Source organism: Oxyura jamaicensis, chromosome 5 (assembly GCF_011077185.1).
Source record: "Oxyura jamaicensis isolate SHBP4307 breed ruddy duck chromosome 5, BPBGC_Ojam_1.0, whole genome shotgun sequence".
Lineage (NCBI taxonomy): Eukaryota > Metazoa > Chordata > Aves > Anseriformes > Anatidae > Oxyura > Oxyura jamaicensis.
In genome coordinates this window covers 40,773,901-40,834,848 of record NC_048897.1, presented here as the reverse complement: position 1 = coordinate 40,834,848, position 60,948 = coordinate 40,773,901, and the positions used below count along the sequence as shown (strand labels likewise).

Sequence of the window (60,948 nt, the reverse complement as noted above, 5' to 3'; positions counted from 1 at the left end):
AACTAAAATTAAGTATCATCAAGAAAAAGAGACAGACAGCATGCAGAGAAATGTTCTTTTATCAGACTGTCAGCAAAGATCCACTGTAGAAAAAGTTATATTTCTTCTTTAATATTCATTCTTACTTTAGGCAAAATCTATTGTGGGGAAAACAGCTGGAATTTTTAACTCATTTAGAAACACTACTATTGTGGCCCTTTACTAGGTTGTCAATGCACTTTAGAAACATGAAGGAATAAATATGTATTATAGCCAGGTGAAATATTATTACAGAATATTAATAATGACTTGCAAATCTATAAATAGCAAATCAAACTGCAAAATTTCTAATACACATTGTTTAATACATTTTTATTCTGGTGTTGTAACCAGTCCAGCTTCTTTGGGGGAAAAAAAAAAAAAAAAAAAAAAAAAAAGTCTCAAAACAGAGGTTTTCACTACTGAGACAATTATTTTTAGTTTTCAAGGCAATAATATCCAAGTACCTGGCCAATATCCAAATATGTAGATGGAGCAGACCTCACAAATTTGGCATCCAGTTAAAGACTGTTAAAGAAATAAGTCACAAAATTCAGATCTTGATCCAAAGTTTCCTAAAAATTCAATGATGGCCTGAATCCAAAATTCCAGTATGAATTCCAAACTTTTAGTACAAAGGAACATGTGTGGCTCCATTCAGCTTCTATGACCATGTCTGTTCAGGACCTAGTACTTGAACAGACTTATCAACAGATTTGAACCAGAACACCGGAACGTACCCTTATCTGTAGTGCCCTTGCTCTGCTGGTGAATGCCCTGGGCTTGCTAAGGAAACCAGAAAGCTGGTGCTGAAAAAGGGAAAAGCCAGAGAGGGCAAGTTAGTGAATTCAGTATCTGCAGAGGCATGCAGCAGTAATGTCACGTAAGGCTGCAATTAGGGCACATTTTGGCTGAGAAGAGGCACATAAGGATGGTTGGATCTGTATATATAAATATACATATATATATATATATATATAAAGCTCTTCAGAGCCATACAAGTGACATAGGACTGAAGAACATGTCTTAAAAGGTATTTTAGGGCCTAAAACATATCCAGACAGTTATATGGGTTTTCCAAAGCATTTGGGACCAAATTCTCACTGAATTCACTTTGTTCTGAGGCTCTACAAGCAGCAGCTAACAGATGAAGTTAGTATTTATATAAATTACCAATCAATTTTCCTCAATGAAAAACAGCACTGCTTATATAAAAATTTAACATCTCTGGTACTCTGAGAGCTCATAAAGTATAATGAAATACATGGACAATTTCACTCCAAACACTGAAAAGCAGTCACCTCTGAAATAAAATATACCGGGTGTCCACACAACAAGAGAGCAGAGGAGTTTTAGAGTATTTCTAAGCGAAACTACAAAATGAAAGATTATATTGATTAAATACAGACTATGAAACAAGGCTTTACTCTCTCAAAGAGTTTTTTTCTTCCCATCATGTATTGACAGTCTTTGGCTTTAGGACTCTGTCAAAACTGGTACGCCCAGCACTGTCACTATCTAATTTCATTTAAGCAGTGAGCACCACCTACTGCAGGGGAAGATTGTGTTTGTGAGCTATCTGTAACACATATAGGCCTCAGATATAAGCAAGATAAAGTAAAATGAAAACTATCTAATCAATTAACCTAGTATATAAAACGAGAGCTCAAGCAAAGGCAGCTACTGGGATAAGTTAGTTTCTCCTATCCTCCATGCTGGATCAGTGACAGTCATGTTAGAGGAACCATTCAATGACTGGGATAAGAGCTGCTCCACTCTTTTGAAAAACAAGTTTTATCTCTGTTTGATCCAATTCTGTATGAGGGCTAGACTCATTTCAGTAAAAGGGAAAAATGGTGGGCACAGAAAATCTCTCCACTTCTCCAGCTCAGAAGCCTAGCATGAACTCTGACAGCACATGCACTGTGCTGAGGCCTCATCTCCCACTGCAGATGACTGACTGTCCTTCACCTGCTCACTCCATATCTCACCACTTACTGAAAAATACCTGAAGGACAGTGTGGTCATTGGTCATAGCCAACATGGGCTCATGAGGGGAAAGTCCTACTTAACAAACCTAATCTCCGTTTATGACAAGGTCACTCATCTAGTTGACCAAGGGAGGCCAGTTGATGTAACCTTTTTGGATTTCAGTAAATCTTTCAATGCTGCTTCTCACAGTATCGGTCTGGACAAAATATCTGACATACAGCTAGACAAAGCTATACGGCAATGGGTGAACAATTGGCTGACTGATTGGACTCAAAGGGTTATAATAAATGGGGTTACATCAGGCTGGCAGACAGTCACTAGTTGGGCTCTGGCCCCATTTTAGGGCCAGTTCTCTTCAGTGTTTTCCTAAATGACTTGATGCAGGACTTGTAGGTATATTGAATAAGTTCGCAGATAACACTGAATTGGTAGAAGCTGTTGACTCCATTGAGGGTAGGGTAGTGAGGCCTTGCAGAGAGACCTTGACAAATCAGAGTGCTGTGAAGTCACCAACAATATGAAGTTTAAGAGCAAGTGCCAGATTCTGCACCTGGGAAGAGGCTCCCCTGGATATATGGACAGATTAGGGGATGAGAGGCTGAAGGGCAGACCCACAGAAATGGATCTGGGGGTTTTGATTGATGGTAAGTTGAGTATAAGCCATCAGTGTGCCCTGGCAGCTAAAAGGACCAACTGTATGCTGGGGTGCAACAGGCACAGCATTGCTAGCTGGTCGAGGGAAGGAATTGTCCGGCTGTGCTCTGTGCTGGTGCAGCCTCACCTCGAGTACTCTGTGCAGTTTAGGGCACCACAATATAAGTAGGATATAAAACTATTAGTGTCCAAAGAAGGGCTACAAAGATGGTGAAGTTTTAGAGGGAAAAGGTGTGAGGAACAGCTGAGGTCCCTTGGTTTGTTCAGCCCAGAGCAGAGCAGACTGAGGGGAGGCCTCATGGAGGCCTGCAGCTCCCTCACGAGGGGAGCGGAGGGGCAGGCGCTGAACTCTGCTCTCTGGGGACAGCAACAGGACCCGAGGGAACAGCATGGAACTGGGACAGGGGAGGGTCAGGCTGGGTGGTGAGACAGTGGGACAGGCTCCCCAGAGCAGTTGGCACAGCACCGAGCCTGCAGGAATTCAAGAAGCATTTAGACAATGCTCTCAGACATATGGTATGATTTTTTAGATGGCTGTGTGTGAAGCCAGGAGTTGGACAAAATGGTCCTTGTAGGCCCCTTCCAACTCAGGATATTCTTTGATTCTATGACTATCTGCTCCATCACAGCTGCCACCTGCCTGCTCACCTAGTTACTCCCAAACCTGACCCAATGAAAACTCTTTCGTTAACCTGGATCAGTGTGGAGTAGAAGGCTATTCTGTGACTTGTGCTGGTAGACCTGAGGAGGCAGTAATTCCCAGCAGGAGCCTGGGTGTGAGCTAAGGGAGAAATCAAGGTACCATCTGCAACCAGCACAGGCTGTCTGACTGCAGCGCTGAGCTGTTGCCAAGCTATGCTAAGTTAGACCAGTCATACAGGTTCCTCAACGGCTTCTGTCTGTGTCAGAAAGTTAGATTAAATCAGAGCCCTGGTCCTGCTGTTTCAGTCAGGACAAAGCCAAGGATCCTCAGCAAACATGGTTCTGAGAATGAAACAAGTAAGACACTAAGTTAAATGTCCTGCTGGGATTTTACAATTAGATCACACGTCTGTGCAGTGCTACGAAGCTGCAATGCATAAAACAATTGATATGTCAGAGGACTATTAAAAGAAAAATACCAATATAAGCTAAACACCTGCAAAGCAATACAGACTCAGAGCACATACTGTATTTTACTTGCAGATGACATACAGTTGGCAGAGTAAGGCAGAGGAAACCACCACCACATCACAAAACCACAGTAATGACCATGACCTTGCCTTCTTTTGAAACATATAGCAACAGATATGTAGAGATCTACAGATTATAAAAAATAATCTAAAATTTTCTGTGGGCCTTTCTGCCTAAGAAGAGTACAAGAAAATAAACACATAGCAGATGTGGAAATGCACAGAACAAGACAGTGAGCGTGGTGATGAACAAGGTGTAGTAACCAGAAAGAACAGAATGCAAGTGAAAAGTATTAATTATTGATAAGATAAGGGACAGATAATTACCACACTTCATATCTGCCTACTTGCTCTAAGGGCAAAGACATTTCCTAGCTGTCTAATAAGGAGAGTGGTGGGTTGCAGTTTGCTCTCTTGGCTCCACAGGCAGGTCCTCTTCTTCCTCACTGGCTGGCACAGTCATGCACATGTTCCATTAGTCCAGGTTACTGTTAGAAGTCTGAAATCTACTGAAATCACCTAAATAATAATAATGAAAATTATTGCAGTCAGATCTGATCAGAATACAGGTTACAACAAAGGTACAGGACTAAAATTCATCCCTCAATTGGGTCATTTACTGGAAGGAAGATAGACAAATAAATAAACAGATAAATTAGGACGGTCTTTTATTTTTACTTCATATATAAACTACAGTGACAGATTTATAGTAAGCAGCAAATTTTAAGCTGTGTCTTTTTGAAACCAATGAGGGAGTAAATATCTAACATTATGCATGTGAATAGTCACATGATATTTACATTTGTGTATGCAGAACTTAGGATATCACATTACCTTTATCATGCTGCATGGATAAAAAAGCTTAAGTAAATTTTGAACACTTACTTGCTGAACATAGATCTAGGGCATGTTTCAGGACTGCTTTTACTTTTTATTGGTTTTATTCTATCACTTACTGTACTGGTTATGCTCACTTGTATTCTGTACTTTCACATTTAAGAGGATACAGAACTTAAATTTCTCACCATTTTATTTCAATCACTATCTCTTAATAACTACCTCTTTGTTAATTGAATAAAGACTTCTATATTCACCATTCAATCTAAAAGATTAACATAAAAACATGTGACAACAATGTAACAACAGCAGAGCTGAACCTCAAGGCACAAACTGTATACTGTTAGTTATCCATGACACACTGTAATGAGAACATTCATAACAAAATCCTTCTTAGTGGTAACGCACCTGTCTTCAGGTTTGCAACATATTTGTTGTATCAGAGCAATCTGGCTAAATGTCAAGCTGGTTTGCATTCCTTTTTGTTTAAAACTGGTGTTTAGTTGGTAAGCGAATGGAGAAAGCATCAAAGTAGATTTCCACACGCTTTTTTCCAATATAATAGGAGATGAGCTGTCAGCTGGGAGTAGCAAGGAAGTTCTGGACCTCCAATGACAATCCTCCAACATGCCCCATCAGCCAGTCAGATCTGAATCTGCTACTGTCCCCACTTGTGAGAAATGCTACGTTTATTTGTCCTCCACTTGATGCATTATCCTTCTTCCTTCATTGCTCTACAATTCCTGCAACTCCAAGAGATGAGATGGCAGCTCTTTTTGAGCTCATTTTACAAACTAAAATGCACAAGACACAACTTTTGCCAAGGAGGTAAGAGAGGGTAAGAGCTCAGAAGATGGTCCACATATGAGAGATGCAAGCAGCTCTCCAAGAAAACAGTGAGCCATTCTGCTATGTGACAAGTACCCAGGTGTCAAAGCAGTCCAGTGAGGCCCTCCAAAGCTTTGCTGGCTCCTCTCTTCCTGACACAAAAAATTCAGACAAACCATCAGGCCTCCTGCTTGTTGCATGACAGGACTCTTCTCTCCTTTCCTATGACTCATGTCATGATAGGACTCACCTGGGCTGTAAGTAAGCACTTACTGAGAGTCATCTCAGGATCCACATCTTGGCTATACCCACCTCATTCAAACAACTGAGGAGCACATGTGTTTGGTTGGAAGGATAGGCTAGATCACCTTTATGGTACTGAAAACTTCTTTAACAGGAGCTGGAGCTGATTCCACTTTATGGAGCTGAAAACTTCAAAATCACTTCATAAAGCTCCCCTCTCTTTTTTGTATGCTTGTCTTGCTTGTCTCCCTTGCACTGAGTGGAGGCACTCACCAGTTAGCAGTGCAAGACACTCTTTAACTTCACAGGTTATAAAGGCGCCATTTTTCTAACATTTCTTGCTCCTGTTAACTCACAAGGTAGAAGACTTTGAGAAACTTATGACATGAGGTGTCTCTGTAAATTCAGTGCATGCCATTTTGCAAGAGCAGCCTCACAAACAAGTTCAATGATTCCCAGTCTAGGGATCATGACCTCTGTGGACATGAAAAAGACTCAGAAATGCAAAATGCAGCAGCTTTCAGCTGACAAGCTGCAGCTGAACAGGGAAGTAGATGATCATCTTTACCAACTTTCAGGTGCCAGAAAATGGGTGCTGGCAGCTAAATCACTTGCCTACCTGTAACAAATGTGTTTTCCCTGAAGCACCTGTTGTCAGTGGAACTGCCTAAAGATAAACACTACAGGATGAGGTTCTGAACTTTTTGTCACTTATTTAGATCTGGTTTTGGAGGAAAAAAAAAAAAAAATAGCCACAACATGGGGACAACAAAAATAGAAAGCTCACAGAAAACAACTATCAGATGGCAGGACAATGCAATAATCCAAACCAGTTCCCCTAATCTGGGTCAGACAATGGCATGTCTGCTCTATTAATAATGTTGTTTTTCTGGAGGTTATCAGTGCATGGTTTAGATGGACAGAAGGTCCACAGGCAGCAGCCACTGAATGATACGCAGCAGGGCTCGGGAGCTGGGAGACAAAGTGCATCTTTAGGGGGGCACCTGTGAGAGGCTCCCCTATCTTCCATGCTCAACAGGGACTGAGAAACTACAGCTTTGTGCAGTGAGATGATACCTCTAATAAGGTGATTGGCAGCATCTTGGTTCTGTGAAAGTCAGTACCTCTCAGCCCTTGCTGAGTTTCTAACAACACGCTTAACTTCTAATTTGGGAAAGAAAAATACCATCTGGCACCTCAACTTTGAAAAGTTGCCAAACCTTAACTTACTCTCTGAATCCTCCCCAGGAAATCATGGGAACTACCTACCAAGAACAGCATTACAAAGTGTGAACAAGGCTCATGTGAGCTAGCTGCATGTAATCTACCATGACTTTTTAAAAAAAATAAAAAAAAAAAAAGGGGGGGGAGGGGGGGTAGGTTAGTCATGCAGTCACCTTAAGAACTTGCTTGAGTCCCTAGTTCTGTCTCCAACTGGAAGAAGTTAATGAACCACCACTGTAAATTCTTGGTGGATTTTCCATGCAAGGAAATAAGTCATCTTTTCTAAATTAAGAAATTGGAATTGACTCAATTCTAGAAGGAAGGCTAACAATGAGCCCTGCAGTATCATGCTGGATAACACTGGACAACACACGAGTATTTGATTCATGCTTGTGCTCATTAGAGTCTTATTTGTGTTTTGTTAAGAAAAATCTTTTGTGATATAAAATTTTATAATAAATAGTGTCAGAGGAGACACTTTGTAAGAAGAAAATGCTTTCATGTCAAGGAAAAGATTTTAAATTGCAGCCAATAAAGAATGAAGAAGAGAAATTTAAGAAAAGGGAAAAAATGGGAGGAGAAATGCAATTGTTGTTCTTCACTACCTCATTATTTGTAACCAGTGGTATGTAAGCCCCATGTTATAATGCAGGATCAATTCAGATGCAAATACCTGAGCCTTAATTGTATATGTGAAAGAAAGAAAAGAATGACAGTGTTCAAGCATGCTTTATTTTGTTATTTCTGTGTCCTCCAAGACATACATTCAAAGTTTAAGCAGTAACACATCACCTGGGTAGATTTACACTGAAATAAGGTAATAAATGACATTATAAATATTATGTGCAAATCAAAAACCATAGGAAGATGCATTGTGCTGTAGCTACACAGCAAATCTGTAATATTATTACTTCAAATTACTTCAGAAGAGATGTACTGTATAATAATCTTATATATCAAAGTAACTAAGGCATTGAACTCATTCTTATGTTTCTTTACTCAAGTAAAATTTTGTTTGAATTCAGACAACAGATACAAGCTGCTTATGTTTTTCAGTCTCATATGGGTATCTGTACAAAGATGAAGAATGTAGCTATTTTTCTTTAACAATATGCTGAATAAAGATCAAGTATACCAATTTTAGAACAACCCGTTTCCTTAGTCTAATTGCTAAGTTGCTTTTCCATGGGGACAGATTTTTTCCTGGTCAAGTCTACCCTCTCTGTGGTTCATTGTATGCATAGTTCTCATTATGCTAACTGGAGCTGTGCATGTAGCTGGACACAAAACTCACATCCCTCATTCAAAGCTAGGTATCACTGTTTCTGTACCACAGAGTCCTGTTATGAAGATCTACAGACAAGGAATGCCCTTCCATCATCTGCCAAAGTACCAAAATCCCACATCACTGTGTCTCAGTTCATTGTGTGCCCATCCCTCCAGTTTTTTTTCAATGTTTGTGCAGTTTTTTTTTATAACATGGGCTCAGTCCAAAGTTCTCCTGAAGTCAATAGAAAGATCTCCTATGGCTGCAACAGTCTCCTGAACAGGCTATATTTCCCTCAGCCGTTCCCAGCTTACATTCCTGCAATGCCATGGAAGGCACTATTATGAAAATCGACTCAATGGTGTAAATGGTGCTACAGAAAAAAAAGCTTCTATGAAGCTTTTTCCCTCCCTGCCTATTTCCAATTATTGGAAACCCAGCATCATTTCAGAATGTGCATGGCATGGGTAGCTCAATTTCACTCAGATTTTATCCATGGCAAAGTAAAAATCTGTCACTCAGACTGTACTTCTGTAAATTCAGTTTCACTTACTAGCAGTGCATATATAAGAATTGCAGGCATACTCAAAATATTTACATAGTTTAGGAAAATATTGTACACTTCAAGGCCAGATTAACTTCAGTTATGCATGTATATGTCTAACTCAGGAAGATCTTGAAAGCAGTATGCCCAAAGTGAGTCAATCATCCAGGTACAGGTGATTGCAAAAGGTCATTAAACTTTTCTAATTGGGTTAAAAGTACAGAGGAGAAAAGAGTGATGACTTCTCTCTAACCCATCCCACCTTCTTTTGGTAGAATATTTATGCTGTGAGAAGGAGACTAGTGCACAGGTGAACTGGAATGGTGCTTGACCATGTAGGTGGAGGATACAAAGCCAGGCCTCCTCCATCTACAGCATCTCTGGAAAACCATTCCTGTTTTTCCACAATGATTTGGTAGTGCTCAACTTATCATCAGCACACTTGCTGCAATTCATCATTAAACTGATACATATACAACATGGGCAGAAAAATATTGATGTAGATAAAAGCCTATGAGAACATAACGTATCCTGCAGAAGCATTATGAAAGGTAACATACATCCAAATGTGCAAAAGATTGCATAACCAAATTATTTTTTTTCACTCCTCACATGTGCAGGATGCTTTTATCAAAGGGAAAAAAAATGGGGTTAAAAAAAAAAAAAAAAAAGTTTCTGACTTTCTTTAACCTTCTCTCATAGTTCAGGTTATTTCTTTAATGCATTTATCTGCTTTAAAATTGTCTCCTTAGCCTCTCAAGGGAAACCAATATAATACACCATCACATTTCTCACAGGAGAAAAAAGAACACTTACTCTTAATAGGTGGCAATTTTGCCAGATGTTATTGACATAGTAAGTGCGAAATTTCAGTGATACTAAATGCAAAGTGCAGCAGATTAAAGAACAATGGAACAAAGTGCAAAATGAAGTTTAAAAAGCAGCAGTGTCAAAGTCAGAGAAAGTGTGAAAAAATTACATTTTAACAACACTATTAAGAACAAGTTTACTAATTACTGTAACTGGCACAAATTTAAAAGTATGTTTCTTAGACTCTGGAAAGTTTTTTAAAGTGTGATACTTCTTTCTTGTCAGCATTTCTTCTTTTCTTTATGTACTGTAGCAGAGACATAACACTGCTGGTACTAAAACAATGACACTTGGAGCTCTTCGTCTTTCACTTCTTAACCCTTTCTTACCGAGTAATATTGTTGCAAATCCTACTATTTAAGCAAAGTAGTGAACCACAGAAAATGCTTTGATAACTAATACTGAAATGGTTTGAAATAAAGACTATAGGATTGATTCAGTCATGCTTTACACATTCACCCTCTAATAATAATGGAATTTACACACTAAGAATGACTTCTCATTAAAAGTTTGTGAAAATCTTGTTTTTCTGATTAAAAAATAAAAATAAAATCTAGAGTTGCACTGTTTCCTCATGTTCAATTATACTCTAAAATCAAGTAACAAAATATTACAGTTGAGATGCTCATCTTCTGTAAATCAGAGAAGCTCCAACGCTTTCAGTGCCATTACACAAAAGTGAAAGAACCCAGTTTTCCAGATTTCATTTGTATTCTTTGTATCGTATTGAAACATAGGACCAGTTTCTCAAATAGCAGCTATATGTGGACCTCTTCTGAGTCTGTTGCAAATACTCTTTATTTGGCTCTCAGACCTGGTACTGTAGTACATACAGTCTTCCATGATACTACAAACAACAGTGGCAGAGTTAAAACCTAGGCGTATCTCCATAACAAATCAAAGGCTTTTGGGCATAAGGATGACTAGGTCTGCTTTGACATCCTAGAAATGAAGGTTCATTATAGCAGTGCTTAAAGCAGTTCAAAGGTCCTTGATGACTGGGACCCAGCTATCCACACATACATTGCAGAGAAGAGAAGCTTTAGTGTGGGAGACAGTATCCTTACTCTATAATGATGGAATTTTTCCCTCAGGTTTCAGGAAAAAAATCTTGGTCCAAAATCTAACATTCAAGTCCTAGGACAAAAATAAAAATAAATAAAAATAAAAATATTTTTGCTGGATGAATTACCAACATCAATAATTTCCTTTAGTTTTACCCAATGCTTTCATTATTCAGTGGTTATATCCTGATTGCAACTGGAAAAGTGACTCCGTGTGAAGCACCCAAAATACTTTTGATGCAGCTAATTCGGACAGAAACAGTGGTTGAACATGCAGGCCGTGGTCCTAACTGCCCAAGTAACACCCCAGGGTCCTTGAAAAACCCACACTACTGAACATTAAATCTAAAATTCAGTATATCATGCGCAACATATATAGAAATCACAAATCCAAATACAGCTCTAGTAGGCAATTCCAATCGCCAATTATTGTCTGAGAAAGGGTTTAATTTAAAGTCCATAATTTAAAGTCCATTTGGGAATAAAAGTAGCAAAGCATCAAGATTTCCTAAAATACTACTACTTTCTTCGCTGTGACAAGGGAAAGTTGACTTTGCACAGGATGCAAGTAGCTTGCGCTAATTATGATTCCATTAGTGGGAGTTCTTCTAGCATATCAATGGCTACCCTTTTCATGGAAATCTGATATTATGCAGCTGAATACATCTGCACAGCTTTCTTGGGGCACTTTTCTTTAAAGTGCATTTATCATAGTCATCTATCACCACTTTTCCACCTCATGACTGCACTTGACTCAATCAAATAATTTGTGAACTAGAATTAAAATTGGTCCAGCTTCAAAAACTGAATACTGTACAATTTGATGGAAGGCCTAAGGCTCTACCTACTTTAAGAAGAAAAGATGCTGCATGGTAAATGATTCATTTGCCAAAGGATCTAATTCTTTCTAATAAACAAAACTCAATGTATATGACGTTATGTCCTCTAGATTTGCATAAAAGCACAAGTAAAACTACTGGGATTTTGGAGAGGGTAGAGGGGAGAAAGAGACAGAAGTGGGATTATTTCCCAGAAATATATCTTCTAAGGCCTAAGAAAGCAATGACTGGACTCTGATGTTCAGTTAATATCCTGCAGTTTAATATCATGAGCATTGAAAATTTATCTATAGTAGATTTAAACAAAATTTAAAATTCCTTTCATCTTGTGTTATGGGAGCAGTTTGCTCCCTTCTACTGTGAGCTAAGTGGAGTTACAATCATATAAGCACAGAATGGTTTGGGTTGGAAGGGTCCTTAAAGACCATCCAGTTCCAACCCCTCTGCCTTGGGCAGGCACTCCTCCCACCAGAATAGGTTGCCCAAAGCCACATCCAGCCTGGCCTTGAACACTTCCAGGGGCACATTTTTCTGCAGGGGGTGGGGGGGAAGCTCAGTTTATGTTATTCTCCCATTCACCTGCCTTTATCCAGAGCTCATCAGCAGTGAGATATTCTAATGATGAGCATCAGCTACCCTTCAGGTGTGAAGCTACTATCAGTTAGGTATGCTGTGTCTGTAGTAACCAATAGCTGTTGGTTTCACTGTGTCAAAATGAGTGTATATGTGATTATCTAGATGACTATTACAGGTTCCTGGTTGTCCTTGCTCCCTGACTGGCTACCTCTCTGTTACTTCCAGATTTTAAAGGAGTTATTTAAAGTATGTATTCTTCTGGACCTCCCTGCAATTTTTGGATAACAGCTTTGCCACAGCTGGAACTCCAGGTCAGAACTGTGCCCTGAATTATCACCTTCAGTGTGTAAATTCATCCCTGGGCTTAAAAACAGTTTGCGCTGGGATTCTGAAGGAAGGTACACACTATGTTGGGTGCAGAGAAGGCAGCTGGTGAGAGCTGAACAAGAAGTCAGGAGTACTTTTCAAGCATTGTCAACAGTTCAGTGTGACTCAGGGTGAGTCTCTGGCTCCTCAGCCAGCTTCATTTCTTTCTGTGTTTATGAGAAGAAGATGACCATGTTCTATGCTCTTTCCTAAAGTGTTTTGAAATTTCACTAACAAGAATCATGAAATACAAAAAGTGTACTTTTCTAAATAAATAAATAAATAAATAAAGCTTTAGCATACTTCTTGGTGTTGATCTATGGCCTCAGCTCTCAGCTGTACTCTTTACCTAGATTCTCCACTATTTCCAGGATTTTAGAACTGTTCTAATAAGACACTTTTTTTTTTTTTCATTAAATAGTCACACACACACACACATAAAAATGCACCTGTAGAAGTCCTCCCAACCTGTTAGGATGTTAGAACATTAGAATTAAATTCATCACTCAGAGGGTGATAAGGCACTGGGACAGGTTACCCAGAGAAGCTGTGGATGCCCCATCCTTGGAGGTGTCTAAGACCAGGTTAGATGAGGCCCTGGGCAACCTGATCTAGTGGGTGACATCCCTGCCCATGGGAGGAGGGTTGGAACTGGATGGTATTTAAGGTCCCTTCCAACTCAAGCTGTTCTATGATTCTATGAATCACAGATACTGGAAAAGTAGGAGATAGTTTTCACCATTTTCCAATTGTTGCTTCTTTTTTTTTTTTTCTTTTTTTTTTTTTTTTAATTTCAGTAAGTTCAGGGTAAGTTTGCCAACCATGACTAATGTTGAACCATGATGTCAGGAAGGGGGTGGAGGGTCTTCATGTGACTTGATATTTTTGTCTTGACATGTTTGTGCTGAAAGAAGTTTCACTGTCTAGGGTTTTATCACACTCAATTATTGCTATCAGCTTGCGCATTCAAGATGTATTCCTAAAAACTACCATTAGAATAATTTGTTCTGCCTCCTTCTTCTAGACTGGCAATAATTGCCCACCCATCTTCCCCTCCTTTATCTCCTTCTGTAGTTCTCACCTACTGAGTCTCTTCCAGTTCCCCGGGGGGGCCTCATCAGGGCTACATAAACCTTTGCTATATATATATTTTACCTCCTACTGCACTGTTAATGGAACTTTTGATCTTTCACTAAACTATAGTGGACTTCTCTGAGATAATGCTTAATCTTTTGCTGGACTTACGGGTATTCTGTACGTCAATAAAACTGCCTTTTAAAGTTACAACTCCATAAAGAGTCATCTCTCTATTAAATATTCTGTATGAGGGACACTGTACAATTTCTTTCTATGCTATACCCTTCTCCTCATTCTTCTGTGTTTTTCAAACTACTTTGGGGACAGGTGAGGTCATACATTTTGACTTTGACATATATTCTTTTCCTGTGACTCTGCAGAGAAACTGTTGGAGTATCATGAAGTTCTTTTAGTTTGTGGGTAGTTTAGGCAATTTATAATCCATTTCAAACATAGTTAGAGAGAAGAATAATCATAAAATGTAGATGAGAGCACCTTTACAACAAATTTCAAAGGAAGAAATAACAAATACAGTAAATATCATTCATTTAGTAATTCTGCTGTTTCAAAATATACTGTATACAAATCTACGAAAAACTGATTTTGATTCAGTATACAAAATATACTGTATACAAATCTATGAAAAGCTGATTCTGATTTTACCATGGCTAGAGTTATGCAATATCATTCATTCTCATACAGTTTCAACTCAAAGTGAAAAGCATCGTGAATAAGACTCACTTGTCTTTAGAAATTTCTATAGTTTTGTGCTGACACCACAGAACAGCTTTGCAGCTTTCGCAAATTTGGACCAATAAGCTCAAGCAATGGCTAAAATCTACCAAAACTCTGACCACTGCCTCCAGAATGAACCTCAATTGTTAAAATACTGAAGGTGGTAAAATGTTCGTACTACATATGAGCAATGACCACTACCTGTCCTGTAAAAATTATACTAAGTTATACTATTTTCACAATTTCAGCCTGACTATTAGCATTCTCAACTGGAAGCACACAAGAATTCCAAAGAAAAAATGAATGAAATTTTGTGAATAGACACACACAAATTCAACAGCTTCTGCACTTTTGAAGGATACTTATTAAATTTTTCACCTCTCTCACTGATTACATTACAGCAGAGAAGTCAGGTAAATCACTGAAAATCTAAATAATCACAAAACCTATTCTATTTTTTCTTGCCTTTTATTTTAGATTCATTTCAAATTCAATGGTAAACTGTTCCCACCACTGGCTAAATGTGCAGCTTTCATACAGTATGCTCTGCTCATGCCCACATAAACCTCAAAGAGTAAAAAGGAGCAATAACAGAAGTCTCAGGCTCATATAGTTTGTTCAAATAATCAGTCACACTTGTTTATTCACATGGGCTAAACATCTAAAATCAGGATGACCCTGATACTTCTAGACAACAACAAGGAGGCAGAACTATTTGAGCCTGCAGAGAACTCCAAAAGAAACTGATTCAGGAATCCATTTTTAGACCTGTTTGGAAATTAATGTACAGCTGCATGTCATCATGCATGGAGTAAAACATCACGTTTCTGCATTTTGCCAGCATGATATGAGGCGATTAATATACTCTAGTAAAAGAGTGTTGTTTTCATGATTAGTAGGCTTGTATATCTTTTACAGTCATTACATCTTTTATGCTTCCCAAGTAAGACCTTCCAATCTATCTTTTCCCCTTGAATTTGCATGAAATTGGTACTTTTTCCTAGAACTCCCCATGAAATTAGCACTTTTCTCAAAAGGTCACGTGAAATTTTATAATACTGTTTTTGCTACAGCATTGTTTACTGCAACAAGTTGGTTTGAATACCTCTTTTTCAGTACACTTATTGACACATATTGCCAGTATGATGGGGAAGTGATAGGCTATAGTAATAGTTAAAATTTGCCATCAGTTGTTTGCCTGATTTGAAAGCTGCTTAGAAATCTTCCAACAGGTCATTTCTACATTAACCTTTGTGTAATGTCTCAGGGAGGCAAGAACAATTTTGAGACAGAAAATAGAAAAATCTGGAAGGTTTTCAATGCAAGGATGCATTGAAAATGCCACAATACTTTGCTTGTGATTGACTTGTATGTAAAACTGCACCTGAATTACTAGTGGGAGTGTAAACTTTGGTTAAAGAGACTAGTAAAAGGTACCTTTCTAAGCTCTCTTTATCCATTCTTCAAAACAGAATGTGAGACAAAGATTCAGGGGGTAAAATAAGAAAATGAAATGTCTGTTACAACCCAAATTCTCTCTTTGTACTATTTTTCTATCTTTATATTTAAACTCAAACATCTGCTTTCTCTCTTTTTCTTATTTCCATGCCTCATCATAGAGGGTGTAATAAAAGTACATTCTACCTAGTTTTCTCAGAAAGGTGTCATTCTTCAATGACTGCTCCAAAAATGATAACAAAATAACTTTCCCTCTCCTATTCTACTTCAATCAACACACCCCTAGGGCAATGGAGACCTGACTAAAATAACATGCCTAAAACTAATCTGCTGAGGTGTCCTCAAGGCTGTCTTGGCAGGCTCCTGTTCTTGATTCTCCATCTTCCTGGTCCTTGAATAAGAGAGGTCACTGCAACCACAGAAGGTAGAGCAACCAAGATTTCTATTGGTCATTGTAATCGATGCATCACGAAGACATTCTGCAAAACACTGCCCTTCCAGGAGACATGCAGGATGTAGAGTCACTTGGAAAGGGGGAAGAAACTTCCTGAGAATCAATACTGAAGTGTGATAAAATGGCAAGAATGAGTTGCAATTTACTTTCACCCCCTCCAAAGCCATGTAGCAAGTCACAGACTGATATGACCAGCAAGAAGCAGTGCGAACTTCCTATGTCAGAGGAAACAGTAAAACATATTTGCTTGTCCCAAAAGCTCAGAAGAGAAAAGAGAAAATCATTAAGTCCTAGAGAAGTCAAGAATTACAGAATATGTTCATTTGACAGGAACCATTCCAATTTAAAGAATATAGCAGTAGTAGGGTCATAGAGTGGTGGGATTTTATATTTAAGAATTCCTAGTAATATTCTTAGAAAAAAAAATTCTAAGAAAAAGCCCTTGACTCAAAAAAAATAGAATAAAAATAAAAATAAAAATAGTAGGAATACAAAGAATATAAAGTGGACAGGTAACATGATTTTCCAAAAGAAAGAGTTGAAGTATTTAGATTCCTAGAATGTGTTTTTCTCCTATTCTAAATATTTTAAAAAGTAAATTTAACTCCTAATTTTTAAGGTTTTTATGGATATTCTGATAATTACAAAATGATCAAATTTCTATATTTCTAAAATTGTTTCATACTCCTGATCTTTATTCCAGAAAAAAAAATGTTTTTAGTTAAGGGTTTACATAATGAATTGGAACATTATAATAAACAAGTCAGTCTGGACTTGATAATTCCTGTGAATTCCTTTGCTAGTAATGGCATGTTCTCTCAATGGCTATTAAAAAAAAAAAATAAAAAAAAAATTCAATATTTACCTGAATGATTTTCTGGTCTCCTCTGAAAATGTTCAAAGTACTTTTTCCTCAAAATCATGAGATGAAAATACTGTCAGATCAAACTTCATCTGACTGACATTTTTGTCAAGACAAATCTTACTCTAACTAGCTATTTTTTGGAGTCCATCCTGCAATGCTGCTATCCATCGAAATAGGCTGCTATTAGGGAAATGCTGAATCCTTTAGAAGCAAAGATTAATGGAACGGAAAAGACAAAGCCTTACAGGTGTGAAAGGTGACTCAGGCCAAGACAGTATAACCAGCATAGTCAGGAGGTGCAATTTTTAGACTTGTGTTTTATGATTCTGGCTTTTAAATGAAACAGGGCAGAAAATACGAGAAATAAATTTATGACAAGGGATGACAGCTGGAAAAAAGGAAGACAGGAAAAAAAGTAGAGAGCTAAAGAGGAAGGGTTTTTATTTAAGGGAAACTGAGGGAACAGAACAGTGCGATGAGCAACAAACAACAGGCAGGGTTAGTACAGAAAGGTAATAGAATTTGTTAAACCAATTGACATAGTTATAAAAGAACAGAAAAGCTTTCAGGCATGCAAGCCCTTCTTCAGATCTAAAACAGCAGGGAGTACAATGAAACTTTTCAGGTACTGGATCTCTTATTACCCACCCACAGACAATGTCAGAATCCTGACTGGCAGAGGCAGAGATTAATGATAGGTGACACTATTTGAATTATTCAAAATACTGACACCCAAAAAGTATTAAGATAACACCAAGTTAAAATACACTACTAAACCTCTTGAGCAAGGATTCAGTTGAAAATGGAGAAGGAAGATTTTGGGGGTAGAGGGTGTTCTCATTCAATTGTTCACTACCCACTCACCTTCCCTTTTACATTGTTTGGGAAACGGGACCAGTTCCAGCATTTTCCTGAGGCACAGATAATGCAGCAGCACCTGCCCTTAGATCCACAGCTGATCCCATAACCGGAGCAGTACTGTTTGGTTCTCCACTTTAGTGGGAGGGAGAAAAGTGCTCTTAGCTGGAAGGTGCAGGGCAACTCCAGCTCCCACACCAACCAAACATGCAGCTCACACTGTCCAGCTCTGGAAATAGTACCTGAAGAGAGGCCTGGAAAGTCTAAGAAATGCAATAGGCAGTCAATCCAGCCCACAAAGCACAGAGCAGAAATTTGTATAGAAAAGCATGCTACAACACAACCAACATGCTGCAATGTTTCCAGCTTCAGTCTGATATTATTGTTTAGCCATTTCCTCCCCTTAGAATGATGGCGTTAACACAGAGTTCAGGTATTACCGCTGTTTTCTATGTGTAATCAAATGTCGTGCCCAATATACAGTAGTGGTGTGTGTGTGCACGTATGTATTTGAATAAGGGTTGTTCGTGAAGGATGGTGACCACCTGGAGCACACCTGTATTCATTAGAAGTTTTAAGTTTTCGTCAACTGCCAGGGCCAGGGCTTCACACAAATAATGTATTTTACTGAATTTACTTTAATAAGGACAGTATCTACTACCAAAAAAACAGCACCAGTAAGTACTGTCAAGATGATCCTTCTATTTCACGTTGAACTACAACAGTAACAGCAACATGTTAGAATGACAGAATGTTTCCCAACTACTATTATTTATTGCAGCAGCTCCTGGAGGACTAGCAGGTCGAGGCCCTCTTGTACTTGGTATTGTACATGATATACAGGAAATAATAGTGCTTGTTCCCAAAGCTCTAAAACTAGGAAGCTGAAATACAACCATAAATATTTAATACACTTTCCATACTAACTTAAATACCTCACTCAAATCAAGATACTACAAGACACAAAAGTTACATTTCACAGTGTAGAAATGTGGACAGATTAATTAAGGTTTCTTGCAGTTTTCCTCTCACATTCAAAACAACTGGACATTGTTTTGCTGGATTTTGGACTTTTGGACTTTTGGACTTTTTTGGACTTTGGACTTTTACTGGACATTGTGCTTAGAGAAGCCTGCAGTCTGCCATACTTGCTTCTATTTCTAACCAAAAAGATTATACCAAAAAAAAAATATATATAACTATATATACCAAATGGCAAACAAAAGGCTACTAATGTCAAAGTGAACAAATCCCCTGACATCTAGGATATACTTCTGTACTTATGTATGCTTATCCCAAAGATATATGTTGACTTCTAGAGACTTTAAAGAAAGGAAGACTTTTCTTCCAGAGAACAGATATGCCAGAGAACAGAGAACAGAGAACAGAGAACTAAAAGAGCCAGAAAAAGAACTAGAAAGTTCTATTGGAGGAAGGATGGTACATCTGGGACAATAGCTGTTTCTGTCATCTAAGTCCACCTTCTTTCAGAAAAGAAATGGGCCAACATCTCTGAGCCACATGGCTACAAACCCATTAGTTTTGCCAAATTTCAGAAATGCTATTTTGAGTGTTTCTCACACTGACATCATTCACTGTGTATAATAAAATCATAATATTTGTCTTGGTCAGGCTTTGATAGATTCATTGGTTTCCTTCTGTTTATTATTCCCCCATAAGCAAGCTGTACCCAAATTCTTCTATTTCTTCTTGAACTACGACTTCAACAGTCAGATATTTCCTTCTGACTATAGCTCTAAAACACTTGTTCAGGCCCTTATCTTCTGCTTTCACTCTAATTACCTTGTTCACTACAGCTCTTCCATTCTACCCTCCCACGTATTCATATCACCTTCTCTGTACAGTCTTCTACAGCTAAGGAACATTTGCCTTCCCTTTCATTCTGGCCCAATGTATCTTTCCTACACCTTGAATCCATCAGTCGCTTGATTATCGCATTTAAGCTCCTTCCCCCATTTAAGAGCTATACTCTGCTTATTTATTCAAGTTGGCCCTTATTGCACCTATTCCCCACCACCGTGCCAGCTTTGACAGCTGACTCCCTCTTTCTTTGTCAAACTAATAACGGTCTCTTCCTTTACCCTTTTTTAACCAAATAGCAAGGCCACTGCCCTATTTTTTGCTTTAAATTCCTTGTCAGTACATAATTCTGATGAAATAGCTATGTGAAAAAGTGCAGCCATGGCTGGTAAGAATGCTGGGGTAGAAACAGTGATTGAAAGACTACTTTGCCTGAGCATTTAGAGCAAAAACTACAAGGGCTTCCACTCCTACCTTTGCACTTGGACTTTGCAGAGCAAAGACTGTGCTTAAACACTGCCCAGCAGTTCTCACTGAGCTCATTGTCTGCTGCTTTACAAAATCTATCAGCAAATGCCACCTCAGTCTCCATCACCACATTGCCCAAGTTTGAAACTGAATGGGTTTTAAGTGAGGGCAGAATTTGGCCTGTTTCCTTAATTAAATATGGTCCTGTCAGAATGCTCTTACATTAGCAGGGGACAAAAAGAAAAGGAGAAGAAAAGTGAAATTATGGAGAAAGGTTTTAAATCAGGAACAGTCATTAAAAAGACATCATTAAATATATGGGAATTTAAGCAGCTTTTAACAAAGAAGGCAGCTGGAGAGAAAGCCTAACTGTATTTAAAAATCTAACAATTATGTTCTGCTTTATAAATCCTAATCTTTAAAAGACAACACTACTGTACATTGAGGAAGGCTAGGGAGAATTTTTCATGCAAAGTCAATGACAATCCTAAAATTCAAGGACAGATAAGAGGTATGGTTCAGTCTTATGTTTATAAAGTGCTATCCATCCACACTTGCATAATATATTTTTGCAGAATCCTAAATCACCTAATAGTGTGATAAAATGCACGCTGGCCCAAGCGCCAGCATCAGGGTATCGCAATAAATTAAGTTCTAATACAGAAGCATAGCTCTGCTTATTTATCTATGCACAAATACGTTTGTACACATACAGCAAACATGTGACCAAAATCACAGAACAAAGGCCCTGATTCCACACATCTGTAAGATGACAAAACTTCCAGCAATTCAAATGAAAAATTAACTACATATGGCAAAACCCAAACCCCACATAACACTGGGGTAAGTCCTGCAAGATTCATACTGAGTTTAATTAGAATAGGTACTTAAACACTAAGTGAATATCACATAAAATATAGATTAATATCCAGAATAAGAGATTGATTGCTGCCAGCTTTACCTAAATATCGGCATGGCAAAATTGAAATTATATGGACATAACCTTATATATACCTCATCAGACTTGTAACCACTCACACTGTTAAAATGGTCACCATTAAACAATTTACAGCTTAATTTTTCCAAACAGCTACCATTTCTCTGGCTTTTATAGTATTTTCTATGATTAGTATATGGAATATGTAAAGAATATTAAGATGGATTTACTCACTTGCAGTGATATTTGTAAAAACAAAATAATAATAATAATGGAAATTGCTGTATTCTGTCTGATGTAAAATTGAAAGTCTCATAATTTCTTCTCTTTTCTCTGTTTTAAACAGAACACTCTAAGAGTCGCCATGCATCTCCAGTAGCTGTAAAGAGTCTATTACTGTGGGAACCAAGTATCACTTGAGTGTATTCTATATGTAATAACAATGTAGGCTTTTATAGCAAAAATAGCTGGGTACAGCCAGCACTTTCTCCTCATTTATTTATATTGATATATGACAATCCTGATAAGAAAGAGATAAACCTGCCATATTTATAATGAATCATTTTATAATCAAATACTGTATATTAACCTGGTCTCTAGCCAATGCAGCACCTGGCTGCCAAGTTCATAATTACACTGTTCTACAGTGAAGGGTATGAAATAAATTAATTTCATGCCATTTTTGGTCTTACTCTAAAGTACATTTATTATCTGGCTGGTCTCTGCAACAATTAAAGTTTGCTAATTCAGGTCTTGATTTTCCCTATTTAAATTATTTTTGATATTTCTTTGCTCCATATTCTCAAATGCAATCCATGTTTTATACTTCTTTTACATCTTCCTTCTTTGCTTAGTGATTTTTTTACTTTCCAGGCTTGTTCCAACTTGTTCTCCAGTCAGAACTTCAAAATATATATTTTTACCAAGACTCCAGCAAGTCTAAAGCTAAAATCATGAACATGCTTAATATAAAATTACATTTGGATTGCTGACTTTTATGGCGCATCCAGCTGTAATGATACATTACTTATCAATCTCTCATTTTTAATGTCAGACATGTTATGTTAAGCTAGCTTGTTCAAGTAATGGATTTACTGATTAGTTCCTGTTTTGGTCTATAATTGTTCAATGATTTCCTCAATATTAGCTCAACCAAAAAGCTTATATATAATTCTTTGCAATATACTTGACAGAAATACAGAAGCATTCGCAAGAGAATCACAGTTTAAGTTAATCAATAATGGTTTTATCAAGAGTTTTTATTTATAGCTAATGCAAATGTTAAAAAATAAAAAATAAATGTTACAGCCATTAATTATTAGCAGTTTTTTTAAAGCACAAAGTAAGAGTTGAATAAATGTACTTTAAGACACTTAAAGCCCAGGCATTCTTTTTAAAATGACTAGCTAAAGAGCCCCTTGGGCTGTCTTTTTACTGCTTTTCAAAGCTCTAATAGCACTTTTTCACCAAAGACACACCCCTTGAATCCTCCGAGAGATACAATAGCATAATTGTTCTTTTAGGTTTTAAGGCCTTGACATATCTGTCACTGAAAGAACAGTGAATAATAATACCAGAACTATTTTATGCAAATTCCACTTAGAGGTTTCAAGATTTTTGTGAGACTGATCTTGCCTCCTTGTTGACAGTTTTATTGTCACATTAGCTTTACATGAGAAAGTGGTAAAGTTTTCTTCTTTGTTAAATAATACCCCATTTTAAAATCTTTTAGATAAAGTTAAAAACAAATACAAAAACAATGAGATGGAAACATCAATTTGGAAAGGTATCAAAGGAGAAAACAGTAGTCACTTGTAAGAATTTTTCCCACTGGCTTTCATTTTTCAAATTATAAGTCACACTTATTATAATGTGTAATATGTACAAAATGAATATTTACTTGCATATATGTGTGTATTTACACAAACATATAGGGTTATGAATAAAACATACCAGATATGTATTCTTAGCCTAGTCAATGATGAATGGCTTATGTTTCAAGGTCGCAGATATACCAAATACTTTTTGTGTATATATATGTTCATAGGTGGCTGACTGTATACAAACAATATGCATACTAATATGTTGCAACTATTAGATTCAATTGGCAGAGAGGCTATCCTGTTCACTAGAGAAGGCAAAGAAATAGCTTTACTCTGAACCAGCAGAGTCTTTTGACTTACATTTAAAAGTATCCACAACATGGCCTCAGAATTCTTCAGAGGATGCATCCAGAGCCAGGCCAGGCCAGACCCAATTCTTGTGACTCGGGCTTCTCTCTTTAAAGGGCACTAGGACAAGAACAAGAGCAAGAATGACTACAGGAAACAGATGCTTAATGAACGAGATGCAGTAGGGGTCACACATCTTTTTGGGGAATACCTGTAAGACAGAACAAGAGGAACATATTTTCCTTTCAGTTCATGGTGTCATCTCTGTCATATTTGCAGGTAAAGTGGGAAGTTCAGCCAACTCCCTTGTCAAAATCTTTTGTAGCACCTGGACTGAAATAATAGGGACCCCTGTTAGTCCAGCTTCTATGGAAAGCAACCCCAGAATGAAATCCGAACTCTCTAAAGAGCAAGGGAAGGAAGAATATCCCAATACAATCCCAGTTTTAACCCTGGGATTTTTTCACTATAAACTAACCCCAGAGGCCCCAGATAATCCTGGATATGTGAGAGGGAAAAACAGGGACTGAACTGTATGTCTCCTTATCCCACTCATGAGCAATGATGTGTCCAAGCACACAGAGCTCCTCTGGATACAGACGGGGGAAGAGGAGACCCACAGAATCTGATAAATTTATGTTCCATGTTTCTGCAATGGATTTTGCACTTTTAAAATGTTATCTTCTACATTTATATTGTGCCTCTAATTTGATTCTTTCAAAGCACTATCTCACCTTGTAGACACTCCTTTGATTGCACAGGGGTGCAGAACTACCCACTACTGGTGAAAATGTAGTTTTGCTCAAGGGCATACTATGAATCCATATGATTATGAAAATAATCCTGGGATATTTAATATTCATAAGGAGCAAACATGACCTCCAATTTTAAGCTCTTACCCGAAAGCATTATTACAGAGTAAACTACACAGAACTGTAGTATAATAAAAAGTTATTTTGCATAAAGTTGTGCAAAAACTTCTACTTGTAATATAAAATGCATTCATAATATTTTTATACTGAATCCAGCTGCATAAGTTGAAAGTCATGAAGCTCCAGGTTCAAATGAACTTGGTTTTCCCTTGAGTTAAACTCATTATATAGGCACAAATCAGACTCAGATTTACCAGGTTATACTTCATCAGCAAAAATTTAGAGATTCACAGGACTCTGCTCTCAGTACCAATGCAATAAATACCTCTGATCTGCAAAAATCCACATTTTCATTTGTAAAGCAATGGATTGTTTTTGACCTGATTGTGTACCACTGCTGGTGAACAGCGTTCACACAAGTAGCTGTAGTACAGCCAAGAGAATTACTTGTAAGAATAACTGATCAGCACTGAGTGTGAGAAACTCAGCGCTCGGTGAATCCAAAAGACACAATGATAATGAGACTGCTCCCATTTTGTGGCAGAATTACAGCAAAGAAAAGCAATGTACTCTACGGATTGGAGAAACACAAAGACCACCTGAGATTTTTTTCTCCCCCTTACTAAATAGTTCTTCAAGGAGTTCAAATAATTCAGTTGACAGCTACACCACCAGAGCCCCCACCACCTCAGCATGGCGCAGCCTGGACTGTTGGATCCTCCATGGCAGATAGTCTTATCACAAGGACTGTGGGGAAAGATATCACTTTGTGCACAAATCTGACCAAAACTAAATAAGAAAGCGTTTTTTTCCAAAGTATGCAACCATCACAATGTAAGGTATTCTAGGATGTGTATGGAACTATGCACATTTGCTCCTTCCATTGTATGCACATATGTATTACAGTTATAAGTATTCAGTCTCCTTGAGTTGTCAATTCTTTGCAAGGTTAGAAGGTGAGCAGTGAGTGGATGCCAAAAATTTGGAGAAGTAGCTACAGTTTCTGAATGTCTTCCAGTGAGACATGACTATTCTGAATAAGGAGTATTCCCTTTAGGCATCATGAGGGGACAGATGGAACAAAACCCCCCTGTAGGATCTGACCAGCAGAACAAATACTGATTGTGTATTTCATGGGTTCTTTGAACACAGCAAGTGCCCCAAAAATGGGGTGTATGGGAAGTGAGCTAAGAACACAGCAAGGACCAACTGATCCCTCAGGCCAGAGAGCCTGGAGCTGGGGGGCTCATCCCATCCCACCACCCCAGTCAGGAGCAGGGCAGTTGGAGCAGCCCTGCCCTGGGCATTAGGCACCTCCTTGGAGACAGGGATGGGACAGGGGATGGGACAGGGTCCATGGCTGAGCAGGGCAGGACTGTGGGGAGCTGGAGACCAACCCTGCTGTGGCCTCACTGGGGCAGGAGGTGACAGCCCCAGGAGGCTGAATTGGGTCCGGGGCTGTGGGCAGGGTGAGGGGGAGGCCTGGGGGAATCAGAGTTCTGACAGGGAAGTGTTCAAAATCACCTACTGGAGATTTCAAGTGGAAATAACCACTGCTGAGCAAAGCACATGGACCAGACCTTAAATCCCAGCAGGGATGCAGAGTGGAATTCAGGAGATGACTTTTGTTTCAAGCAGTACGTCAGTATGTTCCATGAAGGAGTTCAATTAAATTACTACAAATTCTGCACTCAGACAAGCAGTAATATCAAAACCCATACTTCAGGGCTTCAGCTGGTCAGGAAAGATTTATTTCTTCTAAAAGCACAAGTACTCTGCAGCAGTAGAGAACTGCCTTGTTCTGAATCAGCACAGACTGGCTATGACAGTAGACAAGCACACTAGATGATATATATGTAAGGTGAATTTTCATTTACAGATACCTGATTGATATAGCTTCCTTGAATAACTATGAGGATCAAACTGGTAGAGATACCAGGAATTTTCTGCCTGCAGCCTGAACTAAGTTTCCTGGAATTTCTTGTGATCATCTCACTTCCTCCATTTCTTCCCCTTTCCAGGGCTTCAGGTACTGGGGGACCAGTGGTCTTTCTAGTTCTGAGCCTGTTGACCACATTAGGTCCTAGGGGATGGTTCACTTGATTCTAAAGTGAGTTTCTGGGATATTCAGGACCGATCCAAATAATAATGACCTAATACTCTTTGAAGCTCCATTCAAACCAGGTCTTACTCTGAGAACTTTGGCTGTTTGAGCTGAATTTTAACATAGGTCAAATATCTATTGAATTAATATCTAATTAGTGTCTAATTAGTTCAAAATAATGAATTAAATTTCAATTAAATTCAATTGATAACTGTTCTAATGTCAATTTTTGTCAGGCATTGCATTTATGCTACAGTATAAATATAATAAGTTAATCTGGTTCATCTGTTCCCTGAACTAAACCAGGGAACTGAAAATGCTTTCATGGTAAGACTGTAATGCAGCTACATATAAGGAAGTGAATGTATCTTTGGTGTAACTTTAGAAATCAAAGCAAGTTTTTCTGTTGTTGTTCTTTTTTAAACAACATGGGGCATGAGGGAGGAAGCATACCTTTAAACACAAGCAAAGATGTTTTTTCTGCTTTACCTGTCAGTCTGTCTCTTCATTTCGTGGGTCCTATCCTGAATTCCCTGCACATTCTCAAGCATCAGCTCTAAATTGAGATCATTTCACCTTTATATCTCCATGTATGCAGCTGAAAGTTGTCTGCCTGCACAAGCTTATTTTCCTGCTGATTTAATATGTACAATTAGATGTCTACATCCAAAACACACCTTTCCACAAATCCAACCCACTGAATAAAACTTGTTATCTTAAGACATTTATATGGACAAAGGTTATACTTTTCTGAACTATATTAATCTCTTTGTCTAAACATCACTAGCTTAATTGGTTTAGATCATAGCTATACTGTTTTGAGTTAAAGGGTGTGATTAATGCGAACTGAATATGACTACACCAACTCAGCATCACTCTGCAGTATATACAAAACTATTATCACCAGAACTGTGAGACTGCTTGGGAAAACCCAGCCTTGGTAAACAAATTCTTTGCAAAAAAATACCAGAGAAGGTGAGCAGATGAAAGGTATCTTAACTGTGGTGAGGACTTTCTATCAAAGAATGTGTATTGTGAGCCAAAATAGTTTTCACCAGTCAGGAGAGCAAGCCATGACATGAAGAGTTATGTTTCACATTTGGCCAGGAGGGATGAAATAAATAACTAAGAAGGATATCTAAGAGCTGCAGTAGCAGTTCTTTCACTGCCAGGCACATTTAAAAGCTGCTGTGAAACGGAGAAAGGAGGGATGGACGGAGCCTGGGGGAGCTGAGAAGAGGGAGGGAGGGGAGTTGTCCCACCCTGAAGAGCTTTTTCCTTGCATCTGTCAGTTGCCAGCTCAAAGAGCAGAAACCAGTCTCTCAGCTAAGAAAGAGGCACAAAACAGCTCTGCCCTGCCTTTACAGTGCTCAACTTCATCTGAGGACTTTATAGCCTGGTACAACATTGATTGCCAGAGATGTCAATACTATATGTAGCACATGAGGAACTAAAGAAGAAGAGTAAGGAACCTGATAAGGGAAATAAAATGACACAAAGACACTACAGAAGAATGAGGGTGCAAGACAATAAAAATAAATAAATAAACCAATAAAATCATGAATGCAAAAAGGGAATGGAAATAACAACATGGACGACATGACTCATAAGCAAAACACAGCACTACACAGATTAGACTCACACCTGCTCCAAGTGAGAAAGCAGGGGCACCTCAAAATGCCTGCAGGTGAGCTCCCAGGGACCTTCCAAGCATGGTCTCCCAGGTATCACTCATGTACATCTCATGTATCACACGGATTCAATTACCAGCCCTTCTCTTTCTGTCCAAAGTAAAATCTAAGCCTCTCTCTCACACATCTCTTTGCAGATGTTAGTTTGTCAGCTCATTCTTAACATGCAGAAGACAGAGCTTCTTCTCCCATTTTTCCCAGCCTCTGTTGACAATATCTATAGCCTGCCTGTCACTCGAGGCCATAAAGTCAGAATCATCTTCAGCTCAGAGCCCTCTGTCTAGGCCCTCACAGCCAAACTCAAATTTTGCTGAGTTTCTTTCTGCATCCCATCCACCTAAGCAATGTATCCAGACATACCTCTCATCCTGATCTCAGCAACATCCTTTTTCTCACCTCTTCACAAATGCAGACATGCCTTGTTCCTATCTATTCACAACCCTGCTGCAAAAGTCATTTTCTCAAAGGTCATTTTCTCAGGCTGTTGCTCTGACCATATAATTCCTCTTTCTGTATCCCATTCTTTGGCTCCGTTTTATGTTATTACACTAACCATAAGCACCTTCCATGGACCAGCAGAATCTATCTTCAGCCTACGTGTCTCTTCTCAATCAATACCAAGTTATTAGCTCCCACCCCAGATCAATTATTATGTGAGCTTTCTCCTCCAGTTTATCAGATATCCCACCATAAGCCAGTTGCCTATTAATATTCTCAGACAGATTTCAGTGCACAGATCCCTCCTTAAACCTAAACCTTTTTTTTTTTTTTTCTTGATATTTACAAAAGACAATTACTTTGCTGCTTCTACTCCAAGACCCTTTTGGATAGGATAAGAATTATTTGTCAGGGAACAAGTTACATCTTCCAGATTATCCTGAGCCACCTGTACTGACTCTAGCAGCTGATTTTCAGACAGGTTCCTTGAGGGCTGCATTTACTTAAAACAGCTAGCAGTAGCCATATTCTAGGTAAATATCAGTCAAGAATTAGCTGAACAAAGATTCATGTATCTTGCCTTTTCTTCAGACTCCCAAGCCTTGAAGGCCGTCTTCTAGAAGGTACAGTTGAGCATATGATGTAAGAGGTTCCTTGACTCTCAGCATTTGAGTCCAAGCCTCATGTTGGCAAAGTTCTCTGCTGGTCAATGTGGACACATTTTGGTGCTCTACACACAAGCACAGAGTAAGAAGAGACGAGGCAAAGGCACTGTCCTTGCTGTTTTTTTTGTCTGTTTCTTCCAACAAATATTGCATATCTTCCTTTCCAACTGCTGCTGTTATTCTCCTTTCTCATTCTTAAGCTTTTGACATTTTTGGAAGACTTCCAGACAGTGGCTCTTCTTCATAATTCCATGTGATTCTCCTATATACTCTCCCAGTTATGATCTGAGCTCAACATATCCTTCCACTACTTCTTTTTTGCCCTATGCTACAATACTGACAAATTGTTTATTACCACATCCTTACCTTACTTATTTAGATATTCTCTTGCAATACTCTTTCTACTAATTTTGTTCAATTCCTGGGATGTGCCAGCAGCTCCAACTCTAGTCTCCATTTCACCAATGCAGTGTAATATAGAGTACTGGATAGTACTTGTACTGGATAGTTCGGGATTTTGACACAGCTTTTAACATCTAATGTGGCTTGAAATGCAAATAAAATTAACGTAGTGGACATTATTCAATTGTAAGATTCAGTTGTCTTAAAGTGGGCCAGTGCTCAAAAATGAAAGCTTCTACTAATTTGGGTACTGGTAAAAGTGCTAACATTTAAACTTCCCCAGTGTCTAAAGCTCTGTTCCTATCTGTTGCCTTATGTTGGTCCCTTCATTGCTTTAAGGCCAAAATCCAACTTCAAGAAAATAATTTTAGAAAATAATGACAGATGTATAGGAAAGTACATAAAAGCATCCTTGACACAAAAAAATGTAAATCACAACACTTATAACTTATTTTCTTTTTTTTTTCTCCTCCCCTTCTTTTTCTGAGGCATAAAAGAATAGTAATAATAATAATAATAATAAAAAGTAAAACAAAACACACAAAAAAAGGAACCTGGCATAGTTATCATTCATGTTGATGTCAACAGCCCTACATAGACAGGTAACAGGAAAATACCACCCCAGGGATCCTATTCATGGTGCACAGCAGGGCCCTGTCTGTAATTACTGTGGCCTAGTTATTTCTCAGGGAAAAAAGTCCAGCACCAGATCCTTTTTTTTTTCTTAATAGGTGAAGTTGAACCTAAAGCACTGTAATTTTAATCAAATCTTTCCCATCTGCGTGTAGTGTCTCTGAGAAGTTGAAGATTTAAGTGTATGTTGTAGGGTTTGCTGAATAGTCCCAGCGGGAGGAGAAAGGGCAGAGAGATGGTAATTATGTTACACTTAAAGGTATTTCTGTTGCCAAGGGAGGGTTTTCGTGTGTGTATGTGTGTGCGTGGTTGTTTTTTTATTATTATTATTATTTATTTATTTCCCCCTTTCTCTCTCTGTCTCTTTTCCCCCTTCCCCTACTGAGGGTTAAGATGATGTCATGAACAGAAAGGAAACACTGCAGTGGAATAGAAGGCAAAGCCAGAGTGACAGAAGGACACAATAAAGTGTCAGTTTATAATACACCCATCAATTGTTTTAAAAATACAAGGTTTCAAGACAGATGATGAAGTAGTTTGAGAGGGTGTTTCCTGCATTGCTTCTCCCCAGTGAAGTCTCATACACAGAAACACTAAGTAAAAGCTATAGTGAATGTTACCTTTTATATTTTTGATTTCTAATTTCTTCTCTCTCTTTATTTTATAAGGATGCTATGTGGTTTGTGTTACAAGTCTGTCATTTGTGCTATTTGAGTCAGATCATACAATTTTGCAATTAGGGAACATTTAAACAGTAGAAGGATCAGATTCTGCATTCTCTCTAGCCAACACTTAGCCATAAAGGAATATTAAGGAAATATGTCCTTTAGCATTTTTGGAAGTGAACAGAAGTCAAGGAATTGACAGTTAATACAAATATTTATATATATATGTATATATATATATCCAGAGAATAGCTCATTCAGCTGTTACAATTTAAAACAACAATATGCTTACAATCAAGCTCGTATGTGCTTGTATTCTTAAAGTACAAATGAGCTCTACGAAAGTATCTGGTTGTTTCTTTAAATTATAGTTTTCTCTTTTGGTCTGTTGCCACTCTGATTTCTAGATGATACCAGCATAAGATGCTCAGTGTTCAACAGTTGTGTTGACTGAACGATTTCTTCCCATTGGTTAGGTTACGTATGTATTTGGGCAGCCAGCCTGCTGCTCTAGAGCAAGTCAAATGCCAGCTCCCATTCCCCTGGCATGTCCCATTAACAAGAGGGTGGCTGTCTACATGTAGAGGCTAGTATTAATCAAATACCTGGATATTTCAAATACTTCCATCTAGATAACAGAAACTGCAGTTATGACATCTGCCTTAGACAGATGGCATACTCCCAAGGAAAGTATGATAAGATTTTGTGTTTACTCATAGCAGACAATTAATTAATCCCCAAGTTATTAACTGATCAACTCCGATACCACAGACACACTTGTGTGCTTTTATGTCCTACCTCTTTGAGAGGGTACAGTGTGAAATACCAGTACCAGCTTCTGTATCTATGGCCTTTAAGATTCCTTGTGTACCAATCTGAGCATGCTTTCATTAGTATTAGATCGAAATAATTTGTTAGACAGAAATAGCAATATGCACAAGCTATATAACCTGAAACCATTGTTTCTCCTAGTCTACAATTTTCCAGGATATGCAAGAAAACCTCCTCTGGATGTCTTCCTCACTGTGGTGTCACTGAACTGTGCTAAGACATCAAAGTTCAAAAGCACAGCCAATACAGATATGTGGTCAGTATATCTCAGCTCCAGAAAGGATGGGAGGAATAATATAAAAATATATTACATATATATATATGTATATATAATATATAAACATAAATGTAATATTATAATATATACATTTTCAAAATGTATTCTTATTGATAAATGCTTCTAAAATATTTATTTATTGAAGAATGTTTTAAAGTAATATGGGATAATGCAACATTAAGATTGTCACTATAAGTGTGAAGGAATGCAAAAGTTAACAGATAAATGTACTATTCAGTTTCAGTATCTCCTCATTTTATTTTACTCATAAATAGTAATAATAGTAAGCCACATGTCCAATAAGAAAAGTTGGACTAAAAAATACTATCTATCTAATATCTATCAGATAACTGAGATATGTGTTTTTAAGAGCCTGATCCTTTTCATTACCTGACCTTAATTTTAACTTAATTATTTACTTAGCACAATTTCAACATAGGGTTTTTCTTTTTCTAATCATTATTTAAAATACAGTATATGAAATTGGGAAATGAAGAAAGGAATAAGTGCTGTCTTCTTGAAGGCATATAAATATTTCTGGAGCTACATCTGCAAATGTCTGTAAAACTTGTGCAGGCTTTGGTACAATATTATTCCACAAATATTACCGTTTAAAATGAACTGGACTAATATATATATGCAATTCTAGGACAGTATTGGTCAGCTTTTTGGCCTTTTTTGTTCACTTCATTTCCTGAAGTGAAAAACATTCATTGAAGTGCTGTAGAAGTGCTTAAGAGTGCCTATGGTTCATTTTGTAGGGTTTCAAGAGTAACATTTACAATGAGGGTTCCTGACAATTGGAGACAGCTGAAATCCTGCTCTGGTACATAGGACACCTAAATGTTATCACCCTAAAAATAAATAAATAAATAAATAAATAAATAAAATAATTAATTAATTAAAACAAACGAGAAGTCTAACAACTCAACAGTGAGAACACAGATGTGTGGGGCAAAACAGGCAAGATATGTGCATCTCATGCTCCTCCTCAATGCCACGTGAGAAATGGACTGATGTATAACAGAGCAAAAGACAGAGAACAAAACACCTTGGTGTTTAGGCTGAATATTGCCAGATGCAGAGAAAGCTGAACAAGACACAGGGAAGCCAACCAGTTTTTCACCCTATGCCATTTCCTAGTTAGAATACCATTTGGTCTAACATTTTGCTCTCAACTACAATTCTGGAAGTTTCCTGCAATCAGAAGAGCTAGATTACCTTTTACCTTGGTCAGACCATTTTGAGCAAGGGTTGAAGCAAGAGGAATTTTCTGCAGAAGGCATAAATGGCACATTCCAGAGTGAAAATATATTAGTGTCTGGGGGAACAGAATTTCCAGATTGAGTTTTTGTGCAGTGGATTGCTTGACAGAAACTTGCAAACAACCTGGAAGAAAGTTATAGGATGGAAGCAAATATGCATCAAATATAATATTCTCTGCCTAAGTTGTATTTCCTGCCCCGTATGTACCAGGAATTACATCTCCCACCCTCTGAGTTTCTGTCAGCAATCAACACCATTTACAACACATGCTGTATAGAGAAAAATTGCATTACAATGATAGTTGATCTCTGTTATGACATGTATCTTCATGGCTACAGAGAGGAGAGATAACTCATCACTGAAATAGCCATGAGTGATATATCTGTCTTTCCCCATAACAAGTGTCATAATAGATATTGGCCCTCATGTACTCTCATGTAGTACCTATTTACAAAACCATTGTTCTTCAGAAAAAAAAGTTATTTATAAGTCTAAGAGAATTACAACCCAACATAACTGGGAAAAAATAAAAAAATAAAAAAATAAATATCCTATACAACTTAAGGAAGTCTGAATCATGTAATTGTACAATATATGCATACCTACATCTAAACATTAACATATGATGGCATACTATTACATGACTACTTAGATGTACGTACACATACTACACAGAATATACACCAGAACAGTACACCAAAATCTTGTCTTTCAAACAACTTCTAATAGCTAAACTGATAACTGTACAGATTAGCTGAAGCCCGCAGGAGTACTACAGGGAGAACCTGGGGCTTCTCTAGGGCCTGGCAACATCCAACCAGCAACTTAGGAAGCCATCTCTTTCACATTCTGCTGCTCACAGACAACCTGATATTTTAAAACTGAAAGCATCTTCTGTGTCCCTCCAACTGTACAGTAAAGACTGCTCTAAAATCTGCCTTTGCCTTGGGCAAACTTCTTTTTAAGAATTTCAATTCATAGTTTTTATGGCCAGAAGGGAATTTCTAAAACCCTTGAGCTCCTAGCTTGACCTGCATAACACAAGTCACAGAATTTCATCTAATAGGTCTTGCAGGATTATTCTCCTTTTCTATGTAAGAGAACTCTATTGAGTTTAATAAACCTAAAGAGTGGAAAGATTTAGAGGTGAAGGATTATTGTCATCTCTTGACTAAGGCTCCTATCCAGCAATGTCCTCAGGAACTTGAATAATTATATGACTTCAGTAATAGTATGTGTCAAATTAATCAGGTATTTATGTTTTTCACTGGTTCTGGACCAAGCCACAGATTGCTGTGGGGTTAGACAACCTAGGTCCTGAAGCTTATTTATTTTAAAACACAGTGACTTTGGTCATCAGTCTGAAAAAATCATGATATCAGTAAAAACAAGTTCCAAGTTTTTCATATTCTTTAGGAATTTATTGGTATATTAGGTAACTCATCATGAAACAATGTCTAAAGTGACAGATAAGCCCATAAGTCTCAAAATACTATGTACATTTGCTGGGTTTGATTATGGTTAGGAATAATGATATATTATATATATATATTATGCTATTCTGTTTCACTTGTACTCTGAGATACTGTTTACAGCATAAGATGAAAATTACAATAAGCTCACATACACACTTTTCAAGCTGTAAACCTGTGGAAACTACTACAAAGTAAATTAAAGTATTCAGATGTACAATTTTTTTACCCATTAACTCCTCCAACTTATCAAAGTAAAATCCTTGTTTTCTGATAAAATATCTACAACTCTTGTGTGAAGTATTCTATTTCACCTTAAATATACATAAACATTATAATTCTATATTGTATATATAACTGCATATAAATACTTAAATTTAAATTTGTAGATTAATATTTATATAAGTAAGCAGCCACTTTGAATACACTTATAGGACTAACTATTTTTTCTAGGCAAATTAGATACTAAAGTAACACAATATTAAAGTAACTTTGAGCATGTTATGGATGCTTCATTTTATGTAAGAAAAAAGAAATTGAAGTGCAAACCAGCTACACACTGAAAATACTCTTCCTTCCTTTCTGCGTTCCAAAACATAAACCTAGTCATTAATCTTTTTAGAAAATTTGAGGGGTTTTACTTCTCACTGCAGCAAGATTTTAAGAAAAAAATGCTATACTCAATAAGATACTTTTTCTAATCACTTCAAATTGTTGTTAAATGTTCATTGCACCTTGTCTTGTCTACTCATTTTGATATACAACAGCATGCTATACCAAACCACTGTATTTGGAGAGAAGGAAATGTTTGGGTTAGGAGGCACTTAAAGTATACCTGTGATAGTACATTACATCAGTCTGATTCTTAGTCTGTGGTGTGTATTATTGGTTAATTAAGGTACGGGAAATAATGTATACTAAAAGATACATCTTCTTTACTTCCAATGAAATAAAAATTTCAAATCAAAAGCATCTGTCTTTTTTCGTTTATATGTCAAAATGTAATTGGCTATGGTTGGGGTTTGTTGCCTTTATTACTTTTAATAGCTGTACAGCCACTGATTGCCCAAGCTGATGGTTAATTTAATTTCTGTCAATACAATATTGGGGCTGTCTGCATATTCAGGCCATGATTAACTGCAGCAGAGTCCATAACAGTAGTGTTATTATTACTGCATTTAACTACCTCTCGGGAGAAGACAAATTAAATTATGTTGAAAATGCTGTTGATTATCATTACGGACTTATTTGTAGAGCACAATTACTGATCTGTTGTAAAATAAATCAAATTTTTTATCATCTTGGTATAAATTAAATGTAATGTAGGCGAATGGAGAGTGGTTACTGAAAGAGTTCAGGCAGCTTTGTATAAGTCAACCAAGCACTGAATTAAAATAATAATCACAGATGAACATGATATTATGTTTTAATAACAAACTACTTCATGACCAAGTGTGCCTCATAGATTACAGGACTTCAACAATAAAGAAAAGCAAACTTTAAATGTTTTATGTGCTGTTGCCTTAAACAAAAGGTTGAGGCCTTCATATATATGTGTGTTTTAAATACTGTTTCTTCTACACAAACTGGAATCACAGTTCAAGTAACCTATTTAACGTACCACTTAAAATTATAATTACACTAATAGCTTACGTATGACAGTCCTTTAGCTTTCCTCCTCCCTCTGTGATGTACTCAACTCTGCCATACTACATTAGGACCCTACGGAATGTGGAGTTTTACTGATAACCAGTGAAAACAAAATATGTGCAGTATATTTTCACAGATTATACTGAAATTATGCTGGAAGTTCACTATTAAATGTCCCTTAACCCTACTACTTCAGAAAGACAGGGACTTACTAATTCATAAAGAAAAATGGGAGCAGGTATAAGTCTTATTGTACCCTTTCCACAAATAAGGGATCCAACTTCAGCCAGGTTTCTTCCAACCATCAGCAATGTCAGGAAACCAAGAGTAAGTAAATCAAGAGAGACAGAGGTAGAAGAAAAATGCCCTCACTTTCTATCCACCCCCATGAGCAGATTTCAGCTTGAACTTGTCTCTCTTGTGTCTAGTTCCTCAGCTGGCATGTAGGTTGTATGTCCATCATCTTCAACAAAACTCTGAAAATTATCATTAACAAGGTATCTGCTTACAGGGACTTGTGCCACCACAATGTCCTTACAAATTGTTACAAACTTGTCCAAATCAACCATTCCTCAACAATCTCTGATGCAAAATAGTCCTTCCTAACTACTATGAATTCCAATATTCTTTACACAGGAAAAAAAAAAAAAAAAAAAAAAAAAAAAAAAAAAAAAGCCTTGGCATCCATGGCTGTTTTGCCTACAAAGAATCCACACAGAAAGCCCCAGGGAAGGCCATCAACTTTCAGTTATAGAATTCTACTTTTAGTTTTGCCCAACATTAAAACTTTGGGCTACAATCATCCACATTTTCTCTGTCTGCCTCAGTTACCTCTTCTCTGTCCTCCCTATATTTTCAGCAGCAACCACTCAGTCATTCCCATGAATGAACTAAATCTGTACTGAGAGTGCTTGAACCCCACAGTTCCTGACATGCCAACTCCACTGAGTTTTTGTTCCCGGCACGCTGAGCTCCTAAGTGCATTAGGCATGCCCAGAGCACCATGGCACTCCTGATATGCTAATCACATCCATTATACTCCAAGCCTTGCAAAAAAAATCATATACAGCTCCAGAGTATACAAGCAAATTACTTCTGTAAAGCACCCTTTGGCCTAGCAAAAATTTGATGGGCAGTGAGCCACAAGTTCTAGTTGCAGCTCTTCATCTGACGTTAATAATTCTGTGCACTACATAACCCTTATTATGCAGCAAGGCCTCATTAAGAAAGAGACAAGTATCATTTGCCATATTTTGCAGATGGATTAACTCAGGAGCTGTCATTTGTGGTGCAGCAGAAATCAAACCCTGGGTTTTTAACAGAGCAGACCCAAGTTGCACACACTTAGCCAAGCTGCATCTCAAATCTATGTTTGGCTGTGCTCTCTGCAGTTACCAAACTGCATTTCCACACAAAGCCAGGAGCTGAAACAAGAAATTTTGACTGCTGATAAACCTATGAACACTAGCATGATTTTGCATGACAGCATCTTTCTGACTTTTCTGTTCTGTCCTGTACAAAGACATGAAAAAATGCCATACAAAATTCTCTCTTTCAATAAAACAACAATAAAAGTAATTTGGAGAAGTGCCTTAATTTATAGTGATTCAAGGAGTGAAACCGCTCAGATTACTTTCTGCTGCCTTGTGCAAAACATAAAATGTGGACAAGGTACAAGACATTAAAGTTCCTCAGTGCTCGTACCACTCGTATTGTGCTCGTATTGAAATATAGGGAAGTTCAGTCAGCTACAAGCTTCCTTTGGTCTTGGCAACATATCAATATGATAATCTAAACTCTTTTTGCTATTACTTACATTAAAAATAACTTATTACATTCCTACTTTCTTTCAGCTTGCTTTACTGGCGTGTAAAACTTACTTTTAGATCATTTTAAATGAGAATGTGTCACATAGCCTGTTCATTTAAAGCATGCAAATCAGTATCAGAACAATCCACAGAACTGTATATAATGAAAAGGCTTTCAATAACTAACTTACTAAATAAATATCTTTAACCATTAGCTTTACAGTACCTGAAATTATACTAGGCACTTCACACTACAGTGAAAAAGAATGGTTCCTGCCACCTAGAATTTATAATATAATTTAAAATTTGAGACAAAACAGGAGTTAGCAAAACCAGAAGGGTAAGGTTTTAACTGTATTTTGAGGAAGGAAAGATATACCCCAGAAGGAAATAGAAAATATGCAGATATAATCTATGCTTAAAATATTCTCAGAATCCATTATGAAAGAGGGTGATAGACTCTGAATGAAAGAAAGTTGCTAGCAAGCTTTTCACAATATGCAAGGAAAACACTTTTGTTCAGTTTATACTAGCAGCCAAATGGTTTTCAGTTCTGAGTGTAGAACTCACTGCTGACTAGCGTTCCTTCTTTAAAGATAAGGACTTGTAGAAATCTGGTCCTGGAAAGCATTAACAGATCATGGAGATAGAATCATAATGTGCAGTCCCAAGCTTCCTATGTACACATATGTAAGAAGAAAAAAAAAAATAAAAATAAAAAATAAAAAATAAAAAAGGTCAATCAATAACAGCATTTATTTTTTAAGCATTATTTCTGTTTACATACTGCTTCTCTCACCCTGAAATGGTGGTCTCTGTTACAACAGAGGTCAACTGAAGCTACACTGAATTCAAGGGCTTTTTAAAAAAGCAGTAAAGATTTCTCCATTTGTAGGAATAGCCAACTGGTTCTACTGTTTAAATTCTTTGGTGTTTACTTCCAGCACAGTGAACTAACACAAAATTGACCAAAATCTGCTCATGTGACAGGAAAAAAAAAAAAAAAAATCATGCATGCAAAAGAAAATCAACTCAACGCAACACAGCCTTTCTATTTTTTGAAGAGGAAACCAATGTGAGCTTGGCAGATACAGGACTATAAAAGAGTATATCACTATTAATAATCCACTTGATTAAAGAGTATAAATATCCATAAAAAGCACACCAGCCTGCAGTAAATGATACCAATATGTTCTCTTAACAATGAATGCTTTGCCTGAAATTGCTACGCTATTTCAGTGGCTACGTTCAATGTGGGTGAAATGTGCACTCCATGATGGGGGAGCTCTGAAGGGATCCCCCACAGTAGTGGAGGGCACTGAGCTTATTTGATATGACACACTCCATTCATCTTCATGAAAGTTTCAAACTCATGAGATACAAACTGATGTCTATTGTCATTTAGTGGCAAACAATGAGGTGTGAACACTTCACATAACTCCCCCACAAGCATGAAGCAGGATGATAGCTTTGATGGCACTGATGGATAGTGTCCTTACGGCCAGGGGAAAGAGACTTACATCAGCACTGACACAGTGGGATCCATCAGCTGTCTTTACAACAAAATGGATCACAGGGTAGTAACAGAGCACAAAAAGACAACAGTGCTAAGACTAAGTGCTAACACGTCTCAGGAGCAAAGCCCATATAGTTTGATGGCTGCTCACAAGATGGCAGACGTGAAGTTCAGAGATGAACTGTCCTTCCATATAAGATTATGCATTATGACTAGGTCTTCCATAAATAATGAATATATTTGTATGTTATTAATCATGTTATTAATCATATTATCTGTGATTATGGACTGCCCCTCCATATACGATTTTCATACACCAGGTAGACCTCTCCCAGCACACACCCACAAAAATCACCCACTGTCACTGCAAGAACAGTGGAACTCAGTATGCTATTTACCTCCATATAAAACGTTGCAAACATGCACACCTTAAACTTCTTAAATCAGAAATATTTACAGATAAGAAACAGGAAGCTCAAACTCAACTTGGGTAAGAAAAAGCTACTTCAGTAGCCAACCAAGTTATTATCCTCATTAACTGTCAAAGCTATCTATCTGTGCTTGTCAAAGCAAAATCATCTAGGAATCCTCCCAAAGCTTGTTCAGCCTCAGGACAGACTTCCAGCATGATGTTTAGAAATTTTTAGAAACAAACATACAATACCTTCACCTACCTGCATCAGCCTTCCTTTGGACCTCTGCGTACTCAGATTCAGGTTTCTTAATTATAGCTTAATAGCTTTCTTAATCATTTCAAGTTATAATGAATAGTGTCACGGAATAGAAGTAGATGATAATGTAATATGTGGCACACTGACAGAACTCAAAGCAACTGTTAAGGAAGGGTATAATTACCCATATTTCACAGACCTGTAATATGAAATGCAGAGGTGCGATGTCTTTCCTGGACACAGAGAAAGCTGGTGGCAGAGACAGAAGCAAGACACTGAGGATCCTGGTCATGTAACCTTCAGTCCTGTACTATGCTACTGTATTTCAAAACACAGAATAAATGAGCCATTACAATAAAAAATTGCTGTAATAATGGTTTTGATTAAACCCCAGATCAAGTTAAGGTACTGGATTCATAACACTTTTTTTAAAAGCAATTACAACCAATTCAATAATACAGAGACAGGTTTAGCATTTTGTTTTATTGACTGTAATTAGAAATATAAGCTTCATTTATCATAATACTCTCTATAGGAGATCAGGATGCATAAAAGATTTCAATCTGACCTCAGTACATGAATAGGCTGGGATTAACTATTTTTCTATAAATTAAATTCATCCCCTTAACAGGGTAGGACAAAAACTGATAATCAGAATGAGTAAACAACTGTTACATCAGCACACTACTTAACCAATATGATTTTTAGATTCCTATTCTTTTTAGGAAATATTGGGACCCATCTGCTAGATAATATTTTTTCTTCCATCAGAAAGTTCTAGACTACCTGTTATGAAGAAGATTCTGCTATTCTGGAATAACTTTATTAAAGTCACTTAAAATGTCCATTTGTTACATCAATAAATAGAAAGATTGTTGTAATTCTCTTGAACCAATAGCTCTAGATGCAGTTATATATGGCAGGTAAGTTACTAATGCCTATAAAACTTCCTGTTCAAACAGTGCTACTCTTGGAAACCAAACTATTTACCACTCACCCAGTGAAGTGTATCTGTTTGATCTTGTAAAGTAATCAGATACCCTTTATGACATACTTTGTATACTGTGCAGCTAATTAAAAAAGACTGTATTTCCACAAAACACATGGTCTGACCTGAAGCCTACCCTTGGCAATTGTAATACTTTAGACAATTATGTTATTATATTCTAGGGTGTGATCTATAAAACCTTTAGAATATTTGTGCCAGATTAACTTAACTGCTTGTCACAAATTAGAACTGATGTGTCATTTATGTTACAATGCTAAGTACTAAGGGAAAATTTCATTCAGATAAAACATTCTTTTCCCCTAGTTTTACCACAAAGGGGGATATTTTATTTGCTAATATCTGACCATTTATCCAGCTGCAAATAATAAAATATTCTGTTGAAAACTTGTGTACATGCAGCTACCAAAATCTTTCTACAGTGTAGATCATTTGTTTTGCCAGTACTCTTTTGATCCTGTTATTTGGATATGTAGCAACTTTGCAAAATTATTAAAAAAAAAAAAAAAAAAAAAAGTTATTACAAACACAACTGTAACACCTTGTACTTAGCAGATTAAAAACATGCAAAATGTCTACCTGAGAGAGATTCTGAGGCAAACATATGACCTGTTTCACGTTATAACATTAACACATTATAACAATACCGACTTATAGTAATTTACACAAGCATTACACCAAAAAATCCCAATTCACTTTATCAAACCAAATGTTCTTGGCCCTATTTCAGGGATGAAAAATGTGAGCTTCTCAAGTTTAACAACAAGGTATCTCTCTGTCAGGTGGCAATACCATCATCAAAGTATCTACACATCTTCAGATCCATTTCAGAGCTATATGCACGATGCTAAATCAGCTCTGCACCTGTCTTTTACATTAGGTGACCCAAATACTTACTTTTATAAAACAGAAAAAAAAAGAACAAAATTGTTTGTAAAAAGAAAATCAAAACAAACAACAAAAACCCACAAGCTAAGGAATAGCCCTTTCTTATTGAATTATATCAAGCCAAGTGCTTAATGTATTCTCTATGTAATTTTTAAACCTTCAGATTCATTTTATTTTTTATGAATTTACTGCAATGAGGGCCAAAGCACTCAGAACATCAAAAGACAAGCACCTAGTAGAAAAAACATAACATGAATACCCAATATTGACCAGAATCTTGACTCTGCAGCAGGTGTATTGATTTAAAAAATAATACTAATAACAAAACAACAACAAAAGAGTTACGCACAGAAGATATATTTTTTTTTAACATTCTCTGGTAATTCCAGTTTCAATGTCGAATAAAAATGCACACCAGACACATTGTTTGCAGTCATTGTGCACCAATAACTCATATTACCTCTTTTCAGCTTTTAAAAGGCATAATTAGACAAAACTAGTCTAATACTTCATCTGAAACCTAGGCCAGTTCTGGCTGAAATTTTTATTAGTCTGCAACATTTTCTTTAAGTGACTGATGTTACACTCATTTAAAATCATGGCTGAAAATTTCCTTAGAAATTTCCCCCATCCTCTCTCACTTAGAAGGTGACAAAAATTGCTGCAGATGTTCAAAAAGAGCAAATAGCAGAGCAGAAGTATTTGCTACCAGGCCTGCCTGATAGTTTGTGTATGCCTCCGTATAACATATATATATATACATACATACATATATATATATGTATGTATGTATAAAATCACCTGAGCCATAAGAAATGCAAACTGTGGAAGCCTAGATTAAAAGCTTTATATGCTGCCTTTTTTTTTTTTTTTTTTTTTTTGAACTAAAATTTTGAATTCATTCCATTCACTCATTTATAATCCATTCCATGAGTATCTCATGTTAATATCACAGAATCACAGAATCATAGAATAGTCTAGGTTGGAAGAGACCTCCAAGATCACCGAGTCCAACCTCTGACCTAACACTAACAAGTCCTCCACTAAACCATATCCCTAAGCTCTACATCTAAACGTCTCTTAAAGACCTCCAGGGATGGTGACTCAACCACTTCCCTGGGCAGCCGATTCCAGTGACTAACAACCCATTCAGTAAAGAAGTTCTTCCTAATATCCAACCTAAACCTCCCCTGGCGCAACTTTAGCCCATTCCCCCTCGTCCTGTCACCAGGCACGTGGGAGAACAGACCAACCGCCACCTCGCTACAGCCTCCTTTCAGGTACCTGTAGAGTGCAATAAGGTCGCCCCTGAGCCTCCTCTTCTCCAGGCTAAACAGTCCCAGCTCCCTCAGCCATTCCTTGTAAGACTTGTTCTCCAGAGCCTTCACCAGCTTCGTAGCCCTTCTCTGGACTCGCTCAAGCACCTCTTGTAGCGAGGGGCCCAAAACTGAACGCAGTACTCGAGGTGCTATGGTAACATATCAACAGAAGGAGCTTATCCTTCAAAGAATATGCAGGCAAAATATATACTCTATAAATCAAAGACTTGATTTTCCAGCAGTTAAGGCTGAAGGAACGGACCTGGGAGCAGAAGATTCATGTCTGACATGGATCATCATGCACATATCAAGTGTTTTCAGGTGAGTGTCTCAGAAAATCAGTACTTAAAATATTCTTATTTTTTAGGTTGTTCTTATTGCTAATTACAAACATTTAGAAAAGTTCCTCCCATGTTATTCAGAGTGGCAAAAACAAGGGAATACATTCTGACATTTTCAACAGAGTTCTGTATTCTTTCTGACCAAAGCCAAATTATGTTTTTCTGGCCAGTTACACTGCAAGAGACACCAGTACTGCTTTTACTTTCTCTAAGCAAACATCTAACTGAAATACAAACAGACACACAAAAATCTGAGCAGAGGTAAGGAGTATTACAAGCAGCAAACAAAAAGAGAAAGTATTACTAATGCCAAATGCGACAGTAGCTTGTTTCCTGCACAAATGAAGAAGTTGTTTTTGAGACAGCATGTTCATGGGCCTAACTTGTGATAACAGCTGAGGATCTCCTTAACATAAACCTCAGAAGTATTCACCCTGCCCTATGCTACAGGGATTTTATTATTTTGAGACTCATTTTCTTAGTAAGATTTTGAACATGATACCCTAAATGATCGAGTACACTGAAATCAATTGATGAAAAATGCTAAAGATAAATAGAAATTTTATTATCAAGGGCACTGAAAATGAGGTTGAGCTGCTTTAAATGCAGATATGTGTTCCTAGCTAGTCTAATCGATGCCATATAATACATATAATTGCAACTTTATATCTTATTATTGTCTCCACAGGGGTTTTGTGGAAACAAGATGCTACACATTGCACATTTTGTATGATAACACACAAACATTATACTATGTTTTTAAAGAATACATGGAAGCCTTAGTGAAAAATGGCAGACATTCTTATTCATGGGAAATCTTACTCGTAGAGATGCAGCGCAATGTCTTCCTTCCCCCAAAATAGCACAGACTAATGTCCAACTGCCTCTGAATAAAAGAAAACAAATTCATAGTAATCCCTGTTAAGCAGAAGAGTACAGCAGTCAGTGAATGTATGGATTAAATTAGAGAACCAAGCTGAGAAGGGAGTCCAAAACTAAAATCTGTTGTGGCAAAAATGAAACCTTAATTTAAAATACGATATAAGAAAAAAATCTTCCACGATCAGATGTTTTCTTTAAGTACCTTACATGGAGGAGCTAGAGGGATGAATAACCCTAAGAAATACTTAAATTCCATCACCTTCAATGGGATTCGGGACTTCAGAAGAATGTGAAGGTGTTTACATGCTGTGATACCTCACTGTGCAAGTTAGGTGTAAATGATTTCAACAATCTGGTGCTTCTTACATAAGATCCAGGAACCTCATCCAAATCAAAAGCAAATCTGACAATTTGTTTGCTCACTAGCTCTATAAGTCATTATAATTATTATTCACAATAAATTTTTACTCATCCATTTGTCCAGGTATTCTGATGTCAATACCATGGAATTTAAGCACATACGATGCTGATGAGCTGGTTGTGTATTTTACTCTTTTTTTTACTCTTTTGATACATCAATGCCATGGAAGGCCTACACAAGCAGAAACTACCATGCATTTGTGCTCATAGGCTTCGGTGTTTCACCAATGATATGTGACTTGTTTTGGCATTGTAGGCTATAGTGTAGGCATGCTGTAGTTTAAAACTTTCACACAAAGAAAAAAAATGAGCTGCAAATACCATTCTGTTATATTGTTCCTGGTTATCACCTTTGCTTCCAATTATTTCTAATGCACAAAAATATATTTTATAGCAATACATTTTTCATTTTCCACTTTAACTACATATCCACTGATCTAGATTCACAAATCACCTTTAGACACAAATATTTCCTCTTAATTTAGTATCTTCCATGGTGAAAGTTATTCCATGATTAATTGTTCTTGCTGCTAAAGACCATCCACCTCCTTGTCTTCTCCTGTTCACCCTCAGGTACCAAACACTGGAATTTTTATTCCAGTTCTAAATGACAGATCAAAAACTCCTGTCATGTTTCCTTACAGATATCTAAAATAGTTTGAACAAATAGAACATAAAAGACGCATTACTGTTTTTTTCTCCCTTTTTTTTTTTTTCTTTTATTTCTCTCCATATTTCAATATTCTTTGGAATTGTGGGTGTCAGGAATGAAGCTATTACTTTTGTATCAAATATACAACTAATCAATTTCTTTCAACATTGGCACCTACAGATCCCATTGAGATTTTGGTCCATGGCTTTTCATTAAGAACATGAGTGCATCAGAATATTCACCAATAAATTATTTCTGAAGGTATGTCTTAGACTAGAGTGCCCAAACAACAGTCTTGCCCTAAACTTCTTTGTTCCTAGATATGCAACACTGCCACTGGCAACTGAAATGTAACTTGTACTGACTTTTACACCTGAAACATATTTCATCAGTAAAAGAGAGTGGTGACTCTCTTTCTGAAAATTTCACCAGTTTGAATTATTTACTCACTTCCATGTCATCAATAACCACTCTAAAAGTGGTATCAGGTAATCCCTGAGTAGGGACCACTTCTTTTGATTTGTATTTAGAAAAAATAAAAAATAAAAAAAAATAAGCAGGCAAAGCTTTAAGTGTCAAAAAATCAAAAATAAACAAGGAAATATTGTAAAAACTACAAGGGTCAAATCACACTTCAGAAACCAATAGTTCTCTAAATTTAACTCATAATAGCCACAAGAATCAAATTACTCTATGTTCTGCAACATATATCAGGAAATTGCAAGTGTTAATCAAGGACTGCCTACAATCAAAAACAGAATAGTAAGGAATTAGTCTATATAGGATAAAGAAAAACAGCTCTTCAGAAAGAACCCTTTCCAATACAACAGATCACAGGAGATTAAAGGTGGTTTCAAAATGGGGAAGCAAGGTCCTAGATACAACATGTACTCCAGGATTTTTTCTTTCACATTCACCAAGCAAGGGAAAATAAACCAAGTACAGAGCAGCACACAGGAGATCATTAGCAACACGATGAAGACAGACTTAAGTTTCTACAGTAGATCTTTCCTTGCACAAAATTAATTTTGTTGACTCTGTTGCCAAGATACATTTGGGAGAGAGCCAGGAGACTTATGGCAATAGATCAACAGGAAATAAAATAAACACAAATTACAGATATTGTTAGAAAGTTAGTATCTTGATATCTTGCTTTTCATAATACAAGTTAATTTCTCATAAATGTTCAGATATTTTTACAGAGGAATATTTCTAATAAAATAAAATAAATATATATATGTTTAAATGCCATTGACCTTAAGGATGGCCGAGGGGACTTCAGTCACAATAAGCAGAAAGAGGCAAATAAATCTTCCCTCTGCTCAGTAAAGTGTTGACAACAACAGAAAACTCAAGTGAATGGTAATGGGAAGTCGACTGCAATGTATAGTTCCTTCTATGGCCAACTGATTCTTAAATTACACTCAGTAATTTACACAGAAAGTAAGGTGGGCTGACACCTGTCAGTTATCAGAAGACAGAAGTTCAACAAAGTACCAAGTACTAAAAAGCATGATAACTAATGTTTTCAGTACTATTTATAATGTTTTTGCAAAATCATGATATTAGGAGGCACAGAGACCATTAAAGCAGATTACCAGATCAAATTTGGAAAAGGACTAGGGGACGTACTCATCAAAAGTTAGGGCATTTCTCTGTGCAATGGGTATGTATTCAGGAACGCAGGTAATTACATTCTGTCTTTTTGTCTCTACTATTTCTAAATATTCTATAAAAATAAATTTCTAAATATTATATAAATATAATTTTATAAGTATTTATATCTATAATATTTCTAAAATATTGAGAAACCATTCTTTTGTAGAAATCACTCTGTGATGTAGAAGCGCATATAATTTATATTGTATTAAATCACAGGAAAATGGTGTATTTTTAAAGGAAAGGAGTGATCCCTGTATATACCCAGCTTTTGAAAAGTATATTATGGGATAAAATTACGATATAAATACAAGCTAAAATTAGTAGTAATTTAATCAGCAACAAATATTTCCTCATTTGAGAGGATTTTCCTTCCCTAAGGTAAAGAGATTGATCCAAGAATCAAACAGCCCATCCTAGCCCATCATTCCATGTAAAAGAATGCACATAGAAATGGATAATTAAAAGTAATGGATAATTTAAAGTAAAAGTTAAAAATTAAATGGATAATTTAAAGTAAAAGTAATACAGAAATCTCACTTTCCCCCTCCCCTCCCTCTTCTACTCATGCATACACCACGCAAGAGAGGTGAGGTGCTTAACAGCATGATAAAATGATACTCCAATAGCAACCACTTTAGGGAAGTGACTTTCAGCTTCCAGTCAGTCTTTAGGCTGGCCTTATTGCTTAGGTTGTACAGTCAGAAAGTTATTTAGCTGTACACATTATGTTCTGAGTGGGCTGAGTGCATGTAATTTATGACTGTTGCACTTTAATGCATATTTAATAAAGCTGCAGACATTTATACACCAAATCAACTGTGTCAATTTTGTTTGCTTTGGGAGGATGGAGATGTCCCATGGCAATGCTGACACTCCTAGTGAGAGATTTAAATTGTAAGACATTTCATTTGAGAGGAGAGCACTTTTAATATACTGTAGCTTGATACAGCAAAAAATAATCAGCAAGGGCTGACTAACAGGTACCGGGAATAAGAGAAATAGGATGTCTTGTAAAGAGTCTCACCTTTTGCTTTCAGACAAAAAGAAGGAAATTATATATCGGCTGGCTCAGAAAACCCCCAACCAACAACCAAAGCTGATGATTAAAATTCATTTTACCTCAGAGGTTTTAAGGGGAGGGGATTTAAACAGGGAAAGGAGGATAATCTTTCTAAATAAGCACTGTCTACTGGAGTTCTGAGCATCATTTCTTTTTTTTTTTCTGTTCAAGGACCATTACATAAATAAAAGTGACTTTTCTTCTATGCCACTGAGATCCACTGCAGAAGCAGACTAACTCCTGATTGCTGTTCCTGTATTTAGATGCAGAGGTAAAACGTTCCATTTTTTAATGATATGAGACGCATGCCTTGCAATATTAATTGCGGTTTTAATCTGAGATCTTTGTACCCATTACAAGGAAGATGCATTTGCATTTCATTGCTTCTTATGGTTTGTCTTAATCAAATCAATCCAAGTGTTAGGACAACAGTATCAGCTGACATGGGAGTATATAAGGGCTTGCCTTTTAAATAGCTATACATGGAAGATGTCTTTCATCCAGTAAAGTTGCCTGGACTGAAGCTAGCTTTTATTTGAAGGCTAGATCTGGACTTGTTCTGACAGTCACTCACATGGATCTACTTTACCTAGCCAAGCCTCAATACTGCTAATAGCCTGGAGGTCTGCAAGGCAGATTTTAAGAGACCATGCCAAGATGCATACAGCTAGCAGTAGCCAAAGCAGCTAATCTGAAGATATGTGGATAAGTAAGAGCACTAATTTCAGGATAGGCATGTCCTTAAATGTCTAAGATTTGCCCACCTTTGACATTAGGAATATTGCTGCTGTATTGTGCTGTGTATCTGAACACTCAAGAATCTTTTCTTTTTCTTTTTTTCATTTTTTTTTAATTGTTGGTGTGACCTGCTCTTCTAGGTAATGAGCCAAGTAGTGACATATGCACACATGCATTGCATTTGATCAAGGAGCCTAAAATGTGAACTAACCAACATAGCTGATAGGTGTTAAAACCACAAAATCTTTTTAGACAATAATGCATTGAGACATACGCAATATATATTCTGAAAGGATTGATAACAAAAAAGTGCTGTTCTAATTGAAACGATGAGCAGTAGCACTCAACAAAAATGTCAGGATATGTGCATTTTTTGGTTAAAAAAAATATAAGACACATCAATTTAAACTGGAATATTTTATTCTTTAACAACGCTAAGAGTAGCATGGGGGACCCAAATCTGACTGCAAGAAGATCGGTGGGTGCTTTGTCACTGATAAAAACAGACCAGGATTTCATATAGGAAGGGTTATTTGCCCCTACATATCTGATTGTTGTTATTCCCTGGAAGTCTAAGTAAACTCGCAATGTATACTAACGGTGAAATTTTGCAACTTTCATTTATACACAGCATGTATCATATTTATCTCAAAATGTAAAGCTGAGGAAGAAAATTATTATTATTCCTCATACTCAACATACAGCACAATTATTAAACCATCAGAGAGAGGTTCCAACATCTTGCAATCAGGCAACAGGGCACTTCTGGAGCCCCATGCTTCATAGTGGGACACGGAGCTTGAAAACGGGCATCTGAACCAACTAATCTGGGTGTACAGAGAGAAGAGCGAAATATCCTGATTTTCTGGAACTTCATTTTACATCTTCATTCTTTTTTCAACAGATTTTCCAGACTTCTTTCTTGCCCCCAATATAAGCATTAAAAAAAAAAAAAAAAAAAAAAAAAAAAAAAAAAGTTCAGTAATTTTGTTTCCTTTTTGTTGTTCTTTTCTTTAAGAAAAAAAAAAATAAATAACAAGAGCTCTGTTAATCTATCTACCTTCTTTCTCCAGCCAAATTCTAAGGCATCATTATACAGAAAGAAAATACTAATGCTGATAGATGCAAATCTAAATAACTACAAAAAAAATCTCCTGCATGTATGCAGTGCTTTCCAGTCTAAGAAGCAAGGAAATGTGACAAAAAAGCCACATGTGGTAAGATTTTTTGGAGATGGGATATTTTTGTTATAGCATCACAGTACAGCACACTAAGCTATGGGCTGCCTATTCTGATAGCATGATTTATTCCTGCCCATTTGGTGTCACTGACTCTATCCTCTATGTGGCTGATTACAGTACAAAATCAGTTAAGACTACAAAATCTTGCTAACTCAATGCTATTCAGTCCAGCAGCTCAAGGGTGTGAAAATTACATGGTATCAACTGTTTTCTATTCTACTGTATATATTTAAATTGGACCTTGGGATGACCATTTATTACACTGCATGTTATGGGTTCCCAAAAATAAATGACTTTTTGACACAGAATTTCAGGCTTTCTAAATCCAGCTTCCACACTGCTTGAGGCTAGAAATTTCATCTAAATATTATTGAATTCCAGCACAACATTAGCATGCAGAGATATTTACAATAACACAGCCATTACAACTCAATCAAAAGCTGATTTCAGCCAGAATTATGCAGAATTAAATCTTGCAGGATTCAAATTATTAAAAATCAGAGACTCAATAAAGTGTGGTCTAGGAATCCCATTTATCAAGGGAGCAGAAGTGCCTCTACAGTTATAGTGAATTTTTCATATATATTCTTCAAGAAGTTGCTTGCATTTTAAAAGATCCAAGTTTAATTCTTATGGAATTCAAGTAACTATACTATATTTATATGGCAATAGGAGCCAACTCAGAATCATTTCTTATGTTTTTCTTTCTACATCTCACATTTTAAATACATTAGTTTTTATTTCAGGTTCCCACTGGGTAGAAAGATACCAAGCCAAAATACAAGAAATGTATGTATGCATGCTTGGCTCCAATAAAAACTGAATCAATGTACCATTAAAAGTAACTAGAATTAATTCAATGCAACAATTAAAAACAACATTGCTATGCAAATAATGCACTGAAAGTAATCTCTCACTTATTATCATTGACCAGAGTGATTGTTTTCAAAATTCAGTATATTCATTTTGGCTCTTTTCCAACTCACCAAATACAAGCAAGGGGAGAGCATCCAGTTCTCATAAGAAAAGCATCTCTTACTCCACATATACTTCTTAACCTTCTCTTACTCCTCTTCACCCAAATCCTTTAGAAAAAAAACATCCCATAATTCATTTGAGGATTTCTCTTTTACCTAATCTGTGTGTGACAGAAGGAGTCCTGGTACCTATCTCACTGTTCTGCAAATCTGTGAATCCTTCTCATCATGCGTTTCTCTCAAAACCACAGTGTTAAGATCCTAATCCACACTTCCAATGTTCATGGGTGAACCCAGAGTCTGGCTTGGCCCTTTATAATTACAAGGGTAAGAAGTAAAGGAACAGCCTTCAGCCAGGGTCTTCAACACTTGTTTTGCACGAACAGAGCACTTACAGAACAGTAATACTGAACTAAAATTAGAAGTTAATTCCCCTGCTTTTACACCTCTCCCCACTTCTAATAATGTCAACTATATTACTAAGTAGGTTTCAATAGTTTTTATATTAAACATATGAATGAAATAATGTCATATAGAGAAAGAAAATGCACAGTCTGAACACTTTTGATTTGAAAGACTATTAAGGATCACCGTTGTCAGTGATGAAATACCACAGTTTTATTCCCATGTCATGGTCCAATTTCACAATAGCCAAAAAATACATTATACACCAATGCGAAAACAAAATACCTATGCCTCTTCACAACAGTAATTAGCCTTGATCACAGGGTTTTTTTCTAGGGAATTCAAGAACTGAATTGTCTTCTTCCTAACCCAAGCTAATAAAGATGAAGCCAGCAGGTAGTAAAAGCAACTGGCTGACGTAGCACAGGTAAGCAGCATCCATATCACTCTAGGCAGAAGATCTGATACCAAGTATTCTGTTCTCATGACTAGAGAAGGAAGATTTGGCTCCAATTTGCCATATTCTAACTTGAATTTCATCCTTATTTAAGATTAATTTTAAAATGACCCATAATTCTTTAAGTAAACAGCTCAAAATTAAAGGGAAATAAGCTTAGAATAGCTCAGTCAGCAATAAGGACAATACAACAGCTAAACCACCACTAAGAAAAGGTGTTAAAACACCATCTGAAGATATATTTAAAAAGGGATTATAGGACACAGTGAAGATTAGATGATCTAACATCCCTTCTAGATGTAATCTCTGTGATTCTATTGTTTAATTGGCTTAACAAAGCACAAACGTATGAAAAGCAGTCATATAAAGTCCAACATTGAAGGTTTCTCAAGCAAAATTGCCATTGACTGAACAAGGAATGGTTATAAATTAGTCACCAACTATTTGATTTATGAGTGATGACTCACTAGCCTAAAACTATGTGTTCTTCACTCCATTGTATTGTATTTGTACCTCCCCCTCCATCTCCCCCCCCATCCTTTTTTTTTTTAATTGACATTGAATTTTGGTGAACATGTAAGAGGAAAAAAGTTATATAATATTGGCCAAGATTTGATTTTGATTCAGGATAGGGAACACCATTCAAGTTAATGGAAGCTACAGGGGCATATCTAAAGGCAGAATTTGCCCCTACATGATAATATAAAATTATATAGCAGAAGAAGGTGAGAAACTAAAATAAGGAATTAAGTAATTTAAAAGTAGAGGTTGCGGTTTCTATCAGAATTTGAATGTCTACAATTACAAATATATTATGCTTTTTGACAAGTCCAAAGAAAAGTGATTATTTTCCACTTGGGGAACATATTTTAGTGTCACTTAAACTTTTATGCTAAAACAAACTTCAGAAATGAGGCTTTCCTCAAAGAAATACTCAAATTACATTTTTTGTTGTTTCCCAGGAGATCTCTGAAATAAAATGTTAAAATTAATACATGGAAAGTATGTGTGCATGTAGGTGCATGTGTGTGTGTGTCAAGGAGAGGGAATTATTTTCTCAAGCAAATAAAAATGTACTTTAAAATCTTTAAATCACATTTATGAACACTAATACTTTTAATAGCCTTTACTATGGATTGGAAGAAATTTTCATTCACAAATGGATACATGAATTAAGACAAATACTCAGACATAATTAAATTTAATTGCAAGTATACAAAGAGATCTAATTCAGACATCCCTTATGCAAGTACCAAATTAACAACTACTCATCATGAAATCACCTTTAATATTTTTTGGGCCATTATATATCTTAACCACAGTGGAAATTATCAAATTAAATCTTGAGATAGATTTGAGAGATGTACTTTTTTTTTTTTTTCCTCCACTATCTTCAACATCGAATGTTCTCCAAAGTGTTTTAGAAACTGGTATTTTAGGCATATGTGGACACTGGAAATGCACATCACCAGAATGTAGCTTTGAAAGTTATACCTTGTTTTAGCAGTAAAGGGAAAGCACTGACAACAGGAAATAAGTTTCAACTTCCACTCTCAACACTAGTGAACAACACAGAATAGTCCTTCATTTAAATCAGCCACTGCTGATGGGTTTAATGTCTGAAAGGCTGGAACCTTTCTAATAGGCACATTCCTTTACTCCAGCTTGCAACACAGGAACCTTTCTGTGCACTTCAAAAGGAAGGATGAAAATTGTATTAAATTGCAGATGAGTCCAGTCTCTTCTGATGATACAGGTGACAACCCTTACAGCCAAATGTAAGGCTGCTTGACCCCATACAAACTGAACTTATTTCTCAACTCATTCAGACGTTACTGAAACAACACACTACAAAGTACGCTCTTCCTTAGGTTTTGTTTCCTCTGCTCTCAAACCATACAAGAAATGAGTAAAAAAAGGAGGGACCATGATTTTTTGTGTTTGCACAGCACCTACCACAGCTGAAGCTTTCTAATGCAAACTACAGGTCCAATTTTCATTTAAATTAATGGGAACAGGTATCCAGGATCAGCTATGAAAAATATTATCATCATTTATGCAGATTCGTTTTGACTGAATTGCTTTCTGACAGTAAAACAATAAAAATTTGTGCTACACAATTTACAGTGAATAATTCACAACAAAAAAGATGAATGAAAATTCTGTTAAAACAAAATGAATGAAAGATTAATGAAAATTCTGTTATAAGGACCAGTAAGTTAAAATAAATTTATTCTCTGGTAAAGACAGAATTTTTAGAATAACAAAATTATTTCTTAATTTCCAAATATCAAGTATGTTGTTTTTAATCTTGCAAAAGCTGAAATAATCGTCTTTTCTCTCTCTCAGGATAGAAAGCCTTAGAATCAATTATCAATACTCATCCTGACTTTCAGTACTTTGAAAGACTGTCAATCCGGCAAGTCTGGATTCCTTCTAGTTTATTTTCGTGGGATTTAACCCAGACCATTTCTAAATGTTACAAAAATTACTTTGTATGATATGTTACTTATTTTAATCAAATACATTTTTTTTCTAATTGTCACTGCTATGGCAAACTCGCAGGGGATGGTCTGACTTGTGTACATTTCTGACAGTGAAATCGGTAACAACAGCTGCTTTGTGCCAGCTAGCGCATGTACCGTACCTCTCAAGCCTTGTCATTCACATCTCCCCTAATTACCAAACATCTGCTTTCCATTTCCATTAACACTGCACTACCAGCTTGTCTAGTTTAATACCAATGACTCTTGACCTCCCCCAAGGAAGACACTTTCTGTCAAAATTCCCCCAAAAGAAGTCAGCTCTGCACACTAAATTTGTATTAAAAAAAAAAAAAAAAAAAAAAAAGAAAGAAAGAAAAGAAAAAAAAAAAAAGAAAAAAAAAAGCTTTCCCAACAGAAAAGCTTTTTGCAATCAGATAAGTAAGATTAAAAGTAACTTTGAACAAAAGCACACATCCTTTGCAAATTGTGCTTTATGTCTCCAAGAAGCTTAAGCAATATCTTTAAGCCCAGAAACATGAATATTAAGTGTAACAGACAAAGCAATGGTATACATGACAGGTTACTGCAACAGCCTATAGGTTAGGGTGACTGCATATCTGGCAAATATAGAACTATTATCTGTAATGATATCTGTCTACTTAAATAGAGACCATAATGGAAGGTCCCAACTGCCTTTATTATTTTTTTAATTATAGGTTATTATAATAGTGTTAATGTTCACTGGTTAATCCAGGATTCTAAAATTCAAAAGAATTATGACTCTATAACTTACAGCAATTCTTTTTCTTTATTCCAGGTTGTGATCTCATAAAAATTTATTCCTATTTGGAAATCAGATGGTACTTAAAATATTTAATAGCTTCATTTTGTTTTCAAGTTACAGTACACTATAAAAGTACAAGAATAAAAAAAGGTTAAAAACGTGGAAATGTCTTCTTTTAAAGTGACGGTAGAATATAACCATTGCCCTCAAAATCACAGGAAAGTCTACATTTCCTTGGCCTTGGTGACACTCTTACCCTGGGCAATGAGATACAGCTTAAGACAATGTGTTCTTTAAAATGAGGTCTACGGAAAAAAAGGCAGTCATATTGTAGGAATTCTAAAAATAAATGTAAAGAAAATCAAGCTGAGCCTCTCCCATTTTCACAACAATAATTTCTTATTTGTTTTTCCACCCCAAAGATTTCCATGCAGTTACTTCATTAACCATGAGGCAAATAACCACAATATCAAGACATGTGTTTGCCTCCGTGACCCTGTAATGGTGAAATGCTGGCAGAAGGCTCATTGCCTTTTAGATTTTCCACATGGGGAATGGACGCTCAAGAGAGCTGTGTACCACTGGAAATACAATTCTAGAATGTAGTCCCCAAGCTTGCCAGATATTAAATGCTCAAGTTCAACTTTCTTAATAAAGGGGAAGGATAAATTGCTGATGGCAAGGGAAGGAAAATCAAAAAGTAAAATCATTAGCAGGCACTAATACAACATATTTTGCTGTTTTATACCAGTAAGTATAAGAGCATTCATAGTACATGCTGCAGGGAATCTGCATTGGTATCAGCTTAGTGTCAGTGGATGCCACCATGGACAATGAAACAAGAGAGAATTAAAGACAGAGGTTTGTTTGGGGGTGGGAGTTGGATGGTTTTAGTTGTTTTTAATAAGAAAAGAAAGTGACAAGATAAAATGCTGGAAAAATGATGATAAAAACTGTGGGGTTTCAATGTATAGTACCTTCCTAATTGTCAACCTCCCTGAAGAACCTATCACAGAAAAACAGTTTAACGGAAGGAGAAAAAATCATCTTTTAATCTCAACAATAAAAGCATTCCAGCCTTTGTATCTGCTGACTTACAAAAAAGTGCTTTCTAACAACAAAAGATGGAGCAGTAATTACATAAATCTCTTCATTCTTGATGAAGACACAATGGAGTATAAGGAAATCAATAGTGTTTCTGCTGTAATTCTTGTTTTTATTATGAGCTGAAAGCAAACTTGTTAAAATTGGATTCTGCTTCTTGTGTATGTGTGCTTGTGTATGAAAAAAAATAAATAAATTAAGATCTAACAACACCAAAGCATGAACATGCAGCCTTTAAAACCTTAGAAATTATTTTCCTCCTATAATACTTACAAGACTTATGATGCTGTGAAATCTTACATTAGGAAATGGGTATTATAAGAGCAATTTAGCATTTTACATATATCTTGAAAAACTGATAGCAACATAAAAAATACAGTTTTAGTGGTTGTTCTGCAGACAGCCAAAATGCCTAAAGGTTACCAACAAAATTGAAATCCATGTATTAAGTAAACTAAATGCACCCTGAAGTCAAATGTTTCCACCTTATTTTCAATAAATTGGCTGTAATGATTTTATCCCACAACATACATTTATAATATATGCCGTTCAAGAATGAGTAATACTGTTGATTTTGGAATGAAAAGGTGGAAATTATTGCATTTAAAAATAATTAATAGATGGGTCTGCATACCTTTGAATTAAATTAAAAGAAAAATATTTCTTTTTTGTGGAGATGATTGCATTCATATCCTGTTTGGTGTGAAAAGTAGATTCCAAAAAGCTTTTAACTAATTTGTTCAATTTGTTTCAAAGCCAACATGAATAGGCTTGGTGCAAATTCAGATTCATTAAAACTTAATTAATATGCATCATTATGCAAATGAGGTTGCAGTTAATGAGTTCTTAAAAGAAGCTTTCTTTAATTAGTTCAGTTTTAATGGCATCATCATTTATCTGACTTGTTTTTAAAGCCACATGACATACAAAAAGTGACCATCCTCTACAATGTTGCAGTTTTCTGTTTTCTAATTGTGTTTCATCTTAATTCTTTAATGCTGAAAACTTTGAAAAAGTTAAATGTTTTGATGTTCAGTTCTACTGACTGTTATTTCAATTAAAAATACACTGTTTTGTTTAGACTGGAGATATGTCTCTCCTATTTTTGCCTCCTATTATCTAGTCACTGGTGTTTTTCAGTACACATACAGAAAAGGTGAGATGTAATTGTAGTAATTTTTTAACTCTGGAATGATTTAATCTATGTGTTATTAGTGGACTTTATAAGGTCTGCTACTGCCAACACATTACTAAATATGAGTGTTCACTGAGAAGTAATACTACAAGGAGAATCAGAGGATAAATGTTGGTGTGAAACTAAACAGGTTAAACAAGTACCTTGGGAACAGAAAAGACAAAAGCAATGCAGTTACACATTTCTATAGTTTCAAATCTGGAAGCTTCAGAAATATAATAAGTTTTAAAACATCTTTAAATCTACAAAATATTGTGCTACATAATTACAATTATGTTTTGACAAGCTTTCTTCAGAACGTAAGTTCTGTGAGGGGAAAAATTATAACTCTATTACAAAGGTGTCACTTGCAATACAACAGAGGGAATGATTCTTAAGAGTGTGAGATAAGCAGCATCTCTGCAACGATATAGTCTGACCGCCTGCATATGCTGCCCATAAACAATCACAAGATTTCTGTGCTTTACAACCTTTACAACAGGTTTTGGGTTAAAAAAATAAAAAAAAATAAATAAAAATAAGGCTCTCAGTGACAATAAACTCTGGGGCAGGTTCTTGAAACATACATAATCCAGTGGCATGCTGGCCTACAGCTAAGAATATGAGGTAGTTGTAACTGGAACATTTGAAGCTGATTCTAAAAATATACATCTACAGTTTGCATGTGTTTACAACTCAGGCCCTGACAGACAGACAGATAGGTTGTATCAATAACAATTACCAAGTAAGAGTTTTGAATGCTGTTATATTTTATTTATTCATGTCTGAAATAGAATGGACTTGTGTCAACACAAAGACTCAACACAAAGACTCAACATTTCCAGTGAGCACTGGATACAGCTGTTGGCATACTACGTATTAAAGGAAAATAGTGTTCTACATGCCTGCACTTATCTGTTCAAATCTATAGAGATATTTGCATGAGCAAGGACAGTTTACCTTACTTCATACTTGATGGATCAGGCATTTAATGGATAATTCTTCTTTCCATCATCATTAGTTACTGACTGCTGACTTACAGTAAGAGGACAGTTACTTTCCTAATACCCTGTCAGTGGTGGTCTTTTTTCCAGGCTGCTCTTCATCCAAAAGGAGATCACTATAGAAGTTGAAGAGATGGAACAATAGGCAATTGATGCCTAGGTCATTTGGCTTCACTATATGCAGCACAGAAAAAATATAACTTTAAGAGAAGTTTTAATATGGAAGGATGAGCCTAGTGAGATCGCATCACGCAAAGGAGGCCACCTGGGAAAAGACATGGAGGTGACTACAGAATTTTAGTAGAAGATGGAGTAAAAGAAAGGGGAGAATATGAGATCTGGGCAGTGAGGAAGAAAATGACTTTTCACATACTGAGTCAGATAAAACATTAACAGTATGGGGCACCTGAATATCATTAGCAAGCACTTTCAAAGTGTTTGGAATTCAAGTAACTTCAGCAACTAAAGAGAACTGAGAAAGAGAACTGAGAAACTGTTACAGCACAGGCCAGAAATTTCAGTCCTTTGATATTTTAACAGGCTTTCGAAATACAGCAAATGGAAATCAGTATAACAGTTCCAGCTTTCCATCACGTTTGGACTTCTCTTGGAGAGCAGCAGCTATGTTTTGGCTGCAATTCTCAGACGTCTGAACAGGTCCATCAGAAAAGCCCAAGACAGATCTACTCTATCATCTATGAGAAGACTGCTGTGACCTTTTCTCTGCCATCCACGCTTCATCTATACCTACCTTCATATTGGTCAAATTCTCTTTAGAAACCTCTCCACCAGTTATCGTCAGCCATTTTAAAGCCACAAAAATCTTACCCAAACATTTTGTGATCTAAATTGATACAGAACATGATTTATACATGTTCAGTGTTCCTCATCTGCTTGGATGGGAAGTTTCAGCTATTCAGACCATAGCTGAGAGTGATTCACTCCACCTCTTTGCGTGGAAGTAGATGAAATCCCTAGTGCAGGCATGAGAGAAGTCAAAGAGTTTAGTCTTGCCTACCATAATGTCTTCCATCTGATAAGAAAGTAGGGGGTAAAATCTGGGAACTTTGGCACCAGGAAGAACAGAGGATTCCTACTCTAGTGAGAGGTGTCTCTGCCCATGGCAGTAGGGATTAGAATTAGATGATCTTTAAGGTCCCTTGCAACCCAAAGCATTCTGTGATTCTATGAAAAGAAAATAAATAAATAAATAAATCTGGTGGACAAAATCCAAGAATTTCCAGGTAACAACTGCTACACAAAGCACCTATACATTCCCACAATTGCAAACTTTTTTGTGTTTTTTTTTTTTAATAATCAATTGACAAACACTGATATTAAATAACAAACATTTTGACAGGGCAAATTCCCCCTCTCTCTTTTGTTCCTTTTCTGATAATAAATATTACAACTAATTAACATTATTTCTATAAGAGGAACAGAGTTCTTCCACCCACGAGTTGTTCTATCATTTGACGCCAGGGTCAAACATCTAAAATGTCACACTATCATCATTAAATTGATGTTTTAATCCTCCTTAATACATGACAGAAATGAGCTGTCAATTACAAGAGGAATATTGACATTTTATTCCTGACATCAGTTTCAATGGAAGGAATAAAACATCAATTAAACAACAACTATATACCAAGGTATGACATGTTATATATTTGACATACAGTATAACAATATTTTTATATATATATATATATATAATTTCTCACTAATAGTAAGGAGAATGAGAGTTTATTAAGAACATCAATTACCTCTTACCTCAATACTTTATCTTTGTACATCTTAATACTCTAGTGGGAGTTATGGTCCAAAGACACACCAGCTTCTTAAGTTAGGAATGGAGGAAAAACAAATGGGAAATGTTAGGGGAAGCAGTGACCAATTTCTGAACTTGGTTCTGGACAGTTCCAAGAAGCATTGAAGTCTTTCTGAATGAACAGAGACAGAAGAAAAAAAATACAAGTAGAGACTAAAATAGGAAGACTAGTTTTAGGAAATTTACTTCCATTTGCCAGTGCTTCCTCTTTGATCATG

At 36.5% G+C, this 60,948-nt stretch overlaps 1 long non-coding RNA gene across 1 annotated transcript; it reads left to right on the top strand.

The window, feature by feature from the left end:
• Positions 1-2,076: 2,076 nt before the first annotated feature.
• LOC118167392 lies at positions 2,077-25,885 on the top strand. Its single transcript, XR_004751113.1, has 4 exons — positions 2,077-2,152; positions 4,071-4,075; positions 25,009-25,013; positions 25,874-25,885. It is a non-coding gene; the product is annotated as an uncharacterized LOC118167392 (long non-coding RNA).
• The last annotated feature ends 35,063 nt before the right edge of the window (positions 25,886-60,948 follow it).